The following is a 72,089-nucleotide window of genomic DNA, read 5'->3' as shown; positions in this document are numbered from 1 at the left end:
CTCTTATTGCTTATTCCTCCTTCATAATTATCAGCTGTCTCCAACCTTGCTGTCAAAACTCTTTTACCCATTTCACTGTCCAGGTTTTTTAGAGGGGACATTGTATCCATGATCGGTTTTTATTTCAAAATCAATTGTGGGAGCTGTGGTGGTCTTGCCAACTGCCCGAAAATGTTTGGACACCTAGGAGTGTCAGTATTCCCATACTGGCACGCGGAACTATCTCTTAGGAAATTTGGCCTTCGGATTCCAGGGGTTGGCAATTTTATAGAGATAGGACTCTCGGCATTCTGTCCGGTTTGCCTGCCACTATGATTAGAGTGGGGATGATTGTATTCTTGAAATGCTCTCAGTCCCATCAAGCGGGTTTGGCATACACTTGAGCCACTCTAATCATAGTGGTACCATCCCTTTGTGGTAGGGTAGGGAGTGGACATTTGGTAAGCAGCTTTCACAGGTGTCATTGGTGGAGAAATTAATTCCAGGAAAGGCTAACGGTGTCTTCTTTGGAATTTCAGACAGTCTTAATTTTTTCTCTCCCTTAAACTATATTTTTTTCCATTGTTTTTTTTTTCATTGTTATTATGACCCCTTCCCTCCCCCTGAAAAAATAATTAATGAGTAAACTTAATATTCCCCGTACCCCTGGATCAAATGGCGAACCCCAGACACCGTTGACGACTTCTGCTTGTTTAAATAGGGAAAGCTCTGTTGACAACCTCGGCAATAAAAAGGATTCCTCCAACAATACTTCTTTGACCAGTGTTGTTAGAGACAATTTATCGGCACTGGTGGAAAATGATGCTTGTAATAACCGTAATACTTTACTCTCTGGTTCTGGCTCATTACCAGATCCAACAAAAAATCTGAAAATTCTCCACTTAAAAAACTACCAATTGGTTGTAGCTATGACATAATTCATGAAGCCTTCTGTAGATTTGGAGCAATCAAAGAAATTTTAATGGAGCTTAATGGTAGTAATGGCTTTTGGGAAGCTTGGGTATCATTTTCAAGTTTTGAGATTGCTTTAGAAGCAAATAAAAATTTAGAGAGCATAAAAATTGACAATTGTTTAATTTCTGGGGCTTTATGTGATAAAGCACCAAGACACCTAGAGGTATATAAACCAGAAGAATGGATGGAAAAAGAAATAGACCATAGACTTCCAGAAGTAAGAACCCCCAAGCCCCCAACATGGATAATTGCATCTGGAAAGATAGATAATTATAACTATTATAAGATTAGTAAATTTATACAAAAAAAAGTTGGTTTAATTAAAAGTAAGGATATTAGTAGATACGGTAAGCAATCTGTTTTGATTAATGCAAAATCAGATACTCAAGCTCACATGCTTTGTGGCATGAAGATTGCAGAAATTGATCCTATTAAGGATATTAAACCACATATGAGCTTCAGCTATGGTAAAGGAGTAGTTTTTGATAAAGATCTATATGAATTCTCAGAACCAGAAATTCTGGACATGTGCCCTGCTAATGTTTGGAAAGTAAGTAAGATTCCTCAAACAAGCATGGTAGTTTTAACATTTGAAACCCCTGTTATACCAGATCATATAATTATTGAGAATGAAAGAGTACGTGTTCGAGAATATAAACCTAGGCCTTTACAATGCTTTAATTGTTTCAAGTACGGTCACCCTTCCCGGTACTGCAATAATACGAAGATCTGTATTAACTGTTCTTTGTTAGAACATGGCCAATGCAACAGAGATACAACCTGTGCAAACTGTAAAGATAATCATAAACCAAATGATAAAAGATGTAGAGAATACAAGAATGAAGAAGCTGCAATCTTGAAAGCAAATGCTGAACATATAAGTGTAGGTTATGCAAAGCATTTACTCAATCGGCAACTTAATTTTGCTCGCGCGGTTAAGATGCCAACAAAAGATTATAATCCACTACCCCTTACTACCACAGGGGGACCAGTGGCAGCACCTGGCCCGTCAGGTGCATCTCCCTTAGTGGTAGTAGCCCAGCCATCTGGGTCAAGTGCTCAGGCTATAAAAGCCAGAGCACAAACCTCCAAAGAGGTCAATATGGTGTCCAACACACCAAAAGTATTGTCACCGATAGGAGCATCTCCCCTAGAGGTAGTAGCCCAGCCTTCTGGGTTAAGTGCTCGAACTGTTGAAGTTCTAGCACAATCCTCCAAGGAAGCCAATGTGGCTTCCACCACCTTAAATGTATTGTCTCAGGCAGAATCTCTACCTGATTTGATGGAGATTGGAAAACAAGATCTTCCAAAGAGGAAAAGGTCCCCATCATCCTCACCTTCATCTAAGTCAGGTAAGTGCCCTACTGCTCATGATCCTAAGGTTGACTCTTATAAAGATCCTAGAAAGAAAGAAAAGAAGAGTGGTGGCCTAGTAAAGCCTTCCATCTCCAGGCCTTACATGGCTTCATCTGAAAAGTCCCAAAAGACAAATGAGACAAAGAAAAATAATAACAAAAGATAATGTCTATCATCCAGTGGAATTGCAGAGGTCTAAGTACTAGCATTGAGCAAATAAAAACTTTAACCAGGGACTCAGACACGAAGGTAATTTGCCTACAGGAAACCAAGATAAGTGACAAACCATTTAATCCTGGACTCAATTATCATTTTTGTAGATCCCCTCCTTTGCAAGCTGCAAGAGCTCAAGGTGGTACAGGTTTTATTATTCACAAATCTGTAAAATTTGAAACAATCCCACTCAATACACCACTACAGGCATGTGCAGTTAGAACTCATATCGGGAAAAAAATTACTTTATGCTCGCTATATATTGAACCATCCTTAGAACTTTTCCTCTTAGATCATGCTGGTAATCCAAGAAGGCTTAGACTTTCTGACCTCCAAGACTTGATCAATCAGCTTCCTGCCCCTTTTATTTTAATGGGTGATTTTAATGCAAAGCATACTTTATGGGGTGGAAATGTGTGCGATAGATGGGGTAATCTTGATGAAGAATTAATCGACAACAATGATGTAATACTAATGAATGATGGTTCTCCAACTAGGTATGATGTATTCCACAACTCTACATCAGCCATTGATTTGTCAATCTGTTCCTCATCCATTCGATTGGACTACCTTTGGTCAGTAAATGAACACCTACATGGCAGTGACCATTGGCCAATAATGTTAAATTATGTCCATAATCTTCCTTCTCAGTGTCCACCAAAATGGAAGATAGATGAGGCAGACTGGGCAGCTTATGAAAACTGTTCACACACTGATAAAGAATATGATGAATTTACATCTCCAGTGCATGCCTATCAACATCTTGAAAATATTATTGATGATAATGCTAGCAAGTTTATACCTAAAACATGCGGTTTACCTCATCGCTCTGTAGTTCCTTGGTGGAGTAAAGAATGTGCCAACGCAAGAAAAGTGACCCGAACTTGCTTCAGAAGATACTTGAGGACAAACTATTTAGCAGATAGAATAGCATATCTCAGAGCCTGTGCCAAACAAAAAAGAATTTTTAAAAAAGCAAAGAGAGCATCTTGGAAGAAATATATATCTAATATTAATACCAAAACTCCTTCAAAGGAAATATGGGACAAGATTAGAAAACTTCAAGGTAAATTCGTCCCTAAGCCTCTACCAATATTAAGGGAAAATAATAGATATATATCTGACCCCAAAGATGTAGCAGAGGTTCTTGCTAAGCACTTTGCTCATGTATCAAGTGCTGACAACTATTCCCCAGCATTTCAACAAATTAGAGCATCAACATCTGTTGTTCCTCCTGCTTCTTCAAATACTGAAGCTTTTAACCTGCCTTTTAGTATGGAGGAGATGCAAAATGCTATCTCCAGCTCTTCTTTAACTGCCCCAGGTGAGGATGGCATCCGGTATGAAATGATATCACATCTTCCAGTGGATACCAAGGAATTTTTATTAGAAACCTTTAATGGTCTATGGGCTTCCCATACATCTCCTGATTCCTGGCATACTTCAATTGTAATTCCAGGCCACAAGTCTGGTAAAGACCCAGAACTGCCATCTAGTTATAGGCCCATATCCTTGACCAGTTGCATATGCAAACTATTTGAGAGAATGATCAACAACAGACTTGTGTGGTATCTAGAATCAAAAAATCTTTTATCTAACAGACAGTTTGGTTTTAGGAAGAACCGAAGTACTCTAGACCCTTTGCTGATGTTATCAAGGGAAATTTCAAATGCTTTTTCAAACCAAAACCAGGTGGTGGGTGTCTTTTTTGACCTCGAAAAGGCATATGACACCACCTGGAGGGGTGGTATTTTAAAGCAATTGGCCTCGTGGGGTATAGGAGGACATATGTTCTCTTTTATTGAAGAATTTTTATCAAACCGCTCCATTAAAGTGAGAGTAGGGTCAGAACTATCTTCATCCTACATGCAAGAAGAAGGTGTCCCCCAAGGCAGCGTATTGAGTGTGACCTTGTTTGCTGTTGCAATTAATAGTCTCATTAGTCACATACCTCCTGGCATACAAGGATCACTATTTGTTGATGACTTTGCAATTTATTGTAGTGGATCATCTGCACTACAAGCATGCCAAAATCTTCAAATTGCAATAAATGCTGCTTCCGCATGGGCAAATTCTCGCGGATTCATGTTTTCTCCTCAGAAGACCAAAGCCATTCGCTTTACTCGTACTCGTAAAAGGGAAGAGATCCCCACCCTTTTCTTAAATGATTGTATTTTGCCATATGAGGATAGTGTCAAGTTTCTTGGAGTCATTTTCGACAAGAAAATGACATTTGGTCCCCATATAAATGACCTATCTATCAGGGTTAAGAAGTCACTGAACATTCTGAAAGTGATATCACAATTTGATTGGGGTGCTGATAGAACAACTTTGCTTAGAATTTATACATCTTTGTGTCTGAGCAAGTTAGACTATGCATGCCAAATATATGGGTCAGCTACAAAGACTTTACTTGGAAAACTTGATATTGTTCACAATGCTGGGCTTCGCATCTGCACAGGTGCTTACAGAACATCTCCCATTGACAGTCTCTATGTTGATTCTGGCATACCTCCTCTTTCCATTCGCAGAGAGGAGTTGAGTTTGAGGTTTTTAGCTAGGTCCCTTGCTGTGAGAAACAATCCTAACTGTAAATATGTTAAGGCGCCTTTAGATCGGGCTCCTAACAGATCTAGAGTGCCTAAGCCTTTGGAAGTACAGCTGAAAAATGATGCTAGAGAAGTAGGCTTGTTAACAGCACAGATAGCAGAGGTAGGATATCCCAAGTCTCCTCCTTGGTGTAATCCACCTGTTAAAGTATGTTTTACAGCAGGAGGGAAAAATACCTTACCTAGTAGGGTAATGAAAAGTGAGTTTTTAAATCATGCTGCTCAACATCATGGGAAACATGTTTTTACAGATGGCTCCAAATCGGCTGCAGGAGTTGGAAGTGCAGCTGTGGTGGGGGATATTGTTATTAGAAGGAAACTCCCCTACTCTTGTTCAATTTTTACTGCTGAGCTGTACGCAATAATTCTCGCAGTCCAACATATTTTTAAAAATGGCAACCAAAATAGTTTTTATACAATTTTTACGGATTCCAATAGTGTTTTACTCTCATTAAAACAAATTATGCCAGGCCATCATCTAGTACAAGAGGTGCAGGACTGGTTAGTACTTCTGCAATCTAGGAAGAGTATCAGTGTTCACTTCTGTTGGGTCCCTGCCCATGTTGGGGTGGATGGGAATGAACAAGTAGATAAGGCAGCAAAGGAAGCTTCAGGGCTAAGAAATCCATCCCCCTTGAGTATTCCTTACAAAGATCTTAAAAGTGAGATTCATCTTTACTATAAAAATAAGTGGCAAGCTCGATGGTCTGAACTGACCACCAATACAAAATTGAAACAAATCCACCCATTGGTGGATAAATGGTCATCTTGTAATTCTACAAGTAGAAGGGATACCATTATTTTAACTAGGCTGCGTATTGGCCATACACATGCAACGCACAATTATTTAATGAAGAGTGGGGAAGGGAGACAGGCCCCTCTTTGTAATACCTGTCAAGTGACAATGGATGTTAGACATATTTTAGTCGATTGTCCTGTTTTTAATCTCCAGAGGAGGACACATTTACTCCAGGACAAACCGTTAAGAGATATACTGGGGGAAAACTGTAATACCCTGAACTTGAGAAAATTTATACAAAGTATTGGGTTATATTACGAGCTATAATTGATTTTATTAATTTATTTATTTATTTTACCCTTTTAATCCCTATTTATTTCACATCTAGATTTTATTGTATGAAAGTGTTACGATTTGTATTAAAGGTTAAAATGATACTAAATGGTGTGAGTGTACAGATATGATTGAATGATTTTCGTTATATAGCGCTGAATGGCCTTTGATGCCCCAGTGCTTGGCTTAATGCCTAAATCCCCCCCCCCCCCCTTACACGCAATTGAATTGCGAGGAAAATCCTTCTGCAAGGTAATGATCGACCTTGTGGGAGCGTTACGAAGGACGAAAAAAGGTCAGAAATGTATGTTAACCTTGATGTGTCTAGTGACGAGTTACCCAGAAGCCATACCCGTCAGGAACATTAGTTCCAAAATAATCGCCGAGAAGTTACTAGACTTTCTTACTTAGTTTGGTATTCCGTAAAGCATTCAAAGTGACCGAGGAACAAATTTCACGTCAAAACTGTTTTAGGACATAATGATACTGGTGGATGTGAAAAAATTATCAACTGCTCATCATCCGGAGACCCAAGGTGCATTAGAGAGGTTTCATCAAACTCTGAAGAGTATGTGAACGAAGTACTGCAACGAAACAGAGAAGGAATGGGACATCGTACTACCGTTGATGTTACTGTATTTGAGGTACGTAATGCTTATTAAGAAAGCATGGATGTAGGCCAAATGAAATGGTATTTGGACGAGAAGCTCTATGACCGATTGAAATGTTGAGAAAAAATTAATGGAGAATGTCAAGAATTTTAGGAAAAGGATTGGAGAGAAAAGGAAATTTTCCCTAGAATCTTAAAGAGTAAAAAAAAAATGAAGAAAAGGTTTGATATGAAAATTAAGGACAGTTAGTTTTCGGTAGGACAACAGGTATTGGTTTTCTTGCCAATAAGGAAATTCCCACTCGCCAAGAAGTTCCCAGGACCATTCAAGATTTTCCCACTCGCCAAGAAGTTCCCAGGACCATTCAAGATTTTGGAGAAGATAAGTGATCTGACCTACGTTATGGAAACCCCAGGAAGAAGGAAAAGTTGAAGGAAAGTATGTGTTAATCTACTAAAACGAAAACAAGACCGAAGCTTTATAGGTGTGTATGGCGCAAACCATACCATCCACAGAAGATGACAATGGATATGAGGTAGGAGGGGCAAGCAAAGTGAATAATTGTCTATCATTCGGAACTTGGAAGAGAAATTAACTCATTTGAACCATGAGCAACATGAGGAATTAAGCAGAGTAATTAGAAGTTTCCCTGAAATTGCCTTGGATGTCCCAAAACGAACCAACCTGACAAATCATGAGGTACACCTCAAAATAATGGAAAGACCATTAAAAAAAACTCGCTTATTGACTGCCGCCATATCATCGAGAAGTCATGAGAAAAGAAGTGGACTATTTGTTACAAAACTGATTAGCCGAACAAAGTTCTAGCCCTTACAGTTCTCCATACAGTACTTGCTCATGAAAAAACCAGAAGTGTCTTTCAGGATGGTTAGGGATTACCGAAAGTTGAATTCGATCAGTGTGGCCGATAATTATCCATTACCACTCACGACCAACTACTTAATATCGGACAAGCGAGATTCCTCTTCAAGATGGACTGGTTAAAAGGCTATATATTTAGGAACCACCACTACCAGCAATGAACCACTAGTTCAAGAATTCTAGGAGACGACTGGTAGAGCAAAACAAGCAATGGGCATGGTAAAAATAGTTTGGAGGTAGTCAAATATTGGTTCACAGCAAACCCCAAATATACATTTGACTTGTAAGATAGATATTAACTTATAGCCACTAGTTGTGGTACAGCAAGTAATGCAAAATTTCTTGCCTTTGAGAATAAAACATTAAGAAGTATTTTGAGTCAAATGGAAGCAGCATATAACAAATGCGGCAATTCGTAAAGTGGCAGGAGTGCCCAATGTGAATATAGCTAAAACTGTCAAGATGGAACTGGATGAGGCATATTTTAAGAAGGGAGGATGGGTTAGTCCAGGATGTTCGTGAATGGAAGGAGTTCTACAGGAGAGAATGTGGTAGACAAAGAGAAACGTTGCTGATAGGTTGCAGGGAGGTTTTTCCTGAGAATTTGGTTGAGCTCAGATGGAACAGGGAAGAGGCATATGGAGTGAATGCATTGAGGTCCTATGCATCTCGTGGGTGCCAGAGAATTATGACATGTTTGGGCATGAGATGTGGTAATTCAAGTAATATGTCTTGTATGCAGTAGTTTATTTGTAGGCTACAATTTTAGTTTTATACTTATTTTTTTCTTTAAGAAAATTTGTGTTTTGAATTTGTAGGTAAGCATTACATGATTTAAATATAGTTACCTTCTTGAAAGGGAGGAAAAGTTCAAAGTCTTAGTAATGCTCTTGAAGGACTTTTTATTACGGATGGTGTAGCTAAGAAAAGTAGTGTCTTTTTAATAATATAAAACTCAAGCCACGCTTGGAATGTTATTAGTTTATAAAAGGGAATATATATATGTGTATCAGAAGTGTTTCGAATTGGTTAATATCATCACTTACCCGAGTGAGGTAGTTAGTAATGCGACTCACTTCAACAAGTCATTATAAAGCATACAATTTCAATAACTAGTATGTACTTAATATGAGTCTTAAGGTCTCCCATGGCTCAAATGATATGGAGAACAGGGCTTCCATACTGTCGGTGCCTGTCAGGTAAATAATCCCTCCCCCTTCCTTGAATAGATCATGTGCCATCTGGAGAGGTAAATTATAGGGCAACTCGAGAAAAATCTAGTATTTTCTAAGGCTGAAAAACTTGGGCATTGAGAATATTTGCATTATATAACTCATGGGTATATGGTATCAAAATACAGTATTGTTAAAATGGGTTTGGCAACATTTTTATATACAGTACTTTAAATAGTGACATTCTAAATCATTTATTTGGTTAATTATTGCTTAAACTTTAATCAAATTTGTTTTATGCTGTAGTGGATTAATTGTTAAGTATACTAGACTTATATTAATGTTTTCGTTGTAGGTACAGGAGATGAAAAGGATATCAGGAGTCAAATAGATTCTCGTTGAGGAATTGATTTTGACATGATCATTTTATTGAAATGAAGCTTAGCAAGTGTCTCAGTCAAGTTACTGTTATGATGCAAAATGTAAGTCAAGATTCAAAATTTAAACTGGAAATTTCTAGTTCATGACCAGTTAGTCTTTCTCATATCTTATTTCTCTCTCTCACATATTACTAAGGGGTAATTAGATGTAATACTCAATCAGTGCACGAATCATCGTATATTGGATGAAATAAGTTTATTTTACAATGTCTCGCATCCAGCTTTCTCTCTCGCTTGCTCCTTTTTTCTCCAGATTTTTTTTACCAAACTAGAAATAAGGCTGTAAGACTAAATTTTGGGTTATTTTAGAGTATGGTCAAGCACACTATTTTTTTTATAATTCTTACTGTATAATGAATTAGCCTTTTGACTAAGTGATATCTTGCATAACTGAATGAATTGATTCTGGATAACTTTAATTACCCATTTATATAAAAGTTGACTGTGTACGGTCCATACTTAAGGATTTTTATTGACAACTCTTAACACCCAGTTTATACCTGTATCAAAAACAAACTCTAATGTTTTCAATTGATTTTATTTTTAGGTCGATGGTGATTGATATACAGCATTCTTGGGAAAAAAAAGATTTTGATTAAGGCAAATCCCAATAGCTGAAAGGTCCAGGAAATTGAAATTAAGGCAAATAATTTACCTGCTCCAGGTCCAGTTATTAAAGTGTAGAGCAAGGAAATATTGATAATGATTTAGGCCAATATATAAATTGCCTATCATCTTAATGTAATTAATGAAGCTAGTCGGCCACACAATGACATCTTGGGGAACAAGAAGTACTGTAGCAGAGGTTGGTTGCTGAATCATTATCATCTTTATGTAAGACTGTTGGCAACACAACGCCATCTCAAACAAAAACTGGAACAGCATCGTCCTTTATCTTTATGCAAGTTATTGAAGAATGTCAGGCACACAATATCTCGGAGATCAAGTATCTCGGAGATCAAGTACGGGAGTAAAGGCTAGTAGCTGAATCATCCATTATCGTTATGTTTATTGAAGAACCTTGGCCACACAATTACATCTCTGGGGAAAAAGTATTGGAGCAGAGTAGATGAATCGTCCATCATTATGTAATTTATTATGTGTTGGTCCCACAATGACATCTTGGAGAACAAGTATTGGGGCACAGAGGCTGGTTGCTGTGTCCATTATCTTTACACAAGTTATTGAACGTCAGCCAAACAACAACACCTCGGAAAACAAATACTAGAGCAGACTTGTAAGTTATTGAAGATTACTGGCGACACAATCACATCTCGGAGAACAAGTATTGGAGCAGAGACTGGTTGCTGAATTACCCATTATCTTTCTGTAAGACCATCGGGCACACCATGACATCTTTGAGAATCAAGTACTTGAGCAGAGGCACTACTTCCTAAATCGTTCATCATCTTTCTGTAAGTATTTGAGGAAGGTTGGCCCCATAATGACATCTCGAACAATTATCTTCATGTAAGACCGTCGGGCACACAATGACATCTTGGTGCCGAGATGCTGCTTCCTAAATCATCCATTATCTTCATGCAAGTTACTGATGTACATTGGGCACACACCATTTCGGATATTTACTGGAACAGAGGCTGGTAGCTGAATCGTCCAATATCTTTGTTTATTGAAGAACCTTGGCCACATAATGACATCTCGGAGAAAAAGTATTTGCGCAGAGCAGCTGGTTGCTAGATCATCCATTATCTGCAAAGCACCTCGCCAACACATTTACATATCGGAGAGAAAAAGTACTGTAGCAGAGGTTGGTAGCTGAATTGTCAATTAGTCTATTGAAGAACTTTGGCCACATGATAACATCTCGGAGAACAAAACAAGGACTGGAGCTGAATCATCCATTATCTTTATGTAGAAAGATTAGCCACAATGATGATAACTTGGAGAACAAATACTGGAGAAGAGAAGCTGGTTGTTGTTGATTTGTCCATATCTTTATGCAACAAGTTATTGATTCATGGTGGCTACATAATGACATTTCGGAGAACAAGTCCTGGTGCAGGGGTTGGTTCCTAAATCACCCACTAACATCATGAAGTTATTGAAGAACATCAGCCACACAACACCTCTGAGAACAAATATTGGAGCAGATTTGTCCATATCTATATGTTACTGAAGAATGTCGAGTACACACTGGAACATAGCTGAATTATCTTTGTTTATTGAAGAACTTTGGCCACACAATAATATCCCTGAGAACAAGGATTGGAGCTGTATCATCCATATCTTACGTAGAAAGATCAGCCACATAATAACAACTCGGGAAACAGGTACCGGAGTAGAGGTTGGTTGCTGATATGTCCATTATATTTATGCAAGTGGCTACATAATGACATAACACTGGAGCTGAATCGTCCATTATCTTTATGCCAAAGTTCTTGAAGAGGGTCTGGTACAGAGGTTGGTAGCTGTATCGACCATCATGTTTTTAAAAGTTTTATCTGTAAATATCAACAACCTGTTCATAAAATAATATAGAATATTAAAGAAAATAAACTTTCTGCACTTTTTGTTTGATGTTAAATGTAAAAACTACATTAGCAGACCTTTTTGGCTTTTCAAATTTAAGAATTTTTAAACTTTAAATAATACTAAACTTGACATTTGAAAACTTGAGACACCCGAGGAACTACTAGAATATTTAAAATGAGGCACAATTAAATAATTTTTGAATTCAAACTTGCGTGTATAATACACACACAATGCATAAGTTGTCTTAAGTTTAGGATTGTGTAAATTTTAAACTGTCAGTCTCCAGATGCCTCAGATGCCTTGAATGTTTTTTAATCTCACATTATTAACCTGTGGAATTTGAAAATTTAAACAATAATGTTCAACATTTTAAAATTTAATTCAGAATTAGATAAATTAACCGCTATATATCCTCATTACCTCTGTAACACTTCAATGAAGTATTGAGGCTCGAAGTTCTTTACAAACATTTTAAAATTGGAGCATCTGTGGAATTTTAAAATTTTCAAACTATCAGCAGAACTAACCATCATCGTTTTTAAAACTAAAGATATTAAAAGACCCTAATTTTATCTTATAACCCCCCATTCAAACATTTCAAACCTTAAGCACCTGTGGATGTTATATACTGTAAAACTAACTTCTTAAAGTTTTGGAAACAGTGGAATGTCGTATTTTAAAATCATACTAGATTACATATAAACACTTAAGTTCAAGCCACCTGGGGACAGTGAATAAAACCATTAGAACTAACTAGATCTCAACACTAAAATATTTTTATTATTCAAGGCACCTGATCTTATATAAAATATAACTATATTTCAATGTTACTGTACTTTTGACAAACTAACTTTAGGCACCTTTTGGAATGTTGACTATTAGAAACAACTACATTAAACATATCTCAACACAAAATTTAAAACATTTTAAAACTGGAGGCACCTGCAGATTTTGCAAATTTAAAAGCAGATTTAGAACTACTGTAACTATATCTCAATACTACCTTAATTTTTTTTAGAATTTAAGGCACCAGTGGGATGTGAAACTGCTTTAGAACTATGATGACTACACTAAACCCAATCCTTGAAAAAATTTTCAAACTTGATGCACATTTGGAATATGGAAAATTTATAAATTATCTCCATATTTCTTCAAAAACATTTTAAAACTTAGGCTCTGGTAGAATGTGATAATTGAAAAAACACAGAACTCACTATTTCAATACCCCTTTTCACAGTTTTGAAACTTATCGTATCTTTGGAATGCGATATTTTAAAAAGATTACATCTTAACACTAAAAATTCAAGGCACTTGAGGACTGTGACAATTTAAAAACCGCTAGAACTAACTAGATCTCAACACGTTTATGAAAATATTCTAAAACTTGAGGCACCTGTGGAATGTGATAATTTAAAAATCATTTGAGCTGACTAGACCTCAACACTAATTTATTTTTTTTTTAATTTGATTTAAGGCACCCGAGAAATGTAAAACTATTCTAAAATAGAACTATATCAAAACTACTTTGAGGTCTTCTGATTATATTAACAATTTAACTTCTTTAAAAATAGCATAACTTGTGGCACCATTAGAATGTGATAATTCAAAAATAGATTTAGTACTGTATAATGATGCACTTCTGAATTGTCAATTTCAAAAAAAGAAATATTCAAATCCTATTTGAAAATCTATTTTTGGTAATAGTATATAGTATCAAGAATACTGTACTGTATTATAAATCTTTCAGAGAACTACAGTATATATATAGCTGAGGAATCAGTTTTAAATTAAGTAATTTCTAAAATAATTTAAAATCAGTATTTCAGAACATGTATGCTATTAGATATGTAACCTAGTCTTTTTAAAATATCACTTTCCATTGATACCCTTTGTAAGGAATTGTTGTGATCTAGTTAATTTTAAAGTTTTTGAAATATAACATTCCAGAGGTGCTCAAGTTTTAAAATGTTTTCAAAGGAGTATTAAGATAGCAGTAGGGTCTTTCAAATTATCTTATTCTAAATATGCCTCAACATTTTCCTAGCACAGTGCTCTAAAATTTCTAATCTTTAAAAAGATGTAAATGCATATAGAAGTAACTAACATGTACAGAAGTTTACATAAAATTACTGCATTTATATAGTAAATATTTACAGTAAACAGTTTGTCGGGTATAGCCAATTTTGGGGGTAATTTGGCCAATTGAATGTGTAAAGAATTAATACCCTAGAGTCACTTCTTATCCTTGTCAGTAATAATTTTCAAAGAGAATAAAGCAGTGTCTACAACTTAGTGAACATCAGTTGGGTTAATATTGTACCTGTTAGGTTGTCCAAATATGGTTTACGAATTGATACTTGGGGGAGGGAGGAGGGCCCAAGTCTTCTCTCCACTTGCTCAAGATTTCCAGTTTTAATCTTCATGTAGTTTGAGATATGTCAGACTTACCCTCGTTGAACTTCAATGACTCCTGGTGAAACCTGCCAATGACACCAACAATACTCTTTGAAAAGCAATCTTTGACTACAATGTGGCCCTAAAATTCTAGATATGAACAGAGATTTTATACTTGAAATGCATTTGAATTATGAAAAATTATAATCAGTCTTATTGCTTTTATAAAAGGCCAATTGTACCAGGATGAAGAATAAAAATTTTGTATATAATAGTATCATTCAATGAACCTTACGTTTTAGAAATCTTCCCACATTCTTAGGTTTTAAACATAACAGGACAGTTTAATTCTTTGTGCAATTCATTAATACTAACAATGTAAGAAACCACTGTTTTATGGTTGGTGCACATTTCATTAAAAAAAAAAAAAATTCATTTCAATAATTTCTGTGTATCTAATATTTCCTACACATTAAAATTGGAGAGCCTTAGAAAATTAAAGTAACATGTTAGTATCATATGTTAGAGATTAACTATACAGTATACTTCCTTGTAAAGAATATTGAAGATAACATGCCAAATATCCTAATTTTTTTTTATAAAGTTAATCATTTCAATAATCACTTACGACTCAAAGTTTACATCTTGAAGTAAGAGCTGCTCAGCCTTACAATTAAGAATCACAATCACATCCAATTCCTCCCATTCTCCACAACATGAGATCTCCATATGATGAAGAGATGTCAGCACCTCATGTGAATACCGTACTAATCTAGTGATTGCACTGAAGCCTTTTATAATCCTACTACATTGACACACTAAAAGCATAACCCAAAACAACAATCAACAGTGAAGTAGGTGGGAGATTGATCTCTCACTTACGCAAGTACTGATATTATCCAATTTTTACTAATAATTAAAATGATTTCAATGACATTAGTGATTTACATTGCTACATTCCCCAGGGTACTCAATCCATGGTAATATGAACATTACTAATATAAAACAATGAATGAAAAACTATAGAGTCTATGATAAAGCAAAGTACTCTAACTCATTACATTTCCTTTGAAAAATTTACAATTTAAGCTTATGATATACTGTACTAAGGAATGCATTATATAAGTAGGTAGCTAGTGCTGTTAGTGGACTTGATGTGGTGCACTCTCCAAGTTAAGGATTTTTCTCTTTACTCTAGTTGCCCCTGGTTGCTGAATAGCCTTGTAGACCCCTGTGTCACACTATGTAGTCCTAATTCTAAAATCCAATCCCATTCAATAGGAACAGGTCAAGGGACAAACATCTCTTCATATAACTCTATAAAGAAGACCCCATATGTCTGAGTTTGCATTTGGAATTAATTAAAAGGCTTTGATTTCTGTTAAAAACCATACAGTACACAAAAAATGGCAATTATAAAGTAAAACAACCATTGAGTGTACTTTATACTAAGTGAAGACTTCAAAACAATTGCACAATAAAGTAGACTGAACTTATGTTACTCAACTGCTAAAATAACTTTCTTTAAAGATAAATTCATGCAATTAATTGAGGTGGCCACCCTTCTAATACTGTGCACTTACTTTTAACATAGAAAGACAAACTTCATCTAAATGTACATGAGCATAAAGAATTAAGACTACCTATGGAAAATGACAGGTTTTGTAGGATGGCAAAATTCCGGAAAACATTCTAAACTTTCCCTGAAAACCAGCTGCTTTCTTTGAATAAATGGCAACTAAGTATTGTAAAGAGAGATTAATAAAATGTAGAAATCATCCAACCTTACAGCCTTCATACCTCTAAACTGTGACAATAAGGAAATTATCTTGCAATGAGACAGCTTGCAATTTCTCATCCCTTCAGTCAAGGCGACAGGCAAAGACAGCTTCAACTGTTAGCTACTTAAAACAAATTTTACTAATAGGTTCATAAATTGGACCTCTTAAGAACTGCATTACCTGAATACTTTTTGGCGTGTCTCAAGGGATGGAGGAATTCCTATACTTCCACAAATTAAAGTAGGCTAAGTATTCCACTGCTGTTGATAAAAAATATTGGTGCTAGGATTGACATATACAGCATCTAGAAAACCCTTTTGTTCTGAGTGAAGAGTGGACAGTCAACAGGAAATTAGCTGAAGCATGTGAGGTCTACATACAAATGATGTTAATGCAGCAGCTTTAAAAATTTCAACATGCAAGACAAGATCAGAATAATGAAAGGTAAGGAAAATGCTGTACATCTCTCCTTTAATGAGGAAGTCAGCTATGAAGAATGAACAACATCCTGAATCAACTCATGCACAGAAAAGAAATGTTGTGTCCATATGACTCAGAAATGGAAATGCAAGTCAAAATTGCTTGTACGCCTGAAATACCAGAATGAACAATAATACAATATTGTAAACATGTTTAGTTAATATCAGCAATTTTGAAGTCTGTGCCAGGCTTATCAGTGTGTATGCCCAAAATCCTAACATCTCTGACTTCTCTACTTGGATTCCTGTTATCTATACCAAAACTTCTAAATTTATTTGGTTTTACTTTGAAAAAAAAAAAAAAAAAACTTGGTAACAATGCCAGCACTATTGGTGAAAATAACAGCATTATTGGTGAAAATCCCAAGACTGTTGATGAAAATGCCAGCATCATAAGAAAAGGTACATCAGAGATGGTGGTGTCAAAGTAAAAGCTATACAGTAGTGCCAATGCCCAAAGGTTTGCTCTTGGAGCCCATGCTGAAGATACCAGAATTAATATACACATTAGCAAGTTATTTGTCAGATGCCATTGATATGAGCCGATATGAGTTTATCTACTTTGGCAAATAACTTGATTTTGCCAAGTTGACAGTGGCTAGATATAGAAGATGGAGGAAATTTAATCAACAAGTTTCATCACAACTAAATATTTAGACTCCGCTAGTGTATGAGCCTGTCAGTAAGTCTTCAGCATCTTAGAAAACCCTATGGATGCCAGCACAATAGGTGCCATGATCATGCAAGTCATGTTGCTGATCAGGAACAAATAATGGTAAAGAGAACTAAAAGCCTGAAGGGGACTCTGGGTTTCTCTTCATCTTGGCAACATTAATAACACCAACAAAAACTTCCTCACCAGAATCATTGCTCAAAACATTACCTTTAGCAGGCCTGGTCATTACAAGATCAACAGGGCTTGGTTAAGTCACAGATTAAATATAATCATGTGCATGAAGTTTTAGAACAGATTAAACAGTTCAAGCATTTGATTCATGAATTTTGGCTATAAAGTCCTGTGCTGGGGTATCCAGCATTTGTATGTGATTTTATCATTTTGATGATTTCAGAGTATTTCTGCTGACTGATGAATTCAATGTAAACAAAATTCACTCACTTTCCATAACTATTGCTTGACCTAATGATGGCATGAGTGAACCCAACAAAAAACAATACAGCTGAAACTTGGTCAGAATTGTAAAAGCGTTCTTTTCCTCCTTACTATGCCTTCTTTCTTTTACTGAGTTTAAGAAGCTAATAATAAAAATAAGTATACATGGGTAAGAGTGGCAAATGGAAGAGTAGTAGAAAGGGCATTAATGGATTATGTGTTGATAACTAAAAGAATGTTTGGAAGATTGAAAAACGTGCACGTGTTTAGGGGTATGACTAACGGTATGTCTGATCAGTTTTTGGTGGAAGGAAAATTAGTTGTAGCAAAAGAATGGGGGAATAGAGTAGGTGGATGTAAAAGAGAGGTAGTGAGGGTTGAAGAGCTAATAAAACCGGGGGTAAAAAGTAAATATCAGGAAAGGTTGAAAATGATATATGACGAAGTGAAAGTAAGAGAAACTGGCAATTTAGAGGAGGAGTGGAAGTTAATAAAAGAAAATTTTGTTGGGATTGCAAGTGATGTGTGTGGAAAGAAGGTTGTAGGAGGCAGCATGAGGAAGGGCAGTGAATGGTGGAATGAAGGAGTGAAGGTAAAAGTGAAAGAGAAAAAGAGGGCTTTTGAAGAATGGCTGTAGAGTAATAGTATGGAGAAGTATGAAAAATATAAAGAGAAAAATGTGGAAGTAAAGCGCAAGGTACGTGAGGCAAAGAGGGCAGCTGACCTGAGGTGGGGTCAGGGATTGGGTCATTCATATGAAAAGAATAAGAAGTAGTTTTGGAAAGAAGTGAAGAGAGTAAGGAAGGCTGGCTCAAGAATTGAAGAGACAGTGAAAGATGGAAATGGAAGGTTGTTAAAAGGAGAGGAGGCAAGGAAAAGATGGGCGGAATATTTTGAAAGTTTACTGAATGTTGAGGATAATAGGGAGGCAGAAATAATTGCTGTTGCAGGTGTTGAGGTGCCAGTGATGGGAGATGAGAATGAAAGAGATTACAATAGATTAAGTGAGGAGAGCACTAGATGAAACGAGAGTAGGAAAAGCGTCTGGTATGGATGGTGTGAGAGCCGAGATGTTGAAGGAGGGGGGTGTGACTGTACTTGAATGGTTGGTGAGATTGTTTAATATGTGTTTTGTGTTGTCAATGGTACCAGTAGATTGGGTTTGTGCATGTATTGTACCACTATATAAGGGTAAGGGAGATGTGCATGAGTGTTGTAATTCAAGAGGTATTAGTTTGTTAAGCGTAGTTGGAAAAGTGTATTGGTAGAGTAATGATTATTAGGATCAAGGATAAAACACAGAATGCAATCTTAAAAATCCAGGGTGGTTTTAGAAGAGGTAGGGGTTATATGAATCAGATTTTTATGTATGTTGCGTTTATGGATCTGGAGAAAGCGTATTATAGAGTTGATAGGGAAGCAATGTGGAATGTGATGAGGTTATATGGAGTTGGTGGAAGGTTGTTGCAAGCAGTGAAAAGTTTCTACAAAGGTAGTAAAGCATGTGTTAGGATAGGAAATGAAGTGAGTGATTGGTTTCCGGTGAGAGTGGGGCTGAGACAGGGATGTGTGATGTCGCCGTGGTTGTTTAACTTGTATGTTGATGGAGTGGTGAGAGAGGTGAATGCTCGAGTGCTTGGACGAGGATTAAAACTGGTAGATGAGAAAGACTAAGAATGGGAGGTAAATCAGTTTTTGTTTGCGGATGATACTGTACTGGTTGCAGACACAGAAGAGAAGCTTGGACGATTAGCGACAGAATTTGGAAGTGTGTGAGAGAGGGAAGTTGAGAGTTAATGTGGGTAAGAGTAAGGTTATGAGATGTACGAGAAGGGAAGGTGGTGCAAGGTTAAATGTCATGTTGAATGGAGAGTTACTTGAGGAGGTGGATCAGTTTAAGTACTTGGGGTCTGTTGTTGCAGCAAATGGTGGAGTGGAAGCAGATGTACGTCAGAGAGTCAATGAAGGTTGCAAAGTGTTGGGGGCAGTTAAGGGAGTAGTAAAAAATAGAGATTTGGGCATGAATGTAAAGAGAGTTCTATATGAGAAAGTGATTGTACCAACTGTGATGTATGGATCGGAGTTGTGGGGAATGAAATTGATGGAGAGACAGAAATTGAATGTGTTTGAGATGAAGTGTCTGAGGAGTATGGCTGGTGTATCTCGAGTAGATAGGGTTAGGAACGAAGTGGTGAGGGTGAGAACGGGTGTAAGAAATGAGTTAGCAGCTAGAGTGGATATGAATGTGTTGAGGTGGTTTGGCCATGTTGAGAGAATGGAAAATGGCTGTCTGCTAAAGAAGGTGATGAATGCAAGAGTTGATGGGAGAAGTACAAGAGGAAGGCCAAGGTTTGGGTGGATGGATGGAGTGAAGGAAGCTCTGGGTGATAGGAGGATAGATGTGAGCGAGGCAAGAGAGCGTGCTAGAAATAGGAATGAATGGCGAGCGATTGTGACGCAGTTCCGGTAGGCCCTGCTGCTGCCTCCGATGCCTTAGATGACCGCGGAGGTAGCAGCAGTAGGGGACTCAGCATTATGAAGCTTCATCTGTGGTGGATAATGTGGGAGGGTGGGCTGTGACACCCTAGCAGTACCAGCTGAACTCGGTTGAGTCCCTTGCTAGGCTGGGAGGAACGTAGAGAGTAGAGATCCCCTTTTTGTTTTTGTTTCTTTGTTGATGTCGGCTACCCCCCAAAATTGGGGGAAGTGCCTGGGTATAAGTATGTAAGAAGCTAATCTACCGTTCTATCATTAGAAATGAGAGGAAATTCATCACACCCACTCCATATAGTGCACTGGTTACCCTACATACCCAGCAAAAGAAGTGAGGATCCTAAGTTGCTGGTAAAGTACTTTGACTTACACCTGGAGCTCTATAGTAATTTCAGGAAATTGTTCATGAACTAAAATCCAAAAAACAAATTCAAGTGATTTGAGGCACAAAAATAGTAAAAGAAAAGGCAAAATGAAAACTGGTGTGATTTGCCCCTTGGCTCAACAAGATTCTCAAGGCTTTGGTGTCCCCAGTAGAACAACCCAGTGAACACCCAGGAACCTGATATTCACTATAAATAGATTTACTTCTGTAACAAATAGGTTAGATTGGTTGTGGTTGTCTTTTACACCTCATAAGGTTGAGAGGCTCTTGCTTATATCAAAGAGTCCCAGGTAAAAGTTATCAAAAAACTTTCATTGCTAAAAGCATGCACGTAAGTATTGACCAAATTTTAGCCAACCATGTTAGAAAACCTTACTCCCTCCTAATAACTAGCCTTTAACTCATGCTTTTATTAATATGCTACAAATACTTTCCTTTTGAACAACACTCAAGTTTATATATGCTCTTTACATTTATATAATGCATAAAGTTCAACCAATGATCCTTTAATTTTCTGCAGCAGTCTTTAAACTGAATTAAGGATTCTCATCTTAATTCTATCATATTCTACAATAAAGCTATCAATTCAGTTCAACCAACTTTGTCTTTGCTCGCTTATTCTCAATGAAAGCGCTTTTATGCCTGTTAAGTAAATAGATATGTCCACTAAGAATGTTAAAAATTATACGCTTCCATTTAAACAATATTCTGGCCCAAAATCGATGTAAAAAAAGGTACAGTATTTAATATTTTATGAAATATCTGCCTTGTAAAATTCCTAACATTACTGAAGATTTAAACAAACCTTTAAAGTCATATGTGAGGAGTGATGGGTAATTTATGAGGACCCACTGCCCTTAAAAAGGTTATACAAGGCCTGTCTAAAAAGTATCCGACCTTTATTTTTCCCGTGCGAAATAGAGAAGATAGCGTGGCACCACTCTGCACAGTGAAGGAAGACACCTTCATGTGCATGCATGAATTTTTTCACCACCATCCAGCCCATATGTTGCTGCCTGTCGGTCGCTGAGTGAGGTGCTACACAACGTTTCTGTCGGATTACCGATTCTCTCAAGATGACTGAACGTGTTGAGCAAAGATACTGCATCAAATTTTGTCAAAAGCTTGGTGATTCTCAAAGCGAAACTATTCGTAAGATTCAGCAGGTGTTTGGAGAAAATCCGATGGGTGTAACACAAATTAAGGAGTGGTTCAACTGATTCAAAAGTGGCCGCACATCAGCAGAGAGTGAACAGTGTTCTGGCAGGCCCCAAACTGCTCGGAGTGCAGCTGTTGTTGAGAGGGTGCGAAATTTGGTGATGACAGATCGTCGTTCAACCGTGCGGGAGATTGCCCAAGAGGTTGGAGAGAGTAAAGATTCCGCACATGCAATTTTGCGTGATGATTTGAACATGCACAGAGTGGCTGCGAAATTTTTGCCCTGGTAATTGTCGCCGAAACAAAAGGACCTCCGTTTTCAAGTTGCAAAGGACCTTCTGGACACTGCCAACACTGATCCTCAGTTTCTGAACACCGTGATAACTGGAGATGAGTCATGGGTGTACGGGTACGACCCAGAAACAAAAAGACAGTCGTCGCAATGGAAGCATCCCGAGTCTCCAAGGCCGAAAAAAGCGCGACAGGTGCCAAGCAAAATGAAGGTGATGCTGACTGTCTTCTTTGATATCCGTGGAATTGTGCATCACGAATACACACTGCAAGGACAACCAGTGACAAAGGAGTACTATCAAGATGTTCTCCGGCGTCTCCGTGACGCAGTTCGGCACAAAAGGCCAGACATGTGGACGGCGAGAAATTGGCAGCTGCATCACGAAAACCCCCCCGCAAACTCATCCCAATTGATCCAACATTTTTTGGCCAAACATAAAATTCCAGTCGTTCGCCAACCTCCCTACTCTCCAGACATGGCTCCTTGCGACTTCTGGTTGTTTCCAAAATTGTAGACGCCACTGAAAGGATCCCGTTTTGAGAGTAGAGAAGAGATAAGGCGGAACGCGACGGCGAAGATGAACACCATTCCAAAAGAAGACTTCCAGAGGTGTTTCCAGCAGTGGATGGATCGGTGGGATAAGTATGTGCAAGCATAAGGGGCCTACTTTGAAGGGGATTAGGGTCCAAATCCTGTCAGGTATGTGAAATATTTTTTCTGGCATAAGGTCGGATACTTTTTAGACAGGCCTCGTATTTGTAGCGTCCTCGTATTACAGTACGGTACATCCATTTCCTTTATGCAAGATAATGGCCATTTTATCCTCTGAAAGCTTTACAAAACTCAACCAGTTTCATAGGCTGTGCAACCAAATGCTTGCACCTTTCCCTTCTTTCAATATGCCTTCTTAATTTTATATATTCTACAATCTGTCACATGCACAATACTGGATATTACTCTTCTCTTTCTCCTCTTGGAAATTTTCATTTTATTACTTTATTCTGTGCCTTGTTACTTCATCCACCTTTCTTTTTCTAAATTTCAGTACATAATTATCTAAAAAATGATTGCTTATGCTTAAAGAGAATTAGTACATAGTACTGTACACTGCAAATCAAATTATTGGTTTATGACCAACTGATTTTTATCAACATACATTATTTTCCTATTTTGGTTATTTTCCATGCTTAGTCTAAAATGTTGGGCCACCTAACTCTTATCTAGACCAAAAATAAATTTCAAGTTTTCTTTCAAGGTTTTTTAGTTCTTTCTTGAAATATACATACAAACAGCTTTACATCTAATTTCAAATGGCTTTATATAAAATTCCTAAAATATTTGTAATTAGTCAGTTTGTGCACCTCAAGGGATGGCATTATCAGCACTTAAAATGCTATTAATATCAGTATCAAAAGCAACCATCTACTTTCTATATTGTCCCTCCCACTACCAACTCTCTCATGTTCTCTCTTAAATCATACATACATACATATACCAAAGGCACTTCCCCCAATTTTGGGGGGTAGCCGTCATCAACAAGAAACGAAACAAAAAAGGGGACCTCTACTCTCTACGTTCCTCCAGCCTAACCAGGGACTCAACCGAGTTCAGCTGGTACTGCTAGGGTGCCACAGCCCAACCTCCCACATTTCCACCACAGATGAAGCTTCATACTGCTGAGTCCCCTACTGCTGCTACCTCCGCGGTCATCTAAGGCACCGGAGGAAGCAGCAGGGCCTACCGGAACTGCGTCACAATCGCTCGCCATTCATTCCTATTTCTGCACGCTCTCTTGCCTCTCTCACATCTATCCTCCTATCACCCAGAGCTTTCTTCACACCATCCATCCACCCAAACCTTGGCCTTCCTCTTGTACTTCTCCCATCAACTCTTGCATTCATCACCTTCTTTAGCAGAGCCATTCTCCATTCTCTCAACATGGCCAAACCACCTCAACACATTCATATCCACTCTAGCCGCTAACTCATTTCTTACACCCGTTCTCACCCTCACCTGGCCCTATCTACTCGAGATACACCAGCCATACTCCTCAGACACTTCATCTCAAACACATTCAATTTCTGTCTCTCCATCAATTTCATTCCCCACAACTCCGATCCATACATCACAGTTGGTACAATCACTTTCTCATGTAGAACTCTCTTTACATTCATGCCCAACCCTCTATTTTTTACTACTCCCTTAACTGCCCCCAACACTTTGCAACCTTCATTGACTCTCTGACGTACATCTGCTTCCACTCCACCATTTGCTGCAACAACAGACCCCAAGTACTTAAACTGATCCACCTCCTCAAGTAACTCTCCATTCAACATGACATTTAACCTTGCACCACCTTCCCTTCTCGTACATCTCATAACCTTACTCTTACCCACATTAACTCTCAACTTCCTTCTCTCACACACCCTTCCAAATTCTGTCACTAGTCGGTCAAGCTTCTCTTCTGTGTCTGCTACCAGTACAGTATCATCCGCAAACAACAACTGATTTACCTCCCATTCATGATCATTCTCGTCTACCAGTTTTAATCCTCGTCCAAGCACTCGAGCATTCACCTCTCTCACCACTCCATCAACATACAAGTTAAACAACCACGGCGACATCACACATCCCTGTCTCAGCCCCACTCTCACCGGAAACCAATCGCTCACTTTCTTAAATCATAAAGTCCCATAAATGTGATACAGATAAAGTTCACCTTGTTAGGTGAGACAGCAACAAGCAAATATGGTTTTAGCTATGTTACTTCTCAACTCCATATCAAGATTGCTAATAGTACATAATAGATTTTTATGCTTAGACCACCTGCCCCTTCAATGAAAACTACAGGAAAAAATAAATAAAATATTACAATACAGTACCTAAAACCCTTACAAAATACAATTCAAAATATGGACAATTGGCCCAACAACCTAAATCAGATTTCATACAAGGCTGTTAGCTGTTATATGTTTAAAGGAAAGTTAAGAATAGTTGCATCAAATATACTCAACATTAATACAGCAACATGGGTCTATTGTACAACCAGACAAGAATAGGTTACAAGCCCTTATAATACTTAGCTTCTTGCTGCTTAGGCATCAATCATTGTTATAGGGTGTGTAATTTAGATGTTAAATCTCTCCAAAGAAAAATATCAAGAAATGTTGGATCTGGATGCAGCTAGTATTTATCTGAAAAAAGAAAAAAAGAAATATAAGCTCAACATTCTTGAAATCATGGTTATAACTAAATTTAGTCAATCAACATTTAACGCTTAATTTGGACGGAGATTTATATCAACTACTTATGTAGAAACATAATTATATATTTTCATAGGAGAAATCAATTTTAAAGCTTGTATTCTTGGAGGAATGTTATTATGCAGCTAACAGTAAGATGATGAGATGTGTAAATATGAGAATATTAGCTTGGAAGAGTTTAAGGCAAAGAGGTAATAAAGGGATTACCTTTGGCAGCGAGACTGTGATTTTAATCTTTTTAAATGTGATAATTAGTTTCTTAACTACTGTATTCCTGTCATTCATACAAGAATCTTATTAAAAAGAGTTTTCCCCACTTCAAAACTGAAGTATACTTTATATCCTAGTTTTGTATAATTTTCATCTTTATCCTTCCATTTAAATTTTACTCTCATTTAGTTCTAAGAGCTAAAAAATGCAGACAAAATTCTATAAATCAAAGTGTTAAATTCATCTGTTTATGAAAACCAAAGGTCACCAAGTACATGAAGTGGATTTTTTCTTAAAAATTACAAATTATTACAACAGTGGAACTATTTACTTTCCAATAAACTTACGTTTTAAAAAGTGATCCTCATCAACTTTATTACTTCTAATCTCACAATCTCCCCTACATAGAAACAAAAAGGGAATTTTGATGGAGAAAAAACCTACTTTTGGAAGTTGTGTTGTGTGATTTCCAAGAACTTTCATGTGGAAGGCCAAAACAGGGAATCCATAACAAGAAAATAGCAACAAATTATTGTCTTGCCTGCTCCAGGGTAAGCATATCAATGTGCATAGCACAGACTTGATGAATAGAAGAGAGACCTATAGATTCAAGCTCTAATGAATTCATTGTTTCCTCCCATAAATTCCACAGAAGAGCTGAAATCCACGCAAACATGTTGTACTGCTTAAATTTTTCTATTAGTTTTTTTATAAAGGCATAATGGCCTTTATAAACACACTATGGTCAGTCCACCTCCAAAAGTTTTGGATGTCCTGAAATAGCATATTAGCAAAAACTGCTGCCAATAAGGATATTTCTCACATCATAGGTTTAAGGGAAGGAGAGAGGATTCACTTTTTTTATGTCAAAGGTTATTATAATACAGACAGCCCCTGTAGAAAGGAGTTAGTCTGTCTGGGTATTTTGAAACAGACTACCTTCTGCAGAGATGAAGAGGCTTTTCCTTTCTGGTTAAAAATAGGAGACCTGGAATCAAAAGCCAGGAGTAATGGGGAGGAACCCATGTTCCCCACATAATGCTACAAGCTCACAGACTTATTTCCCAAAATCAGTTATTAAAAATATTGCCTTCTGGAGAAACTGTTTGAGCAAAATAATAGAATTATTCAACTTGATAAAAAATTCAAGCACTTTTGAGACAAAGACAATGAAGGAGGTGGTTGGGACAGTTGTTGCACGATGAAAAGGTGTGTAATCTTGTGGAATTTGTCAGTCTAAATCCAAGTAAGGCCAGCTTGAGAGGCGCTGTCAATGCAGATTTGTATTGTTACTGGTTTAACTTGCCTTTCTTTTAAACAATGGACTAAAATGAAAGTCAAGAAGTCCAGAATTATCTAGCATGGGGACTTATACCTCATTGAAGATCATCTGTGCTTTCTATACAAATTGGTACTGTCTGGTGAAGGAAGATCTCTTACATCTTGTCAAATATGTCATATTGTACAGTACGCTGAAAACTCTTCTCCGTAGATACAGAAAAGAAAATCATTGCATGAAGGTTCTGAGTCTGAAAGGAGGTAGCAGAAATATTCAAATTCCCTACTCTGATACATCCATAGTGGTTATGAAGGGTGTGACTTCTGCATTTGAGGCTCAAGTAGTAGAAACCATGGGATGTTTGATCACTGTTGATTGATCAGCTAAGATTTCTCCAAAAATTATAAAAGGATCTTCAAAACCTTCATAATCATAATAGGAAGAATCATAATTCAAAGATCATTTTTTCCAGTACAAGTTTGTGGCATCTCTTGCAATTGCCTGGAGACCCACATTCAGTTCTATGTTAAGAAGTTTGTCACTTTTTTTTGCAAACAAGTCCACTTGAAGATCCAGAATAATCTCTCAGATCTCCCAGAATGATCCAGTCTCCATTGTATCTAGTATCACTTGTCTGGACAGGTTGGGAGCCAAAAAGGTTTATTGAAGAAATAGATACCTCTCCCACAGGAGATTCATGATTATGAGAATCGCTGTATTGAGAGTTCTTGAGTAGAAACCTCCCCTCTTGAGACAATAGACTGCTGCCTGGTTGTCTATGAAAATTTTAATATGAGAGTTCCTTCTTAGATTGAGATTCTTCAGTGTCAGAAAAACTGCCATCAGTTCCAACACATTTATGCGAGATGCTGCAAATTTAGAAGTCCATTTTCACATGCACAGGTCTCTTCTAAATTACCTCACCAGGCAGATTTTTATGCATCTATAAGAGGGATCATGGATATTGGAGGGAAGGACCAAAGTAACAAGACATGATGAGGGACATCTGAGGATTCTTTTGCAGGAACTTGGTCATCAAGATACAGTAGTTTATTTTGAGATCCCCTTAGAGATGCTCTTTTCAACACCATTACTGATGACTTTCAACCTGGTTTTCTGAATCAAGTCCAATATGAAGGCAAATGATCTTCTCCAGCTGACAGCTGTATATAAAACAACTCCGAAACAAACAATTCTTTTCAGAAATGTTATTGAGGCTTAATGTGGTTTTTAACATGTATCAGTACACCTCTAGCCATTGGAATACCCTTTCTGAACCAAGACTAGATTTTTTTTTTTAAATTGAACAAGAAGCCTATGCCACGAAAAACTTCTCAGACCCGATATGTATATGTAAGGTGCAGTTTTCTCGTCTCCGCTCAAACCAGTCAACCATCCAGGTAGGCAATGATCTTGACTTCTTGCAACCGAAGCAGTTAAATTACTGAATTTGCTAACTTAGTAAACACCCATGGAGCTACATTGAGGCCGAAGGGCATCACTTTTAACCTCCTCCAGAGCTGAAACCCTAAGTAATGTCGAAAGTTGGGGCTATAAGGACGTGTAAAGAACGTCATCTTGAAATCGTCACATCTGGTAAATTTGTAGAGACGAGATAGCCCAGTCAAAGATCACTTCTTTTATGGGAATTTTTCTTCAGTGCGCTAAACAGGTTGTTCAGGAAATTTATAAACTGGCATTTCTTTATGGTTTCTTTTCCCATCATTATGCTATAAAGAAGTCAAATTCTAAGGTTTTTATCTGAATAAATTTGATGTTGTGGAAGCGGTTTGGAGTCCATAATCAACCCAGACATTTCACGGCTATGTTCTGTCCTTATTGAGAAAGGGTCCAATGCTCTTGAAAACATTTTTGACAACAACCACCGGCAGACTTTTATTACTAAGGTCCTTTACCTCTGGGAAATGAAATAGCACACTTCCTTCCCCTCAACTCCCTCCAAACTTTCTTTTTTTCTCTCTTTCTAAAAAAGTGCTGAAGCACTTGGGGATTGAGGTTCTGTTTGAGAAGGTTAAGATTGCTGCCTTTTATCCTCCCAAGGAAACTTTCATGCTGACTGAGGCAGTTTGTGTTATGGGTGTGATGCTGGTCTCTTCACAGATTGCCTTGGGAACTGTTATAGGTCCTGTTTATAATTTAAGGTCTTACAATTGAAGGTTCTTTTTTTCGGAAGGCATCCAAAGCATTTTTTCCACTTCTTTGGAAGTGAAGTATCAATTTTATGGGTGTTAGTAAAATCTTACCACTAAGGATTGAGGGAAGAGGGGTTAACATAGAAAACTGTTATAAAGGAACTCTTCTACTTCTTTCTTCTTACCAAAATCAGCCCATATATGGTATCTAATTTCAAATTCTGCTCTGGCAAAGTTCTCTAAAGCACCCTAAGTAGGGTTGCACAATAACTTTACTATAGCTGCACTGACACTCAGAACCCTGACAGCACAAACTACCAGAGAAAACATGACCAGCATAACATTAATGGGTGTCTAACAGATGCCTAACTCTGCTGTCCTATATTGAGGGATTGAAGGTAAAGTCTCCTAATTGGTATATGCCAACACAAGCCTTCCATTTCATTGGGAGAAAGCCTCAAGGAAGCCCCGTAAGTTCTGCGAATTCCTTAAATACTTTTAGATACACCCCTACGAAGGGGATGCATTCTTTAGATAAAGCAGAATCCACTTTTAGCAACAAGTCCTTCATAGATCCCAAACCAATCTTTACCATTGTAGTCAAGGAAAAGTGTCTTCTGACCTGGCACTATTATACACACCACACATGAATCTACAAGATTGTGAATGCGAGGCATCCCCAGCATCTGAGACTGCTTTGGCTAATGTTAAGAGCAGATTTGTGCGTCAATAGTAAAACCTATTTGAGAGTAAGCTGGGGAAGAATCCTTGGAGATGGGTCATGATTGAGAAAATGCAGCATTATTTTTGAATTCTAAGTTATTGAACAGAATATCGTAGTCTCTAGCATGAAAATTATTCTACTCAGGACAAGCAGCACATCACATGCCAGGGTTTTTTTTTTTCTATTCCTTCTCAACATCCTGGGAAGTACAGTGGTAACATGTTCACCTAGTATTTGCAAGGCAGGAGATCAATCCCAACCTGGGACCGTGAGTTTAAGCTGTTTACTTGGGAGGTCACTGCTGTGGTTTGGCACCACAGTGGGGGGTTGGGATTACCCGGCTGATGTTCTGGTGAGCATCTATTCTGATGAAACTTCAACTGAAACCAGACACCTTTACCTTTACATCCATAGCACATACTGCCTTCAACAATTCCTCCTCCGTTACCAAGTCTGGGAGACTCAGGTCAGAAGAATAGGCTTCTACTGGAGCTTTTTGCTGAACCTGAGAACCTGAAGGTCCAAGAATTGCAAAGTTTTCAAGCTGGGGTGAGGTGGTAGCAGGGTGAGGGAGGACCACAGGGAAATGCAGAAGCTTATGGAAATAAAGGGGCCTTGAGTGGAGCCACCATAGGAGAAACGAATTGATGCCTCAACTATTTGAGATGTACTCAAATTTTTCACGAGACGCAAGTTGGCTGAACCCAGGGGGGGGAGGACGAAGCCTGCCTACAGGATACTCGAGGTGCTGAACCAGATAGCTAGCAAACTAGTAGAAGCACCCAAAGGATGCCTCTTTTTATAACTATTATTATTACTTCTTGCTAAGCAACAACCTTAGTTGGAAAAGCAGGATGCTATAAAACCCAAAAGCTCCAACAGGGAAAATAGCCCAGTGGGGAAAGGAAACAAGGGAAAATAAAATACTTTAAGAACAGTAACAACATTAAAATAAATACTTACTAATTAAACTATAAAAACTTTAACAGAACAAGAGGAAGAGAAATAAGATAGAATAGTGTGCACGAGTGTACCCTCAAGCAAGAGAACTCTAACCCAAGATAGTGGAAGACCATGGTACAGAGGTTATGGCACTACCCAAGACTTACAGAACGATGGTTTGATTTTGGAGTTTCCTCCTCCTAGGAGAGCTGCTTACCATAGCTAAAGAGTCTCTTCTACCCTTGCCAAGAGTAATTAGCCACAGAACAATTACAGTGCAATAGTTATCGCCTTGGATGAAGAAGAGAGGCCAAAGTTTACCCCTAGGGTAAACCAGCCACATTTTTTATGTCTAGTTCAGCCTCCAACTCAATCTCTTCTACTTGGAGGGGGTTCTTGTCCCCCACGACCTCTTTACCAAAACCCTAACTGCTAAATCCAATGCTGATAGATGAGATCTCATAAGTTCCTTACTAGGCTAATACTGAGGACCCTGAGATCTTAAATATTTCACTCGCATAGAAGAGAAAAAATTAGAGCTCTCAGGCCTGCTCTTAATGGATCTCTACCCTTAGAAGAATTAATCCATTTAATGGAGGTAAGAAAATTTAAACCAAGTCCTGCCACAAGAAATACAAGACGCTAGGATAATGGCCAGGGGGCATGGCACCACCTTGGGTTGATAAGATTACTGCACACAACTTTATTACACAAACCTTGATGTCATTCATCTGTAATAAAAATTTCCTAAATGAAAACAATTATCATTGCTCCCCATAAGGATGGGAACTTACCTTCTTCCATCCCAAGGTACCATACTACCACTAAGCTTTAGAAATGAACCTGAATAATATTAAAACTAGTAGTATGCTATGTCATTTGAAAAAACCATAGAAGGCTAACCCTTCGCCTTACTATCACTAGAATGTCTAAACCTTCTAACGCATTGAAGGGTAGGGAAAGAGGTCAAAATCTAGGTTGTAAATCTTATTAAATCAATGGGTTAGAAAGGAAAATAGCACGACCAATATCGATTAAGTTGCCATTTCATCTCCTGAAATCTATTTAGAAATAAATATGGGGAGGGGGTGGAAGCTCATCCTAGAGAAAGGGTTTCCTCCCCAGTAATTAAGTAAATTCTGCCTAGCACAATCTTCTCCCACAACATATTAGTACATTTATGAAGTGTATACAGTATTGAATAAAAATTTATGAAAAGAGACAAACAAATAAGTTGGGGATGTTCTCTATCAATCATAGCCTTCTCATAGGTTAATTCCCTCAAATAACCCATTTCTGTATGAGAATTATAAAGGCACAAAAGTACTCCATACCCCTCACTTAAATCAACTGAAGTTAGTATCTAAATGTTGTAGCCTAGTGAGTACTTTAATACAAAGGCTAAATATAGCAGTTTTACTTCTCTTGGCCATGCAATAATACAAATGGTCCTTCTTGCTCCCCTCCTGATTGGGCTTGCAGTTTATAAGCACCATCACTTTAGATCCCCAAATCTCATCAATTCCCTTAAAAGTCATGGTTTCTGTACTTTTAAGAAAATGAAATATCAGAAGCCTCACAAAATACACACATCCAAAGCATCACTCCAGGACACTTTGTCTAGTACATGGCTGACATTGTTGATCACAACATTAAAACACTGGATTGGTTCAATACTTCCCATGGCATAGGAATCATTGTTGCTGTCACACCAGGCATGAAGCACCAGAAACCAGTTCTCAAGCAGGTTTGAAATTTCCAAGACATGGCTGTTAAAGCAAATAAAGTATCATCACTTCCCACCTCTTCAAGGCAGATGTCAATGCTACTCTACCTTTACTCTATGGGAATCTTGGTCCAATTTTTGCAATTTTGGACAACATAGAAGATAAACTTGTTCTGGAAAGTATCTTGGCAAGACGCTGGGATGATCAGGCATGATGCATAGTGTTTACCAAGGAGAAAATACACATTCATAAATCACATTCCTGCCAATGGTAGACTTGAACTTCAGTGACATGAGCTATATCTATGACAATGAAATTTGTGTGTCCAAAAGCCAACCGTCATGATGTGATACCAGTTAACACATTTGACTAGCCTCTGTGGTGGGAAGCCCCGACCATTGTTGCAAGTGAACCACCTGAGAGTGATCTGCATTACTTGGTATTGTGTTGATGGCATCCACACTGAGATGAGCTTCATGAGGTTCACTGGCCACAATGACGTGTGGTTTTCAAGAGTTGCATGAGGGGGTGTATGATACCACATATCAAGTGGGAAAGTTGTAGCATGAGCAGTCAAGAGGTCATCTACTCTGCCCTGAAAGCCTCATCAGGCAGCAACAGCCTTCAACACACTGCCAGAATTTGAAAATGCCTTTAATAAAGAAGTGACAACTGAGGATGTAGGTCAAGTAATGTAAGATGATATTCCAGTTTCATTTCATCATCTAGTTCTGATGACATGGAAGTGGAGCCTGGTGAAGAAACAACCTGTTACTTTGCATCAGCTGTCTTTGGTGAAGACTTCGCTGCAGCTCTCCAGCTGCGTGAAACAGGTTGCTAGTGAAGTATCTTTTTAAAAAGTGTGTTCATCACAGTGTCTGGACAGAATCCAACAGAAATTAGAAGTACAGAAAGTACAAGTGACAGCAAATTACCAGCAAACATGGAGATGGTTAACATACTGTGCTTGTTCATCAAAGCTGACAGAACAGGTAAATGGATGGTTCATCTGAAGTCAGTTAAAGAAATGCTGCCATACTTTGTTGTTGTATGGCAAAGTCTGTGTGCCAACTATTTGAGGGGGGGAGTCAACATGAAAAAAAAAGAACAAAAGGGGACTTTTCTTCTCTTAGCTCCTCCCAGCCTAATGAGGGATTAAGCAGAGTTTGGTTGTTACTGCTAAAGTGTCACAGTCCATTATCCACCACAAAGGAAGCTTCATATGCCAAATCCCCTACTGCTGCTACCTCAGCGGTCACCAAGGCGACCAGAGGAAGCAGCAGGGCTTATCGGAATTGTGTCAATCGCTAGCCATTCATTCCTATTTCTAACACACTTTTGACTCTCATCTATCCTCCTACCACCTAGAGCTTTCCTCACTCCATCCATCCAATCCTTGGCCTTTCCCCATCAAATCCTGCATTCATCTCCTCCAGCAGATGGGAATTTTGCATCTCTGCACAAGGCCAAACCACCTCAACACAATCACATACACTCTAGCTGCTAATTCATTTCTTACACCCGTTCTCACTTTCACTACTCTGTTCCTAATCCTATCTAATCAAGATACACCAGCCATACTCCTCAGACACTTCTCCAACACATTCAATTTCTGTCTCTCCGTCTCTTTCAGTCCCCACAACGATTCATACATCAAGTTGGTACAATCACTTTCCCATACAGAACTCTCTTTACATTCATTCCTAAGCCTCTTTCTTTGCCACTCCCTTCACTGCCCTTAATGCTTTACATACTTCATTCACTCTCTGATGTACATCTGCTTCCACTCCACCATTTGCAGCAACAACAGACACCAAATACTTAAGCTGATCTACTATCTCAAATAACTCTCAACATGACATTGAACCTAGCACCACCTTCTCTCTCATGCATCTCACAACCTTACTCTTACCCACATTAACTCTCAAATTCCTTCTCTCACACACCTACGCAAACTGTCACTAATCGACCCAACTTCTCCGAGTCTGCAATCAATACTGTATCATCCGCAAACAACTGATTCACCTCCCACTCATGATCACTCTCATCTATCAGTTTCAATCCTCAACCAAGCACTTGAGCATTTACCTCTCTCAATTCCATCAACGAAAATTGAACAACCATGACAACACCACACATCCATTTCACTCCACTCTTACTAGAAACCACTCGCTTCATTTCCTATTCTAACACATGCTTTACTAATGCATATTCTCTAAACTGCTTGCAACAGCCTTCCATCAATACCTTTTAACCTCATCACATTCCACATTCCACATCACTTCCTTATCAACTTATAAGCTTTCTCTAAATCCATAAATGCAACATACACCTTACCTTTTGCTAAATATATCTCTTATCTGCTTAATTGGAACAAAATCTGATCCACACATCTACTACTTCTAAAACCACCTTGCACTTCTAAGATTGGATCCTCTGATTTATCCTTAATCCTGTTAATTAGCACTCTACCATACACTTTTCCAACCACACTCAATAAGACCCCTGGAGTTACAACACTCCTGCACATCTCCCTTACTTTTGTATAACGGAACAATGCGTGCACACACTCGGTCTACTGGTACTATTGACAACAATTATATTAAACAATCTCACCAACCATTCTAGTACAGTTACACCCCCTTCCTTTAACAGCCCTCACATCAACCATACCAGGTGCTTTTCTTGCACTAGATTCATCTAGTGCTCTCTCCACTTCCTCTCTTATAATCTCTCTCTTTCTCATCTCCCATCAATGGTACCTCAACACCTGCAACAGCAATTATATCTACCACCCTATTATCCTCAACATTTAGCAACCTTTAAAAATATTTACCCCAACTTTTCCTTGCCTCCACTCCTTTCAACAACCTTCCATTTTCATCTTACGCTGTTTCTTCACTTCTCGATCCACCCTACCTTACTCTTCATTTCTATCCAAAACTACTAATAAATTCTCTTCACAGAAAACGACCCAATCCCCAACCCCACCTCCAGTCAGCCATCCTCTTTGCCTTGGCTACCTTAGGTTTTACTACCACATTTTTCTCTGTATATCTATAATACTTCTCTACACTATTACTCTGCAGCCATTCTTCACATGTCCTTTTCCCTTCACTTTCATCTTCACTCCTTCATTCCACCATTCACTACCCTTCTTTATGTTCCCTCCTACAATCATCTTGCTACACACCACTTGCAATCCTAACAAGATTTTGTTTACTTTCACTCCTCCTCCAGAACACCAGTTTCTCTTCCTTTCACCCTGTCATGTGCCACTTCCAATCTTTCTTGCTATTCACTTTTTACCTATGGTTTTTCCAGCTCTTTAACCTTCACTACCTCCCTTTTACATCCACCCACCCCCCCACTATTTCCCCAATCTTTTGCTAAAGCCTATTTTTCTTCAACCAAAATGTGATCAGACATGCTTGATACATCACTCTGTAAAGCAATGCACCATGTGCTGGATGGTGGATCACTTCTGCATCGACCACTATGACAAAGAAGCACAACATATGACGCTATCTGCAGCATGCACGTCTAATATTTCACCAACCAACCATTGTGTTTGATGGCTATGGGATATGACCCTTATCCTCTACAAAGGACATAACACACCTACGCTCCTCAATGGGAGTTGTGGGTGTTTAGGTGAACTTCGGTGGCAGCACAACTGTTATCACCAAGAAGGAATACGTTTTGGCACAGAGCAAATAAACAAAAATTTATTAACATGCAATCTCAGAAACTAAAAGCAGCTTACTGTCATGTTCTGCAGGCAGTTGATGCTGAAGTTCTTATTGGCAAAACAGCAGTGAAAAGCACAGCTGAAAGAACCACAACAGTAATTGGAGAGGATACTTATTTGTTAATTTTTCTCTGCTTCCATGCCAACTCAGAATCTCAGTTACTGTATCTGCAATCAGACAAGATACATGGCTAAAAGAATAGGATCTGTGATATGCTCCTTGCTGACATTTATGCATGCAATTACGGGTTGTGACACCAAATCTCATCTGTTTGGCATAGATAAAGGAGTTCTTCGAAAGCTAAAAATAACCATCACTTCAGGAAGCAGCCCGTGTGTTTTCTAGAGATAGTTTTGGCAGGTGAGGAAGCCCTTGTAAGTTTATATGGTGGTTAGCCAATGGAAAAGTTGGACAAACTTTGTAATTGGCTGTTCTGTAAGAAGACATCAACAAGCACCTCTCCTATACAAGTGCACTCTCTCCCCTTCCTCAGCAACTGTCTACTACCACAGTGAGAGATTCTACTATCAAGTCCAGGAATGGACTGGCCAGCATGGAAGAATGGGGTGGATGCAAGTGGAGGGTCAACTGCAAGCTCAGGCAACTGACCACCAGCTGCCCCCAGAAACCTTGCTTTGCCTAGAATAGTTGGATTCAGTTGAAAAATGGATTAAAAACACAAATGTGCGCCTGCAGAAAACTGGGTCCGATATGTTCTGCAACATGTAATGTATACCAGGGTTCTCGCTCTAGGAATGCTCCTCCCGCCTTGGAAGATAATAGCATAGAATAACCTGATATTATAACAAAAACTACAAAAATAAAATATACCAGGTTGCAGAGAAAATATTGCTTGTGTATAATGAACTATAGTGATATTTTTATATGATTATGTACTGCTCTGTTTGACACTGGGAATGACCATTCAGAGGATGTTTGCTCTGAGTTTTACTTTCAATAATACCATTATCTAAGTACTTTGTTAAGAATGAAATAGTACTGTTCACACTCACGAAATATATATTTTAAAATATGATATTTTCATAAAAAAATAAATGTTTGAACATACTTACCCGGTAGTTATATATATAGCTTTAGTCCCTGACGTCCCGGCAGAATTTCAGAACTTGCGGCAATCGCAGATTGAGTAGCCAGGTGTACCACCAGCGTGCCCTCTAGCGAGGTACCTGGAACCATTCCAGTAATTCCTCAGATCTTCAATGCCCATAGGTCTCTAGAGGGGAGGAGGGGGGAATTAAATAATATATAACTACCGGGTAAGTATGTTAAAAAATTTATTTTATTATGAAAATATAATTTTCAAACATCTGAATTACCCGGTAGTTATATATATAGCTGATTGACACCCTTGGAGGAGGGTCAGAGACAGCAAACATTGTTGGAATTTTACTTGAGAGTTAATAAACAAGCTTAAGGGTTCGTACCTGATAAGGAAGCTGACTTCAATGATTCTCTGCCTCATTATGTCCGCTTTTCTTATGAGATCCAGCGATCCACCCAGAGGGCTGAAGACCTCTAGGAGCTGTCAAATCGGTGTAAATACCTCTTATGTGACAGGACCTCATCCAATACCCTTGTTCCCAGCGCTCTCAAGGAACAAAATTAATCACCTGACTAAAATCAATGATTGCGGCACTGTCGACCAATCTCCACAAACAACCATAAAAATACAAAAATTCCAAGAGAAGAAAAAGGGTACTAGGTTTAAGGGAATATAGTGGTAGATCCTTCCCCACTACTGCACTTGCTGCTACGAATGGTCCCAGAGTGTAGCAGTCCTCATAAAGAGTCTGGACATGTTTCGAGTAATGTGAGGCAAACACAGATTTACTCCTCCAAAAGGTTGTGTCCATAATGCTCTGCAAAGATCGATTCTGCTTGAAGGCTACAGAAGTGGCTACAGAAGTTGCTACAGCTCTAACTTCATGCGTCTTCACTTTCAGTAGTTTGAGGTCTGCCTCACTGCAATGTGAATGAGCCTCTCTTATCAAGAGCCTGATAAAAAATTATAGGGCATTCTTTGACAACGGTAATGAGGGCTTCTTGACCGAGCACCAAAGAGCTTCTGACTTGCCTCGTAATTCTTTCGTTCTGTTCAGATGGAACTTCAGTGCTCTTACAGGGCACAGGACCTTCTCCAATTCCTCACCAACCACATCGGAAACGTTCGGTATCTTGAAAGACTTAGGCCAGGGATGAGAAGGGCGTTCGTTCTTGGCAAGGAATAAAGTTGCAAGGAGCAGATAGCTTTGTTGTTTTCAAAGCCAATGTTCTTGCTAAAAGCATGAATCTCACTGACTCTTTTAGCTGTCACCAGACTAACCAAGAATAGTCTTTTCAAAGTAAGATCCTTAAAAGAAGCCGAGTGTAAGGTCTCAAACCTGTCACTCATGAAGAACTTCAAGACTACATCCAGATTCCAGGCTGGTGTTTCCGGTTGTTGCTCCTTATATGTCTCAAAGGATTTGAGAAGATCCTGTAGGTCTTTATTACTAGAGAGGTCCAAGTTCCTGTGCCTGAAGACGGCCGCTAACATACTCCTGTATCCCTTAACGGTAGGGGAAGAAAACTTGCGTTTTCTTCTAAGGTCTAAAAGGAAGTCGGCAATCCGAGTCAAAGAGGTACTTGGACTGGTAAACCTTGATGGTAGAAGTCCTCCTTGCTTTAGCGATAGCCCTAGCTGCCTCCTTCGAAAATCCTCCAGCTCTTGTGCGTTTTTTGATGGTCTGAAGGCAGTTAGATGTAGAGCTTGGAGGTTTTGATGGTACCTTTCAAAGTGTGGTTGTTTGAGTAGATCTACTCTTAATGGAAGGCTTCTCAGGGTGTCCACCATCCATTCTAGTACCTCTGTGAACCATTCTTTTGAGGGGCAAAATGGAGCCACTAGAGTCAACCTGGTTCCCTCGTGTGACACAAACTTTTGCAACACCTTGTCCAGAACTTTGAATGGGGGTAACGCATACACTTCCAGGTGAGTCCAATCCAGCAGGAAAGCATCTATGTGGACCACTTCAAGATCTGGCACTGGGGAGCAGTATGTCTCCAGCCTCTTCGTTTTTGAGGTTGTGAACAGGTCTATGGACGGACGACCCCAAATCCGCCATAGGTTCTTGCAGACCTCTTGATGCAGTGTCCATTCTGTAGACAGAACTTGATTTCTCCTGCTGAGGCTGTCTGCCATCACGTAATTTTCTCCTTGAATGAACCTTGTTAGAAGGGTTACATTCCTCTCTTTTGCCCAAACGAGAAGAACATTCGCAGTCTCATAAAGGGACCTCAAGTGAGTTCCGCCTTGTTTGGCTATGTAGGCCAATGCTGTAGTGTTATCGGTATTGACCTGCACCACTTAGTTCAATACCGACCCTTTGAAACCTTTGAGGGCCAACAGGACTGCTAACAGCTCCTTCTGGTTGATGTGGAGGCTCTCCTGATCTCTTATCCACAGACCCGAGATCTCCAACTTGCCCAGTGTTGCTCCCCACCCCGAGTCCGGAACAAAACACAAGGTCTGGGCTCCTATGTTCCAGTGAGAGACCTTCCTGAAGTTTGCCCGGATCGTTCCACCACTGGAGGCAACTTCTTACGGGTTCCGTAAGGGGAATCCTTTCTGTCTCTAGGCCCTTTTCCTTGTCCCAATGATGATTGAGGTGGAACTGAAGAGGACGGAGATTCAACCTTCCCAGGGAAACAAACTGCTCCAACAAGGAGTGTTTTCCCAGCAGACTCATCCACTCTCACACAGAACACTTTCTTTTCTCTAGAAAAATACGAAGTTTCAGGAGGGCTTGTTCCGTCCTTGAGGGTGACGGAAAAGCCGAAAAGGATCTTCTGGGATGGAATCAGTTGGGACTTTTCTGTGTTTACAAGAAGACCCAGTTCCTCTGACAACCTCAATGTCATTTGCAGATCTTCCAGACAGCGATTGAAGGAATGAGCTCCGAGTAGCCAGTCGTCCAGATACAGGGAGGCTATGATACCTCGAGTGCAGTATGCTCGGTACATTTAGCATAAGTTTCGTGAATATTAGAGGAGCAGTGCTGAGGCCGAAACACAAGGCCTGAAACTGGAAGACTTCCTTCCTGAAAACGAACCTCAGGTAACGCTTGAAACTCGGATGAATGGGGATATGAAAGTAAGCGTCCTGGAGGTCTAAAGAGACCATCCAGTCGCCCTTTCTTACTGCTGCTGGCACAGTCTTTGATGTCTCCATGGAGAACTTTGTCTTCTGAACGAAGGCGTTGAGGGCACTTACGTCCAGGACTGGTCTTCATCCCCACCCCACCCCCGAGTTCTTGGGAACCAGGAATAGGCGGTTGTAGAACCCTGGTGACCACAAGTCTCGTACCCTCTCTACTGCCTTCTTATCTGGAGATGCATAGCCTGCCTCTGACTCCTCTCTGTGTCTGGGAGAGAGATCTATCGGATCTAAAACTAAAGGTGGTTTCCTTATGAAAGGAATCTTGTATCCCTCCTTCAGTAAAAGAACAGCAAGTGTCTGCTCCCCTTTTCTCCCAAGCTCGCCAGAAGTTGTTCAGTCTGGCTCCTACTGCTGTCTGAAGGCGAAAGCAGTCTGACTCTGCTTCGCCCAGGTCTCGATCCTCTCCTCCTTGCTCTCCTTCCGTCGGGTCTGGAACTACCCCTACTAACTGACTTCCCTCGAAAAGGCTGCGAAAACTGAGGGAATGGAGCTTCTTCTTTCAGTTTGTGGCTAGTGAAGGAAGTCGGTAGGACCTTCCTTGCTGTCTTTGAGACCAAATCTTGTGTGGCCTTCTGGGTCAAAGCGGAAGCAACCTCTCTGACCAGCTCCTGAGGAAAAAGAGAGGGAGAAAGAGGTGCGCACAGGAACTCAGACTTCTGAAAGGGTGTAACCCTCATGGAAAGAAAAGAACACATTTGTGCTCTTTTCTTAAGAACCCCAGCCGAGAATAGGGCTGCCAACTCATTAGAACCGTCTCTGACGGCTTTATCCACACATGGCATGATGTGGATAATACTATCAGTGTCAACATCCTTTAAGGTCGAAACTTTCTTCCCCAAGGCTCCCAGAGTCCAATCCAGAAAGTTGAAAACCTCGAAGGCTCCGAAGACGCCTTTAAGATGATTGAGTTCAGAAGTAGACCAGAGAATCTTGGTCCTTCTCATGGCCGACTGATGAGGAGAGTCTACTAGACTTGAAAAGTCTCCTTGGGCAGAGGCATTAACTCCCAAGCCGAGAACTTCTCCCGTCTCGTACCACACGCTTGACCTGGAGGCTAATCTAGCTGGAGGAAAAGAGAAGGCTGTCTTGCCTTGGTCTTTTTTGGACTGCATCCAGTCTCCCAACATCCTTAAAGCTCTCTTCAATGATCGAGAAAGAACCATCTTAGTGAAAAAGAGACTCCTTCGCTGCCTTCCCTAGGGTAAACTCCGAAGGGGGTGAACGCAGAGCAACAGGAACAAAATGATCTTGAAACTCTTCCGTAAAAACTTTCATAATTCTCTTAAGATCAACCGAATGATGAAGGGTCTTAGGCTCTTCTCCTTCCGAGAATTCCTCTAAAAGCTCAGCCGGGGAAAGGTGATCATCAATCTTTTCCTCCGATAAAACTCTGAGGTAGAGACGTCTTGCATAACTAGAGGCAACTCCCTATGGGCCTGACTTCTGTCATCCAGAGGTGCAGGGTCATCACGTCCGGCGTCACGTTGATCCAATGCTCGATGCTCAGAAAGTAGCAGCTCGCGATCATTACGATCGGAACTAAGGTGTCCTCGATCTCGACGCTTGGTACGATTGGCTCTTACGCTCGGCGTCACGTTTGACTGCTTGACGCTCGGCGTCACATTCTACTTGACGCTCGGCGTCACGTGCTTGCCGCTCGACGTCACGTCTAACTGGACGCTCGACGTCACGTCTAACTGGACGCTCGACGTCATGTCTAACTTGACGCTCGGCGTCACGTTTAGCTGCTTGCTGATCGACGTCATATCTGGTCGCTTGACGCTCAACGTCTGGTGTCATGCGGATCAGTCTCTCGACGCCATGTTTAATTGCTAGACGCTTGGAAAGCTGTCCGTCGTCAGGAGCCTCTTGACTAACCGCCTTACGACGCTTAGCGTCAAGTTGCGAAGTTTCCCGACGCTCGGGATCTTGGCGAGCCACTCTCTTGTTGTCTGCAGGTTGATACGTTTGCATGAAAGAAGAGTTTCTGCTGCATATCTTGCAGCATACTCAAATTTGGGTCAACTTGTGGCAAAGCAGGAGAAGTTACTTCAACCACAAACTCGCCTTCTCCGTCGCTCACGGAACACGCAGACTGTCCAGAGGACGACAACCAGTCTGACGGTGGCAGCGAAGCATGAACCGAAGTCATGCCAGACTCAGGAAATTGATCTGCAACAGGCTGGGCTGGGCACTTGTCAGAATTCGACATCCTTACAGGACGTTTAGCAGGAGAACCTTCTTCGGAAGAAGGAAAACGCTCCGGACTTCTCCAATGGCTACAACCAGGAGCTTGCTGCGACAAGGCGCAACGCTGATCTACTGCGTCCATCTTCCTCTTTAGAGGTCTGGAAGCTTGACGCCAGCCCCGACTGGGCGCTGCGTCACCCGAAGATGAAGTAAACACTTTAACCTCACCTTCCCCGTGGTGAGGGCGAGCGTCCCGTGATACGTCAACAGGTATGCTCGAGCGGACGTCTGCTAAAGCGACAACGCCTCTCATTCCCTTTTGCCGATCGACATTCCTTCTCCCAGGGGTTGGGGAGCTTGGAAGAGGTCTAAGGCTAGGTGAATGACAGGTCCGAGCAGACACACCCTCCACTGCACTAAATACATTAACCGCACTTTTCGCACTGACACTGGCACTTTTTAATTGATCAACATCGGACATTAATTGGTTTCTGTCCGCAGCAAGCGATTCAACCCTAACGCCCAGGGCTTGAATAGCGATCATCATGTCCTTTAGCATAGGTTCCTCAGCAGTAACAGTAGCGGGATCTGAAACTACCACTACAAGGGAAGGATTAGGTTCAATGACACGGGAAGAGAAAAATTCTCTAGAACGAGAAGAACTTCATCTAATTCTATCTCTCTGAAGTTTACAAGTGTAGCAGTCAAATTCCAGCCACTCACTCTCAGACAACAATATACATTCGTCACACCGATCCCCCAACTCACATACTTTACCCCTACATTTTACACAAATAGAGTGGGGATCAATAGAGGCTTTAGGAAGCCGGGTCTTACAACCTTTCACACACTTTCTATAAGCAGAAGGAGGGTCAGACATTTTGAATATTTAAGGAGAGATCAAAATGAGCAAGGGTCAAAATAATCAAAATCAATAAAGGTTCAAGAAAATCCGAAAGCAAATCCAAATAAGCGAAAGCCAACAACCAATTAGTAGTACATCATCAAAGATAACTGCAAAAATTCAGGTTAATAACGAGTGAATATTCAACGATGTCGCCGGCGGCAGGGAAGATTCGAGGAATTACCGGAATGGTCCCAGGTGCCTCACTAGAGGGCGTGCTGGTGGTACACCTGGCTACTCAATCTGCGATTGCCGCGAGTTTTTAAATTCTGCCGGGATGTCAGGGACTAAAGCTATATATATAATTACCGGGTAAGTCAGATGTTTAAAAATAAACTTTTTACCATACAGTACTAGATTTTCCTAGGTTTTTCTGAAGTTTTTAGACTAAAGGGAGATCCCATCCCCACAAAAAGAAATTGTTGCAATTTGTTCTAGGTCCAACCACAGATTGATCACTAAAAGTAGCAAAAAACTAAATGAAAAGCAAATTAACTCTACTTGAACAATGAAGAGGATGGCCAAATCTTTTAGTGCTATATGCACGCAATAAAGTAAGTATTTTCTTGTCCGATGACAATAAGTAAAGATGTTAGTCAAGTGCAATAAACCATAAAATAAAATAAAAAATCTTTGTTTTCCTGCTTGGATCCACTAGAGTTGTGTAATTTATAAAAGGAAGATTGGATTAGATAGTTAAATTTTGTTGGACCTCATTATTGGCATTAATGGAAAAACCCATTCAGGTTTTGACAGATGTGTATTCATGAGTATTAGTGTCACTTGGTATCTGTATGCCAAGTTTTATGATGTTCTTCTACGTCCCTTGTTTTCTTGCACTAATATTCACAACATGACAAATTCGGAGATAATTTGTATTTTTCCTAACCATACAAACCTTAGCTATTTACAATGAGTTTACCTTTTAGCGTAGCTGAAATGACGAGCCAATAGTTTTTAACGAGGGTTGATTACCCCCGCGCTAGTTAGCGGGGGGGGTAAGGGAAGGGTAGCTTGCTACCCCTGGCCCCCCCACACACCGGTGATTTGCTTCACTTCACTTAGAGGTAGGACTTTACTTGGGGGCCAGGGATGGCAGGCAAATATGTGTAAATAGCTAAGGTTTGTATGGTTACGAAAAATACAAATTATCTCGAATTTGTCATTTGTTCCGTAACCGAAATACAAACCACGCTATTTACATTGGGTGAGGTGACTTACCCCTTAGGAAGGGTGGAAAGTCCCCAGCCTTATTGACTTCGGCTTTGCCCAAGGACTCAATCCCTCAGTGAGTAGCACTTGAGAGATGGAGCCCCTGCACCTCACAAGTTCCTTACTTCGCTAGGAACGAGTGGCCTACATAAGTTGTGTGGAGGAAGGTGTGACTCGTCCTATGAAGTTGACCTCGAGACCTTTAGATAGGAATCTAGGATAGGACGTTTCCAATACCACCTCGTCAGGGTAAGGGGGACGCAACAGTATTAAGCTTAATACTATGAGCACAAGGAAGCATGGGTTACCTGCAGAGGTCGAGGTCAGCTATGCGAGGACCAGGATGCTGCTTCCCCAAGAGAGGGGAGAATGATGAAAGAATCAAGGGTCAGACATACTCTTTCATTCACGCAGACTAAAACCAGGTAACAACGCCCTCAACCTACTGCTACTTGTCCATAAAGGAGCCTGAGGTTAGACCAGCTGTTGTGCAGCCATCACAGGGCCGATAGAAAACGTATCGAGGCTCCTGTGGGTCACGTCCTGCAGGTAGTGGGCTGTGAAGGTCGTCTGACGCTTCCAGACCCCAGCTTGAAGCACCTGCGTCACAGAGAAGTTTCTCTTGAAGGCCAGGGATGTAGCAACACCCCTGACATCGTGGGCCCTGGGGCGACGTGACGAAGGAGGGTCTGGATTCAAGGCATGGTGGATAACCCTTCTAATCCAAGCTGAGATGGTGTTCCTGGTGACCCTCCTCTTCGTCCTACCTGTGCTCACAAACAATGCTCGCACTTGAGGACGGACTGCAGCCGTTCTCTTCAAGTAGTGCCTCAGACACCTCACTGGACATAGTAGCAGCTGGTCTGGGTCACTTGTTACAGAGCGGAGACTCGCGATCCTGAAAGAGTCGAACCGAGGATCCGGCACTCCAGGATTCTGAGTCTTGGCTACAAACTCAGGGACGAACCTGAACGTTACCTTCCCCCATCCCCTTGAATGGGCGACGTCGTACGAGAGACCATGAAGTTCACTAACCCGCTTGGCCGAAGCCAAAGCGAGCAGGAAAGCCGTCTTCCAAGACATGTGGCGATCGGAGGCCTGGCGTAATGGTTCGAAGGGAGGTCTCTTAAGAGCCTTGAGGACCCGAACCACGTTCCAAGGAGGAGGTCTCACTTCCGACTGGGGGCAAGTAAGCTCATAGCTACGTATGAGTAGAGAGAGTTCTAGCGAGTAAGAAATATCCCCGCCTTTCAGCCTGAAGGCCAAGCTTAAGGCTGAGCAATAGCCTTTCAGTGCCAAGACAGAAAGGCGCATTTCCTCCCGCAGATAAACGAGGAAGTCCGCTATTGCTGGAATAGTGGCATCGAGTGGAGAGATACCCCTCTCACGACACCAACCACAAAAGACTCTCCACTTCGCCTGGTAGACTCCCTCAGAGGACCTTCGCAGGTGCCGAGACATTCTCTCCACAACCTGTTGCGAAAAGCCTCTCTCCGTGAGGATGTGGAGGATTTATTTTTGCTTTATTTTAATTTTTGTTTTTGCCAAATCCTGTGTGTGAGAGAGAGAGAGAGAGAGAGAGAGAGAGAGAGAGAGAGAGAGAGAGAGAGAGAGAGAGAGAGAGAGAGAGAGAGAGAGAGAGAGAGAGAGAGAGAGTAGTTAGTGTAACGATCGTTTGTGGTGAGAAAGACTGTTGGTATAAATGAGATTGTTTGTTTACATTTTTTTAGTTAGGTTACGACAGTGGTGAATGTTTCGGAGCGAATGCTTTTTTTGATTGACTGCGTCCTGAGTCAGTTGTGTGAACGCTGGATTATATATATATTTTTCGACCAGCGTGGAAGTGTTTTTTGATTTTCAAAGTAAGTACAGTTTTGTTTATCTTTGCTTGTCGTGATTGTGAATGATTGTGAATTTATTATTTATCTTTGATTATAGTGCGATAGTTCAGTTAGCTAGAAGTGTTCGTAAGTGTTTTTCTTTCTTTATTTTTTGGCAGGCCGTGATTCCTCCTTTGGAGAGTTATTTTTTTAATGCCGATCTTTAGTTGACGACCTGGCCTGTAAGAGATTGTATTTAAGACTGCTCTTTGGATAGATTATTGTTGATGACCCGGACCGAATGAACTTCGATTGCTGCTATTGATGATGATAATGATGATAAGGATGATGACGATGATGATTACGACCCCGATTAGGGAGGCAGTGGTGGCAACTTGCCATACAGTTTAACCTGTTAATCACAGATTGAGGGTTGTGCCGTGAAAGACAGTTCGGCAGTTTGTGAACGACTGTGTTGCAAATAATATATATGAGCATACAAATTTTGGTGTTGAACTCGTAATATATATGTGTTTTGTGTTTTCATGTTTGGGTTGCGGTTAGTTTTAAGTTTCGTTAGGATTTATTGGATTGCGGAAAGGTTTTTTTTGTTTAATTATATATTTAGTTTAAAGTGTTAAATTTTGATTAGTTTAAAGTGTTAAGTTTTGATTGGTTTAAAGTATTTATTTTGAATGTGGATGGTTTATGATTTATTTTAAGTTTTAAGAAATATAGATTTAAGGTTATGTTTTGTTTGTTTTGTCCTTATGTCTAAGAGTCTGGTTTTAGATAACGTAAGGGGAAAGTTTGTGTTGTTGAGACAATTGTCAGTTAGAGTGATTCAAGGGTGTGGGGGTTGTTTTGCAACATCCCGCCACAAGGAGACGCTGGATAGTTTCCAGGCGTGAAGCCGAAGCGAGGCCACGGCCTGGTGAGGGATGTTGGAGTGGGGTTGTCTGAGAAGCTTGTGTCGTGGAGAAAGTTCCCTCGGGAGCTCCGTCAGGAGCTGCAGAAGGTCAGGGAACCATTCCGCGTGATGCCATAGCGGAGCTACCAGAGTCATCGAACAGTAGACCGATAGTCTGGTCCTGTTGAGCACCCTTCTCATCAGACAGAACGGTGGGAAGGCGTACACGTCTATGTTGTCCCACCGTTGCTGGAAAGCATCTTGCCAGAGTGCCTTGGGGTCCGGGACTGAGGAGCGGTACAGAGGCAGCTTTAAATTCAAAGCTGTCGCGAACAGGTCCACGGTCGGGGAACACCACAAAGTCAAGACTTTGTTGGCTATCTGAGGATCCAAAGACCACTCGGTACTCACTATCTGCGAGGCCCTGCTCAGACTGTCGGCGAGCACATTCCTCTTGCCAGGAATGAAGCGAGCTGATAGTGTTATCGAGTGGACTTCGGTCCACCTCAGAATCTCTACTGGAAGATGGGATAGCTGCTGCGAAAAGTGCCTCCCTGCTTGTTGATATAAGCCACTACCGTGGTGGTGTCGCTCATCACCACCACGGAGTGACCCGCCAGGGTCCGTTGGAACTGCTGAAGAGCCAGAAAGACGGCCTTCAACTCTAGAAGGTTGATGTGCAGGCACTTTTCTGATTCTGACCAAAGGCCTGAGGTCCTCTGGTTCATAACGTGCGCCCCCCACCCTTCTTTTGACGCGTCCGAAAACAGAGTCAATTCTGGGGGGAGGACGAGAAGACTCACTCCCTTCCGCAGGTTCTCGTCGACCAGCCACCACCGCAAGTCCGTCCGTTCCAAAGATCCTATCGGGATCAGAATGTCCGGGGAATCGGATCCTTGATTCCACCGGGACTTGAGCTGCCACTGCAGGGATCTCATCCTGAGGCGGCTGTTTGGAACCAGACGAGCCAGGGAAGACAGGTGACCTAAGAGACGCAACCACGACTGGTCGGGGAGCTCTTCTCGCCTGAGGAAGGGTTCCGCCACCCTCCTCAGCCTTGCTATACTGTCGTCTGATGGAAAGGCTTTGTGGAGATTGGTGTCTATCAGCATGCCTAAATAAACCAGTCGTTGGGACGGCTGCAGAGAGGACTTCTCGAGGTTTACCACGATCCCCAGATCCTGGCAAAGACCTAGAAGCCTGTCTCGGTGTTGAAGAAGGGTCGACTCCGAGTCTGCTAGGATCAGCCAGTCGTCCAGATAACGAAGGAGACGAATGTCGTTCCTGTGGGCCCAAGATGAAATCAGGGTGAACACTCTGGTGAACACCTGAGGAGTTGTGGAGAGACCGAAACACAGCACCTTGAACTGGTAGATCTTGTCGTCTAGGCAGAATCTTATGTACTTCCTGGAAGACGGATGGATTGGGATCTGGAAGTACGCATCCTTTAGATCCAGTGTGCACATGAAGTCTTGTGGTCTCACCGCAAGTCTGACCGTGTCCGCTGTCTCCATGCTGAATCGGGTCTGCTTGACAAACCCGTTCAGAGCTGAGAGGTCGATGACAGGTCTCCAGCCTCCAGACGCCTTCTTTACAAGAAAGAGTCGACTGAAGAAGCCTGAAGAGCCGTCGACAACCTCATGGAGAGCACCCTTCTTGAGCATGGTCTCTACTTCGGCCCGAAGGGCCAGCCCCTTTGCCGATCCCGTGGCATAGGAGCTCAACAACACTGGATTTGCTGTCATGGGAGGTTGAGATGTTGTGAACGGGACGCGATAGCCTTGGTCGATCACTGAAACCGTCCAAGCAGTGGCCCCGTGTTGCTGCCACCTACGGACGCAACGCTGAATGTATCCCCCCACAGGTGGACACGCAGGGGGACTGCCACCCCTAGGGTTTGCGGCCGCGGCTGCTGCCCCTAGGAGCCTTGCCTCCCCTGGAGGACTTGCCGCCCCTCTTGACATTGGCTGGAAAGGGCTGGGGCTTAGACACCACTTTCTTCACTGCCAGTGTCTGCTTCGGAGCCTTACGAGGCTGCTGCTGCTGTTGCGGCGGAGCCGGAGGCTTATAGGGCCGAGCTGTAAGGGCCCTATGGAGGAGGGAGTTTGTGCTAGATTTCCTCCACCTCTCAGCCGTTCGCTCCATATCCTGTGGCTCGAACAGATTCTCCCCAAGAAGGGAAGCATGTCTGAGCCTACACACATCCACGGCGGGGACCTTCGGGTGGAATCTCTCGGTCACCGCATCGCGCCGCTTCAACACGGAGTTAGCCCACCGGGTGGTGACCTGGTGCGCTAGGAACTCGATGGAGCGGGTGCTCAAGAGTAAGAAGGTCTCCAGGGCCTTCCTATTGGTCTCCTTAGACAAGTCCTCGGAGCGCAATAGGATGCCCAGAGTTCCTAGCCATATATCCAACCACGAAGTGGCCTGCATGGCGCACTTCGCGACCTTCTCATGGCTCAGGATCTCCGACGCCGAGAACGACACCTGCCGGGCAGAGAGCTTCTCGAGGGGAACTCCCTTAGCCAGCTCTTCCACGGAGTGATGGAGAAGAAGAGCGAGACTGGACTTACCCACGATCTCAAAATACCTCCTCTGCTGGAGACGAGGAGGAGGGATGAGTTTGTTCCCGGCAGAGGAACGACTGGAGGAGGCAAGAATCGCGAGCTGGGCGTCAGCCCTGGCTCTGGCACTCTTCAGACCCCGAGACCAGGGCAGAGCCGCACTGGACTTAGGGGCTTTCTGAACGTCGTACACTTCGTCCAAGACTGTGTCCTTGCCTTCTCGGGGGGCGATCACGAGGTCCATGAATCCATTAAGTTGCCTCATCAGGCTCAGGACCTGCCAGAAGGCATGTTCAGATTCCTGCTGATCTCCTCCTTGAGGGCTGGCAGCTAAGTCTCCTGCCCCCGGAATCTCTTCCTGGGGCGAAGCGTGGACGTTCCCCCGGGGAGACGCGGGTTCCTGGTGAATCCTTGAAGACAATTTCGGGATGGTCTTGGAGTCCTTAGTTTCCCTCCTGGGAGGGATACAGGATCCCAACAATGAGGTTCGAAGAGCCCCTTCCGCATGAGACGATTCTCCTCCATGAAGAGAAGGCTCCCCCCTTAATGATGAGGGGAAGACTATTGCTTCACTGGACTCACCCGAGGACGGAAAAGCCTCGTCCACGGAAGAAGGAGAAAACGCTTGAGCAGGGGAAGGGGCCTTCCCGATAGACCTCCTAGGAACCAACTTCTCCCTGGAGGAAGTCACCACGAAGTCCACTCTCTTCCTCTTCAGCGTAAGTGAGGCAGCTGTTGGTTTGTTGCCCTGATTGGCGAGTGCTGGTTTCATTACCCTCACTAACGCCCACATCAGAGGACCAAACCAAGTCTGTTGTTCCACGGACACAGAGTCCGAAATCCTCGCTGGAGGAAAAGGGATCGGGCGATCTTTCGGAGTGGACACCACTGGACCTGCCTGAAAAGGAAAGGGGAAAGAAAGACGCACTGACCTCTCTGAAGTGTCCTCCCTGTCCTGCACAAGAGTCCTGCGTTTCAATGGAGGCAATCCAGAGCGCTATCTGGGAACATGCGTTCCTGCTGCTATCACTGGCTGTGAAATTCGGCGCGAACGGTGGTCGCGTGAAGGCGAAAGGTCGCGCTTGCGCGCAGGCGATTGGGCGTACAGGCGAACGAGCGAGTGGGCAAGCCGGTAAACGAATGCGTTGGCGCGATGGCGAGGGAACGCGTTGCCGCGTGGGCGAGTGAGAACATTCCGAAGAACGCTGGTGATGTTGGTCAGGAGACCTGTAGCGCGAGGGAGAGCGATTGCGAGCAGGCGATCGGTGGTGCGCTGGCAAACGCTGGTGCGCAGGCGAGCGATGGCGCGTTGGCGCCTGGTGACGCGTTGGCGAGCGATAGCGCGTAGGTCGCGCAGGCGAACGATCGCGCGAGGGCGAGCTAGCAGAGGGCGAACCATGTCCTTCCAGAACCTCTGGGCGACGGCGCGCTGGAGAACGCATGCGCGCAGGCGATAAGTCACGCAGGCGATAAGTCACGCGGGCGATTTGGAGATCGCTGATGCGTAGGAGAACGCTGACGAGCAGGAGATTGTTGAATCGTCTGTGATTGCTGGCAAGCTGGTGATCGCTGGCGAGCAAGAGGGCGACGCGTGGAATCCTGTGAAGGAACAGTCGGCGCGGCGCGTTCACGAACAGGAACAGAAAGCACGTAGGCGAACATGTGCTTTAGAAACACGCGCTGGAGAACGCCGGCGATGTTGTGCAGGAACAAGCTGAGGATCGCGAGAGCACTCAGGAGACTGATGGCGCGCAGGGCAACACAACAGGAACTGCAGGATACTCGGAGACCACAGGGGAGCGGTGGCGAGGAGAAGGGCGATGATCCTCAGAAGAACGCTGACGATCAGAAGAGCGCTGACGAGCAGGAGAGCGCCTGTGCACTAACACTGCAGAAGGGCGAGCAGGGGAATGCTGGCGTGCTGGGCGCTCTTCAGGAACAACAGATTGAAGGATGTCCTCAGGAGAGCGCTGGCGAGAAGAAGGGCAAACATCAGGAGAGCGCCGGCGAACAGGTGAGCGCTGACGAGCAGGAGAGCGCCTGTGCGCTAACACTGCACATGAAAGGGAAGAATCCCTTTGCCCAGAAGGGACCGTTGCCCGTCGGGCATCTGCCCCAGAAGGTGAAGGTCTAGCAGGCATGGGAGACCGATCCCCAGAGAGGTCTAATGAAGCTGGAGCTGAAGGCTGTTTACGGCGAGGAGAGTCCCCTTCGGAGGAAGAAGATCAAAAAAGGCGCCTCTTAACACCCTTATAAGGAGACGGGAGGCCCTTGCGACGCAGCGGACGGTGACCCTTACGGTGAAGGCGGCCAAGAGGAAGATCGTCAGGACCATCAGTCCTCCAAAGGGGAGTCTCAGTCAAGGCACTCCCCTTAGAGGGAAGCTGGACAGCAGAAGAGCCTGTAGGACTCCCTTCCCCCTTTGAAGGATGTACAGAAGGGGGAGGAGAGCCGTCAGCACCAACATCACCAACTGCATCTGCAGAGGATTGCCCCGCCCCGTCGGAGGCCTCTGTCACCAAGACGTCGACGATAAACAGAGGGTCTACCTCTGCTATCACCGGCGACTGCTTAACGGCGGCCCCCAACTGGACAAGGTCAATCAGGGCAACCCTGGAGGGCAAGCCCTTAAGCCCCAGGGAAGCCCAAATCTGTAAAAGATCATCAATCAATCAATCATCATTAGACAGAGATTCATCAATAGCCTCCCCCGGAGGAGGAGGAGGAACCGCCCCGCTATGGGAGGCGACGCCCTCTCCCCCCACCCAAGGTCGGGAAACAGAACTAGGGCCTGCGCTCCCACTCGGCCGACTCTCCTTAGGAGCCGAACGAGGGGGAGCTTCGGAGGTGGTTTGGGCGGCGAAAGAAGAGTCCCGAGAACCTTCCTCCTTCAAGGCAACCCCGGAAGGAGAACGGTCTCTCTTGGACTTCTTCTTACGCCGGCGGCCAAACCTCTCCCACTGGGAGGCAGACCACTCCCTGCACTCACTACACATATTTTCCTGATCACACCGTCGGCCTCGACACTGCGGGCAAAGGGTGTGAGGATCCGTGTCCGTAGCCGACATAAAGGTACCACAAGGGCGGCCGGTAATTCCAGGGCACGTACGCATAGCAATAATAAAGGTGGTCAACTTCTAACACACACACACACTGTAAAGAAAAAGCAGAAAAAAGATTAAAGGCTGTCAACGAGGACGATGGACAGACATGTCTGTTCATCGCCGGAGCCAAAAGTGAAGTGAAGCAAATCACCGGTGTGTGGGGGCTTCCCCTACCCCCCGCTAACTAGCGCGGGGGTAATTAACCCTCATTAAAAACCATTGGCTCGTCATTTCAGCTACGCTAAAAGGTAAACCCAATGTAAATAGCGTGGTTTGTACTTCGGTTACGGTACAAATTAATTTTTGAACTCATAGTTGATATATAAATTCAAAGTAACTATTGAGTTTTAAATCAAACCAAGCAGCAAACTTGGAAGTATTATCTTGTATTATTATAAAAGGAAAAAACTAATTTACAGTAGTCTAATAAAGTACCATTGACCTTTACAGGGATTTGAACCACTCAACTACCGTATAACCACTTTTCTACAAAATATAACATGGAAAAATTTGTCTTGCCACATAAGGAAATTGAAAATCATTTCTGTTAATCAAGAGACTCTTCATCTACACTGCTTTTCTTTCACAGATCATATTTACCTGCCCCATATACAGTATTTAAAGGTCCATTTTTGTATTTAAAAATTTACAATCAAATTTTTCCATCAACTTACCAATTTGGTTATGTGCTGTTAATAAAAATCCTTTTGTTTCTAGACCAAAGCTCCATAATCCAACAGACTTTTTCTGAAAGAATATACAGTAAAAGGATCTTGAAACAATTTAGTTACAGCTAATGATAATCCATCATTACCTAATACCTTTTATTGATAATTCAAGTCTAAGAAAATGTTACTTAAAGCAACATTGGTATCATGATACACTTCAGTATCTTAACTTTTAGATTATTGTACAGTCATGCAAAATACAAAATTCATTAATATGACAAATTTGAAAGTACCGCAATTTTTATTTTTCTAACTATACAACCCTTTGTTCTTTACATAGAGATGATTTGCAAAAGATTGTTTAACCATAAAAACTTCAACCCTTTGTTCTTTACATAGAGATGATTTGCAAAAGATGGTTTAACCATCAAAACTTAATGGAAGGTGTCAATGACCCTCCCCTAGTTAGCAGACAGTAGCCCATCCCCGCCAGTTCACACACACACCCAGTAGCTAGGTTCACTTTTGATTGCAGGCAGGACTTCTGGGGAAGGGGATGCCAAGAAAAGTATTTAAAGATTTCAGGTTTGTATAGTTAGGAAAAATGCAAATTACTACCAAATTTGTTATTTGCTCCTTCACAAATACAAACCTTCATTCTTTACGTATGAAAGACACCCTATGGTGGGTGATAGTCCTTTTCCAACTGTCTGAAGAACTTTGCCCCGAGATACAAATCTGAGCTCAATAGAATGGGGGAAGAGCATCCTGACACATTGTGAACCATTACTTCACCAATGCCAAAGGATTGACGGCCTGTGCAACCCTGAAGAGTGAGTGGAAACTCACAATGTGACTTTAGCTAGCTAAGTATAAAGAGTGGGTTGACACTCTTGCATACCGAGACCCAGACATGACCCAACTCCCCTTGCAAGGAGATTGGGGACGTAAGAAAATACACAAAAGATCTACCTAGTACTCAGACCACTAAACAAAAATAGGGCTTACCTGCAGTCAGACGAAGGCCAGCTTGCAATCTATGGATGCTGTGTCCCGAAAGAGGGAGAAGATGAAGAAAGAAAAGGCCAGTCATTCCTTTACAGACTAATGTCGTATAACTTCTGACCTCGACCAACTGCTACTGGTCCTACATAGGGAGCTAAGATAACTATACCACTTATTGAATAGCCACCACAGGACCTAGAGTAAATGCATCTAGGGTCCTGTGGGGTATGTCCTGCAGGTAGTGGGGGGCAAAGGTAGTTTCCCTTTTTCACACACACACCGCAGAGAAGTTTCTCTTAAATGCCAAGGACGTACTTAAACACCCAACGATGAGCTGTAGGTCGTCTGCCCTGCTGGGAGGGGGAAGGATTGAGTGCCCATACTGACAAGCAGACACTTGATTTGAAGGCGGGCACCTCTTGTGAACTCAAAATACAGTACCTGTAAAGCCTTCCTTAACAGGACATGGTAACATTTGATCAGGATTGTCAGTTACTGTACTTCCCAGACTTTAAATCAGGAAGGGCTTGAACCTAAGGTCTGCTACAACTGGATTCAGAGTTTTAGCAATCAGGCTACACACGTATAGGGCTGGCACACTGATTTGACTGCAACTGGCATGAACTGGCCAATCCTTATCGAGTATAGAGGATAAACAGGACAAACCTGCCGAGACTAGCCTGACCTGTCATCCTTTCAGCACGTTCAAACGGACAGCCCGGTCTCGACTCACTGAGACTGGCAGTATTCCAGCCAGTCAGTTGCTTACGTGGGGATGGACTAGCATGGTGACTGGGTTGACTCACTCACTCAGTATTTTGACATGTACAGTATCATTATACGTCATACTTCTCCTCTTGATCGGAGTGCTTTCTATAATATACTGTAATGATAAACTGATTGTATTCCAATCTTTTGACTTAATACTGTAATGAAACAATCTTTGCTTTCTCTCTCTTTTTCCAAAATTTAGTCATATTGTAGTCACCTACAGTAAAGACAAAAGAGTAATCAGGGTCCATACTAATTCCAGTAAGATCATCAGCCAGGCATCAAAAGTAGAAGCTAAAGACACAGTTTGTCTATCGCCTTATACCCAATGCGTCACCCTGCTGCCAGTGACCGAGATTTAGGGGGGCTTATTTCCTCCAGACTCAAAGTTCTCTTTACTCCACCAGGTTGCTCATCCACTAAATTAACCATTGACAAAAATGAATTGCTAAGGTATACCACCTAGCATCAGCCATTATTAGTCCATTGCAGAACAGTCATACCACTCTTCCACAACATTGTAAAAACAGCAGGTTGTAGTTAGGAAAAGGGGGGGAGGAGTGGGAAGGGTTGAATCTGTGTATGTGCATACCTACCTAAATGTTTAGACGTCATTTTTGACGGCTCAGGTACACTAGTGATCAAATATTTAGGGTTGATAATTGCAGCATACTGTTTCTACAACTCTATTGTATTACTGTGCCACAAATGGATGGATAAAATTTAGTGGGAGCCCTAAATTATGGACCCTACTAGTTAGGTTAAGAAACCCCTTTGACGAGACCGATATAGCCTACTTTAAAATATATGAGAGAGAGAGAGAGAGAGAGAGGAGAGAGAGAGAGAGAGAGAGAGAGAGAGAGGAGAGAGAGAGAGAGAGAGAGAGAGAGAGAGAGAGAGAGAGAGAGAGAGAATATTTCCATTATTCGTAGCCTTACCAAACTTTACATGTTCCAAATGTAATTAGAGCAATCAACAACAAAATCTCTTTCATCATAATAGTTTATCTTAAGATTCAGAATCATCCATATAATCATGACATGCTTTATACAAAAAATACTAAAACTAATAGAAAAAATTCTGGGCTAGGGTGTATTATTCAAGTTTCCAAGAGATAATCAAAATATAAGAGTAGAATTTTAAGTGATTAACCTTAATATACTCAAAAGTTTACTTTTTTCGTTTTGGACCTGTAAATAATTTAGCATTTACAGAAAAATAAAAATAGGTGGTTAAAAAAAATCATAGGAATCAGAGGCCATTTAAAAAGGGTATTAAACTAACCTAATGTAACTCAGGTCCACGATTACCTTTCAACTTTTCAACTCTGTAAGCATCTTAATGACTATTTCAATGTAATAAGTTTACCACTTTCTGCATCCACAGCTTTATGAAAAAAAAATTAATTTCTTTGTGCCAAACCACACAAGAAATATAAATATTGGATTAAATTTTGGCTTAGCACTTGAAGATCACGCACATGTTCATAAAAAGGGTAATTGTTTACAACTCCACGCTCTCCATTTACTCCAATATAATGCAATCCTGCAGTTCTCACCTTCTTGCATAGTAATTAGGTAGTTATTTAAATTCTGAGAAAGCAATAATTAGCAAGATATGTTGAAGAGGGGGGGAAGCAGTTATAAAAAGAAAATAGCTCGGTTTTCATCCCTAAACGACTTGGAACTAACATGTCGACATAGTTAACCAAAAAGAATTCGTGATGCAAGCGTACAAACATTAGTTCGTAATACCAGCGTACATTTGATATACTGCATATTCAAAATATACTTAATTAAAAATGGATCAATTACTCAAAAGTGTCCATAAAATACAGTGAACCCTCGCTACTTCGCGGTTTGACCATCGCGGATTCACCACTTCGCGGATTTTTTTCATAACCCATGTATATACATATATCGCGGATTTTCCGGAAATATAAAAAATACCGCGATGTGACCGATGGTGCGAGATTGGAGAAAGTAAGGAAAATTGAATCATGATTGATTTTCAATATAAATGAAACTTTGAGGAGCAACAAAGATATCATTTGTTAGAGAGAGAGAGAGAGAGAGAGAGAGAGAGAGAGGAGAGAGAGAGAGAGAGAGAGAGAGAGAGAGAGAGAGAGAGAGAGAGGGGTTTAAATGTAATAAACAAAAAAATTTGATAGGTTATAACACATTGGTGCTTATGTAATATCAACTGTATACTGTAGACGGTTTGAATAAGTTAAGAAATGGTATAAACGATTCTTTGTTAGTGTATTCGTACACACTCAAGAGCGGCAGCTAAATGACAGCTGATCTAATCACAGCCAAAAGTAAAACAAAAAGAAGTCAACAATACTCGATTTTTAAAACACACCCGAAATTTAAAAACAAAAGAACACGCTTTCTTAATGTGCAATTAACTATTTAAAGAGTGGCAATTTTCTAGAATAAAATGATATTTCCCAAAAAATAGTGGTTTGCTGATGAAATCGGATGCCGTATTTTTAGCTATGATTGAAATGGATGTAGACTCGGCCTAATTTTTTTGTTTCGTATTTAATCGACACTAAGAGAACTAATTTTAGTTTCTTCATCTAAATGTAAGTATTGTATAACACGAAGAGAGAGAGAGAGAGAGAGAGAGAGAGAGAGAGAGAGAGAGAGAGAGAGAGAATGAATCAGCTGTTGTAATCAAATGGCGCGTTTTTGTTTTGTGAGAATTTCATCGCCACGACTATAACAACAACATACTGTACTGAACTTTACAGTATTTTACAGACTACTGTAATATGATAAAGTCAAATATTTGTAATCTATTTTATATGAAATGGGGCTATTTTTTTTTTTTTTAAAATTTACATTTACTGTACGTATGTAAAACAACTCTCTCTCTCTCTCTCTCTCTCTCTCTCTCTCTCTCTCTCTCTCTCTCTCTCTCTCTCTCTCTCTCTCTCTCTCTCTCTCTCTCTCGTAGATTGTTTTCCTGCTTTGCTACGTATGTATGATTTTATATAGATACGGTAAATAATATTTGTAATAACATATTTTATAAAAGCTTTTACTGTAATATAATTATTTATCACTTTCATCATGCGCGTTAAATTCCTTAGTTTGTTTACTGAGCGTACTTTATGACGCCGTCGTTTCAGGCGGCGTCATAAGGAAAAACATTTCATTTGGAAGTCCTAAGAAAAATTAAGTAAAACATTGGTAATAACAAAATCAACATACTGTATAATCAATATAATCGATGCAAAAACTAACCTATACATATATGTGTACACTAAATGAGTTTGTTTCTTCATTGCGATCAGAGATAAACGTAAACAAAACATTAGTTTCCATTTTTTATCGTGCTTTTTAGCGTGTTTAGGAAACACGATATAAAATCGCCTTTAATATTTGTGCCTGTTTTAGTTTAGGGTACTGTAGTACATGCATTAAGTGTTCTGTACATTAAAGGGTAGTTTGTTAACAGTACTACATACAAGGGAAGGTTTTAAAAGTCTGAATATACATGTTGAAATAAATAGGTAAATATGGTGTCACTACTTCGCGGATTTTCACCTATCGCGGCCGGGTCTGGAACCTATCTACCGCGATAAACGAGGGTTCACTGTATGCAATTTACAAATAGTGACACTTTTGAGTAATCACTCAATTTTTAAGTATATTTTGAATATACAGTATATAAAATGTACACTGGCATCACAAACTTCTGTTTATGTACGCTGGCATCTCGAATTCTGTTTGGTTGACTATGTTGACATGTCAGTTCCAAGTCTTTTAGTGAGGAAACCGAGCTATTTTCTTTTTACAACAACTTCCCCCCCTCTTCAGCATATCTTGCTAATTACTGCTTTCCCAGAATTTAAGTAACCACCTAATTACTGTGCAAGAAGGTGAGAACTGCAGGATTGCATTATATTGAAGTAAATGGAGAGCGTGGTGTTGTAAACAATTACTATAAACAGTTAAGTTTTCCTAATCTTACATAAGTCGCCTTAAACTCGAGTAACTCGACAGTCTAATTTGCTGAATGAGCAATTTGCCTTCGGTCGATATTTAACAGTGTTTGAGTTATATCAACCAGGCTATTAGGCTATTTAACAGGACAGGTAGAACATTTTGAATAAAACTAATTAATTGTCAAAGAATATCTAAATTTCAGTGAATAATTTCTACACATGAAAAAAAAAAAAAAAACATTCCTTGGAAGTAGAGCTCGACACGGAAGAAAAGTTTCGGCATAAAAAATTAAAAATTGCTCTCGACTAAAATTGGTTCATTAAATTGGTTAACAAAACTCCCATGGGCCTTCAACTGGCTAGTACAAGTAGGGGAATTCTCATAATACTTAAAAAAAAAAAAAAAATTTGATGGCTTGCTAAACATGTCTAATCCCTTGGTGAATTCAGAAAAATGCAAAATACCAACATTTGCAGTAGAGCAATAAACAAAACTCACAAATTTTGCTTCAACTATTAAAGCTATAATTCTAGCCAATTATGCAATTAGAACACTCGTTTGCATATAGATTCTACATTTAGAGTAATTGACTAACGGATTACTAGATATAATGTTATAGTATGCATGGACGAATGAATACAATTTAAGGACACAGCCCTACCATTGGATCAATTGGGCCCTACGTTTTATTATTTGTATCAAGAAAATCCACACACACACACACACACACTGAGGGGATGTCTGAGGTTATTGCTCCTTTAAACGATTACAAAAAAATCTTGAAAATGTCGAAAAGAACAAAATGCCTTCAAAATTAACGTGTTTAACTAAACAAAAAATAAAAGGTCCAATTTAAAGGTACTATTTTATGAGATGGCAGCAATATACCACTATTTCATCTTTACTGTTCAACTCGAGTAAGAATGATTATCTTGAGAGGGTCGGGATGCTATATATGGCAATAACAAGTTTCTGAATAAAAAAGTTACTCCTTAAAAGATAATTACAGATATTTGACCATTTAAAAAAAAACGGAAAAATATTATGCTTAATACACCAAAGCTAATATTTCCTAGATTAGGCTGAACCATCCTAACCTGTATGGGGCTGTAGTTTATCATACACCGGTTTGCCTCGAAGACTGTTAGTTAAGAGCACTTTTTCCTGTCTCCCCTGTAAATGGCAAATATTTACGTCAAAGCCTAGCAGCTTATGGGGAATAGGGGTGGATTCAGTAGAATGTGGTGCAACAAGGATATACCGCCACAGATGCACTATGAAGTTAGGTATTGGACAGCAATACGAGACTCAAATAATCCATTGAGGTAAATGGGTAATTTTGTATTGTATTACAGGTTGAGATTTCGAACAGAAAATATATAAAATCTCATACTTAACACTGTTTACTGGCACCCATTCCAACAATAAGGGAAACACGCATATCACGTAGCCTTTGGTGAAAAAAAAAAATGTCGGCAATTTGGCTCAGATGGGCCCGCGTAAGATCAACCATTATTGCCTAATGAGTAGATAGGCCAAGTGGCCGAGTATTTTGGCATCACTTAACTATATCTTATATAATATAAAACTTGATTTGCACCGAAAACTTGACGCATAAATTTAAAACAGCAAATTATACAGCAAAGAAAATATACTCGTCCTTCAACATGAGAGCCTCACTTAAGCACTTAAACCAAAATTATACTAAAGTCATTCAAGTTAATCCTTCAAGAATATTAATCACATACTTCTAAATAGAGCAAGAAATGGACTGCACGTTAAAGTTTTCCATCGCAGGTAAATGATTAAGAACCAATCCTTTTACCAAGGGTCATTTCAGGGGTTTACACCAAAGTTATCGTTACCACATAGGGTAATATTGTTATGGAAACCGGAAGTCCCTCTCTTGGGTTAAAATACTTTTCACATTCAATAACTACAGGATCTGTAATATAAGATTACCTTCACGCCAATTAGTCTTCCAAAAATTGGTAAAGGTTTTGCGAATTACGGTACTAAAAAATACTCACAACAACAATAAGTATCGTAGACGTCGAAGACCAGCTTCCATGATGTACTAAACTAAGCGATCCCAGAATTCCCAGCGAAACTTCTTGGAACTCAAAGTAAGAACTCTTGACCAATCAGACGCCTCCAACAGGACACGCCTATTTTACTTAGAAGAATGTATAGGCATAAGACAAATAAGAAGAATGAACAAGGCAGAAATAAAATCGGAAACCAGAAAGTGGGATACTGAACAGTGGAAAGAAGAGATAGAAAGTAAAGTGAGCTTATAAATACATAGAACTTGGAAGAAAGAAATTAAAGAAGAGTTACTTTATAATAATACATTTGCTTCAGTGATATTTTTAGAGCAAAAACTAATGTTAAAATGGGGGAATGTAAACTGTAATTTTTGTGAAAATGAGGAGGAATATTTGATACATTTTTTGTTGTTTTGCAAGGAATGTGGAAAAGAAAGGAATGAAGTAATTGAGCTAAAACAACCATACGCGGAAGACCTAAAGAAATTAGTATGATTATTCTCATTTAGTGAAACAAATATAGAAAAGAAAAAAAGAAATATCAAACCTTATGTGGAGGAAAATGAAAAAAAAAACAGTATAAGATAAACTTTGAAGGCGCCGTTGTAAAGGGTATGCCTCACCTCCAGAACCTGAACACGTAGTATTAGATTCTTTGATTAGCTCTGAAGTTTTGTAGCGGATTCTCCTTGTGCTGAGAGTGGGACAAAAACTGTTAACTGTATTTTTAAATAAAAAAAAAATATCTAAGGGAAAAAAAAACAAATACAAAAAAATAGCGTGAACTTGGTGAAAATCAATTTCAGCATCTAACAAATATAACTGTTTAGAAATAAATTGGAGTGAGGCCTAATTTTCTTACAAACTAAGTTATAAAACTGCTTATGTGTTATCATAGCAGTTATAAAAAATCAACAAGAATTATTCTTCATGATGAGATGAATAGTAATAATATGAAAGCGAAGTAATACGTAGAAAACAATTCAATGATCGTTAAACAAAAATTACGAACACTACAATTCGGTAGTATGATAGATGAGTGCCTGGCATAGGCCTATTGGTATAGTCACCCGTTTGGTATAGCCTTCATCTGTAATCAGAATCTACTCTCTCTCTCTCTCTCTCTCTCTCTCTCTCTCTCTCTCTCTCTCTCTCTCTCTCTCTCTCTCTCTCTCTCTCTCTCTTTCTCTCTCTCTCTCTCTCTCTCTCTCTCTCTCTATATATATATATATATATATATATATATATATATATATATATATATATATATATATATATATATATATATATATATATATATATATATATATATATATATATATATATATATATATATATATATATATATATATGTGTGTGTGTGTGTGTGTGTGTGTGTGTGTATCACAAAGGACAATTTTTTTGCTCTTAAAGACAATGCCCCACGTTCAAATTTTTAACATTAATCGCTTCGTATACACTTCCGCAAGTCGATCACTCTTATTTGTACATTATTAAAATATCCTTGGTTATCAAATTGATTTTCTTGAAAATACCTGCAGAATCATCACTCATTACTTTTGCCTGTTTATTCACCTATCATCTCAATGTACTGTTAAAATACATCATAATTCTTTCTCAGTGATTGAAAAAAAAAATAAAAATATATAATTCCTATATACTTGTTCTCAATTACTTTGACTTGAATATAAAATGTTTCATTATTTTACGCAATTAATCTCATTAGATTTCACATAAACTCATTGATGGTGAGACAAGCATGAATCTTGCCATGTTTCTTCAATGGTTATTTGTTAAATCTGTACGGTTGGGGGAACTTAAAATCCAAGATGGCGAATATTTTCAGAATGGTCGAGTGATCACCCTTTGAACATTGTTTTGTATGCAAAATCAAAATAGTTTGTCAATCTGATTCGACTACTCTGCGTATTATTATTTCAGTTTTCAAGTACACCTGAATTTTTTTTTCAATGGAACATCATGGAAAAATTAAAGAATCGATAAAAAATTGTCCTTTAGGTTAATTGAGTCTAATTAACTATAATGATATATCAATTTGGACATGAGGTATTGTAAATACTAAGCTTTTCAACTAATGCCATCTTTGGCAGAATATTAAATTAATATAACTGAAACAGATTTCCTGGTAAAACTAATTTAACTTTGTCTTTCCTCAATTTTTAACAATAACTCACAAAAGGAGTGTTATGCATGAGGTTTAAGGTAAAACATTTACATCTTTTTACTAGAATATTTTGGAAATTCTTGACAACAGGCAGCAATAGGTGAAAGAAGGCTGGCATTGGTGTCTGGGAGGCCATCCAGTACACATGTATACCAAGTGGGAAACACTGCAATTGTAATATGAAGTCGAAGCTAAGAGTTTAGATGACACGATGGAGGAAAGGAACAGGGAAGTATGTAAAGTAGAGGGCTGTCCAATGTATAAGCAATGTTTCTACTTTCGAATCATCCCTTCCCAAGTTGATTGGTCAGCTAGTTTCTGGAAGATACACGCTTTGCTTCCCTGGGAGCATCCTAGGTAGGTGGAATCATATGATCTCTGTTTACTGGCAAAAACATCTAGCCTTGTCTCATTAACACCAGGGGGCTGAACTTGATCTGTAAACAATTTTAACAATACATCTCTTAAATGGCTGGTCAGCATCATCCACCTCTTTTAGTCATCTTATTTGGCGAAGACTAGAAACATTTGTCAGATGTTCCAATTTTGCCAGGAAATGTATAAACAACATTAGATAAAGCAAATGCATTAAAATACAAAGTCCAATTATTTTCTCAGACCCTATTGCAGACACTGCATCATTCACTGAAGTCCACTGAATACTGCTACTATGACCAAAAGTGATCCATATATTCATCATCATCTCCTCCTACGCCTATTGATGCTAGGGGTATGGTTAGATTTCGCCAGTCATCTGTTTTGAGCTTTTAAATCATTACTTCTCCATTGGGATATATATATATATATATATATATATATATATATATATATATATATATATATATATATAATATATATATATATATATATATATATATATATATATATATATATATATATATATATATATATATATATTACAATGACTAATCTACCGACACATCGTAGTGCCACTGCAACAAGTTATTCAGTGTTTTGTTGATGAGAAACAGGCTCCCTTTGGCAACTACAGCCACTGTGTGCACAAAGACTTTTCCCTTCCACCATAGTGTGTTGAATGAGCTTTACACATTTTCTCTGAGATTTTTTTCTGTAGTCTCTCAAACTTCAATTTATTGAGATAATGATTGTTTGCATAACATTCGCTCTGATCCCGTTTCAATCTGATTTCATACTAGACTTTTTGTACATATCATAAACATGAAATATCTTAATTTATCACAGTAGAACTGGGCCTTTGGTATACTGTCTTCTTTAGCATGGACATAAAAAACTAATGAACTTTTCAGCACAGCATTATTCAATATTGTGTTCATTTTGATGGTAGTATCTGCAGCAGGTTCACTGTCTAGCATTGTACCATATCATAACACTGTAACCTTATTATTTTGGGTGTGGATGCCATGGTTTGGTTTAGTCTTAGCTATGGTATTTCCATGGTAACATTACAAGTTAGTTACCAGTGGGTTAAGCACCCATTTGGATACTATACTTCTAGATAGTAATTGGGTCCTTTGTCTGGCCAGACAGTATTACATTGGATCCCTCTCTCTGGTTACGCCTAAATAATAATAATAATAATAATAATAATAATAATAATAATAATAATAATAATAATAATAATAACAATAATAATAATAACAATAATAATAATAATAATAATAATAATAATAATAATAATAATAATAATAATAATACATACATACATATACCAAAGGCACTTCCCCCAATTTTCGGGGGTAGCCGACATCAACAAGAAACAAAACAAAAAACGGGACCTCTTCTCTCTACGTTCCTCCAGCCTAACCAGGGACTCAGCCGAGTTCAGCCGGTACTGCTAGGGTGCCACAGCCCAACCTCCCACATTTCCACCACAGATGAAGCTTCATACTGCTGAGTCCCCTACTACTGCTACCTCCGCGGTCATCTAAGGCACCGGAGGAAGCAGCAGGGCCTACCGGAACTGCGTCACAATCGCTCGCCATTCATTCCTATTTCTAGCACGCTCTCTTGCCTCTCTCACATCTATCCTCCTATCACCCAGAGCTTTCTTCACACCATCCATCCACCCAAACCTTGGCCTTCCTCTTGTACTTCTCCCATCAACTCTTGCATTCATCACCTTCTTTAGCAGACAGCCATTTTCTATTCTCTCAACATGGCCAAACCACCTCAACACATTCATATCCACTCTAGCCGCTAACTCATTTCTTACACCCGTTCTCACCCTCACCACTTCGTTCCTAACCCTATCTACTCGAGATACACCAGCCATACTCCTTAGACACATCATCTCAAACACATTCAATTTCTGGCGTACACATACACTGAATAGTCTGGCCTATTCTTTCCACATTCTCCTCTGTCCTCATATACCTGATAATAATGTGATTAACCAAACAATTCTTCCTCACTTTAGGGGTTAGCTACTGCAACATAATTGTTCAGTGGCTACTTTCCTCTTCGTGAGGGTAGGAGAGATTCTAGCCATGGTAAGCATCTCTTCTAGTTGGATACTCCAAAATCAAACCATTGTTCTTTAGTCTTGGGCAGTGCTATAGCCTTTGTACCATGGCCTTCCTCTGTCTTGGATTAGAGTTGTCTTCCTTGAGGGTGCACTTGGGCACGGTGTTCTAACTCTGTTCTCTTCCTAGTTGGAAAGAAAGATGCTGTAAGCCCAAGGGCTCTACAACAGGGAATGATAGCTCAGTGAGGAAAGGAAACAAGGAAATAAACAAAATGTAATAAACAATAAAAAAATATTTTAAGAACAGTATTAGCTTCAAATTATATCTTTTATATATACTATTAAACTTTAAAAAACAAGAGGAAGAGAACTAATATAGAACAGCATGCCCAAGTATATTCTGAAGCACTTATAATTATTTTTTTTTTAATCCAACACCAGAACTTCAGTACTATAGTTTCTTCTTGAAAAGTTTCCCCATCTCTCTTAAAACTTTAGAAAATACATTCATTCTCCAAGAAAATTATGAACTCATAGCCTACTTAATATGTTTGTTACTGCAAGTTGTACTTTGTAAGTGATATTTCTTCATATTGATAGCAAGGTGACCAGACCAATCACCTCAGGTCCAGCCACAACGAATTGTGAAGTGTCACTGGTCTTTGGCTGCCGGTGTGACGGTCTGAACCAAGGTCTATAGGGTACTCTATAGACCTTGGTCTGAACGATCCCCCGGTCTCAGAATTCTCCTTGATAATCTGCGCATACGCGAACATTACCGTTTGCCAGTGCATACGATGTTGATGTTTCATTTTCCTGTAATGTTAGCGTGCGCAGCTCAACATTACCGCTTACCAGTACATACGAGCTTGATGTTTTATTTTCATACGAGTGAAGCGAGCTAATGGCGGAAAAAACCATTATACAATGTCAAGGAGAATTCTGAGACCGGGGGATCGTTCAGACCGTCACACCAGCTTACTTACTGTGGGATTATGGTAGAAGTAGTGAGCACCTACTTTCCTCATTGGTTGTGCCCTTGCTAGTTCATCTACAGCACACACTGGATTCAATTCATAGATAAGGGTTATACAGCTCAGTGGTGGCACTTGTAAGGCCATTCAGCACCCAGGTGCATCTATGGTAAAACACTACAGTAATGCTGAGGAAAAAGTTAGAAGAGGTTAGACAAGAAGATGGAAGCAAGAACTGAGGTAATAGTATGATATATTGGTTACACTCGATCCTTCTCTCTGGTTACGGTTCATTTTCCCTTTGCCTACACATACACTGAATAGACTGGCATATTCTCCTCTGTCCTCATACACCTGATAACACTGAGATTACTAAACAATTCTTCATCCAAGGGGTTAAATACTGCAATATAATTTTTCAGTGGCCACTTTCCCCTTGGCAAGGGTAGAAGAAACTCTTTAGCTATGGTATTATTATTATTATTATTATTACTATCCAAGCTACAACCCTAATTGGAAAAGCAAGATGCTATAAGCCCAGGGGCTCCAATAGGGAAAAATAGCCCAGTGATTAAAGGAAATAAGGAAATAAATAACTGAAGAGAACAAATTAACAATAAATCATTCTAAAAAAAGTAATGTCAAAAGAGATATATCATATGTAAACTATTAACAACGTCAACAACAAAAATGTCATATATAAACTATAAAAAGACTCATGTCCGCCTGGTCAACAAAAAAGCATTTGCTCCAACTTTGAACTTTTGAAGTTCTACTGATTCAACAACCAGATTAGGAAGATCATTCCACAACTTGGTAACAGCTGGAATAAAACTTCTAGAGTACTGCGTAGTATTGAGTCTTATGATGGAGAAGGCCTGGCTATTAGAATTAACTGCCTGCCTAGTATTACGAACAGGATAGAATTGTCCAGGGAGATCTGAATGTAAAGGATGGTCAGAGTTATGAAAAATCTTATGCAACATGCATAATGAACTAATTGATCGACGGTGCCAGAGATTAATATCTAGATCAGGAATAAGAAATTTAATAGACCGTAAGTTTCTGTCCAACAAATTAAGATGAGAATCAGCAGCTGAAGACCAGACAGGAGAATAATACTCAAAATAAGGTAGAATAAAAGAATTAAAACACTTCTTCAGAATAGATTGATCACCGAATATCTTAAAAGACTTTCTCAATAAGCCAATTTTTTGTGCAATTGAAGAAGACACAGACCTTATATGTTTCTCAAAAGTAAATTTGCTGTCAAGAATCACGCCTAAAATTTTGAAAGAGTCATACATATTTAAAGAAACAAGAAACATTATCAATACTGAGATCCGGATGTTGAGGAGCCACCGTCCTTGACCTACTTACAATCATACTTTGAGTTTTGTTAGGATTCAACTTCATACCCCATAATTTGCACCATGCACTAATTTTAGCTAAATCTCTATTAAGGGATTCACCAACCCCAGATCTACATTCAGGGGATGGAATTGATGCAAAGAGAGTAGCATCATCTGCATATGCAACAAGCTTATTTTCTAGGCCAAACCACATGTCATGTGTATATAGTATGAAAAGTAATGGGCCAAGAACACTACCCTGTGGAACACCGGATATCACACTCCAAAATCAAACCATTGTTCTCTAGTCTTTGGTAGTGCCATAGCTTCTGTTCCATGGTGTTCCACTGTCTAGGGTTAGAGCTCTCTTGCTTGAGGGTACACTCGGGCACACTATTCTATCTTATTTCTCTTCCTCTTGTTTTGTTAAAGTTTATATAGGAGATATTTATTTTAATGTTACTCTTCATTACTGTTCTTAGAATATTTTATTTTTCCTTTCCTCACTCGGCTATTTTCCCCGTTGGAGCCCCCAGGCTTATAGCACCCTGCTTTTACAACTATGGTTGTAGCTTAGCAAGTAATATTATTATCATTATTATTTGGTAAGCTACAACCCTTGTCGGAAAAGTAGGATGCTATAAGCCCAGGGGCTTCAACAGGGAAAATAGCTCAGTGAGGAAAGGAAACGAAGAAAAATGTTATTTTCATTAGTAAAATAAATTTTTGAATATACTTACCCGATAATCATGTAGCTGTCAACTCCGTTGCCCGACAGAATTCTACGGAAGGGATACGCCAGCTATCACTATACTAGAAGGGGGTGTACTCACCAGCGCCACCTGTGGCCAGGTACTGCAGTACTTCTTGTTGACACCACCTCAATTTTTCCTCGGTCCACTGGTTCTCTATGGGGAGGAAGGGTGGGTCAATTAAATCATGATTATCGGGTAAGTATATTCAAAAATTTATTTTACTAATGAAAATAACATTTTTCAATATTAAACTTACCCGATAATCATGTAGCTGATTCACACCCAGGGGGGTGGGTGAAAACCAGTGTACATGACTAAAGGATAGCTAAGTATCCCGTATTTCATATAATCAGTTATTCAGAATAACAATGAAATAATAAGTACCTGGTAAGGAAGTCGACTTGAACCGTTACTCTGCCTTTAATAAGTTCGTCTTCCTTACTGAGCGCAGCGTTCCTCTTAGGAGGCTGAATCAACTCTAAGGTGCTTAAGTATACAGGGCTGCAACCCATACTAAAGGACCTCTACACAACCTCTAACCCAGGCGCTTCTCAAGAATGAATTGACCACCCGCCAAATCAAAAAAGGATGCGGAAGGCTTCTTAGCCTACCGTAACAACCCAAAAAACAACAATAAAAGCATTCAAGAGAAAGGTTAAAAAAGGTTATGGGATTAAGGGAATGTAGTGGCTGAGCCCTCACCTACTACTGCACTCGCTGCTACGAATGGTCCCAGGGTGTAGCAGTTCTCGTAAAGAGACTGGACATCTTTAAGATAAAATGATGCAAACACTGACTTGCTCCTCCAATAAGTTGCATCCATAATGCTCTGCAGAGAACGGTTCTTATTAAAGGCCATCGAAGTGGCTACGGCTCTCACTTCGTGGGTCCTTACCTTCAGCAAAGCAAGGTCTTCATCCTTCAAGTGAGAATGGGCTTCTCTAATCAGAAGCCTTATATAATACGAAACTCCGTTTTTGGACATGGGCATCGAAGGTTTTTGATTGCACACCATAAGGCTTCTGACTGTCCTCGTATAGGTTTTGACCTATTAAGATAATATTTCAGAGCTCTGACAGGGCAAAGAACTCTTTCTAGCTCGTTACCCACCATGTTGGAAAGGCTAGGAATTTCAAACGATCTAGGCCAAGGACGTGAAGGAAGTTCATTCTTAGCTAAAAATCCGAGCTGTAAAGAACATGTTGCAGATTCGGATGTGAAGCCAATGTTCTTGCTGAAGGCGTGAACCTCATTAACTCTTTTAGCTGTTGCAAGGCAGACGAGGAAAAGTGTCTTGAGGGTAAGGTCCTTGAAGGAAGCTGACTGGAGAGGTTCGAACCTAGGAGACATAAGGAACCTTAAGACTACGTCTAGATTCCAGCCTGGAGTGGGTAAACGACGTTCTTTAGAAGTCTCGAAAGATTTAAGGATGTCTTGAAGGTCCTTGTTGGAAGAAAGGTCCAAACCTCTGTGGCGGAGAACTGAAGCCAACATACTTCTGTACCCTTTAATCGTAGGAGCCGAAAGGGATCTCTCATTCCTTAGATGTAATAGGAAGTCAGCTATTTGGGTTACAGAGGTATTGGTAGAGGAAACTGTATTGGCTCTACACCAGCTTCGGAAGACTTCCCACTTGGATTGGTAGACTCTACGAGTGGATACCCTCCTTGCTCTGGCAATCGCTCTGGCTGCCTCCTTCGAAAAGCCTCTAGCTCTAGCGAATCTTTCGACAGTCTGAAGGCAGTCAGACGAAGAGCGTGGAGGTTTGGGTGTACCTTGTCTACGTGAGGTTGACGTAGAAGGTCCACTCTTAGAGGGAGAGTCCTGGGGACGTCGACCAGCCATTGTAGTACCTCTGTGAACCATTCTCTTGCAGGCCAAAGGGGAGCAACCAGCGTCAGCCGTGTCCCTTCGTGCGAGACGAACTTCTGAATGACTCTGTTGATGATCTTGAACGGTGGGAATGCTTAAAGGTCGAGATGGGACCAATTCAGCAGAAAAGCATCCACATGAACTGCTGCTGGGTCTGGAACTGGGGAACAGTACAAAGGAAGCCTCTTGGTCATGGAGGTGGCAAACAGATCTATCGTAGGCTGACCCCACAAGGTCCAAAGTCTGTTGCACACGCTCTTGTGAAGGGTCCATTCCGTGGGGATGACTTGATCTTTTCTGCTTAGGCGATCTGCTGAGACGTTCATGTTGCCCTGAATGAACCTCGTTACTAGAGTGAGGTTTAGACTTCTTGACCAAATGAGGAGGTCCCTTGCTATCTCGTACAGGTTCCTCGAATGGGTCCCTCCCTGCTTGGAGATGTAAGCCAAGGCTGTGGTGTTGTCGGAGTTCACCTCCACCACCTTGCCTAGCAGGAGGGACTTGAAGTTCATTAGGGCCATATGAACTGCCAGCAGCTCCTTGCAGTTGATGTGGAGCGTTTCCTGTTCCCTGTTCCATGTTCCCGAGCATTCCTGTCCGTTCAAGGTCGCGCCCCAGCCCGAGTCTGATGCATCCGAGAAGAGATGAAGATTGGGGGTCTGGATCGCTAACGATAGGCCCTCCTTGAGAAGGAGGTTGGTCTTCCACCACAAGAGAGTGGTCTTCATCTCTTTGGTGACAGGAATAGAGACTGCTTCGAGCGTCAAATCCTTGTCCCAATGAGCTGCTAGATGGAATTGGAGAGGGCGGAGGTGGAGTCTCCCTAACTCGACGAACAGGGCTAACGATGACAGGGTCCCTGTGAGACTCATCCACTGTCTCACCGAGCAACTGTTCCTCTTCAGCATGCTCAGGATGCAATCTAGGGCTTGGCTTATCCTTGGGGCCGATGGAAAAGCCCGAAAATCCTGACTCCGAATCTCCATTCCCAGGTAAACTATGGATTGGGAGGGAATGAGCTGGGACTTTTCTAAGTTGACTAAAAGACCCAGTTCCTTGATCAAGTCCAAAGTCCAGTTGAGACTCTCCAGACAGCGACGACTCGTGGAGGCTCTCAACAGCCAGTCGTCTAAATAAAGGGAGGCTCTGATGTCCGATAAGTGGA

General features: G+C 40.6%; 1 long non-coding RNA gene across 2 annotated transcripts; it reads right to left on the bottom strand.

Annotated features, from left to right (window-relative positions):
• Positions 1-24,063: 24,063 nt before the first annotated feature.
• Positions 24,064-61,340, bottom strand: LOC137653140 (uncharacterized). 2 transcript variants are annotated; one of them, XR_011046399.1, is made up of 3 exons: positions 61,302-61,340; positions 53,543-53,615; positions 24,064-25,089 (listed from the first exon to the last, which is right to left on the bottom strand). It is a non-coding gene; the product is annotated as an uncharacterized lncRNA (long non-coding RNA). The 2 variants fall into 2 exon arrangements; XR_011046398.1 differs by having other exon boundaries at positions 61,234-61,309.
• Positions 61,341-72,089: the final 10,749 nt, after the last annotated feature.

Source organism: Palaemon carinicauda, chromosome 14 (genome assembly GCF_036898095.1).
Source record: "Palaemon carinicauda isolate YSFRI2023 chromosome 14, ASM3689809v2, whole genome shotgun sequence".
In the NCBI taxonomy this organism is placed as follows: domain Eukaryota; kingdom Metazoa; phylum Arthropoda; class Malacostraca; order Decapoda; family Palaemonidae; genus Palaemon; species Palaemon carinicauda.
This window is presented reverse-complemented; position numbering and strand designations above follow the sequence as displayed.